The sequence below is a fragment of the Salvelinus namaycush genome, chromosome 39 (genome assembly GCF_016432855.1).
Source record: "Salvelinus namaycush isolate Seneca chromosome 39, SaNama_1.0, whole genome shotgun sequence".
Classification (NCBI taxonomy): domain Eukaryota; kingdom Metazoa; phylum Chordata; class Actinopteri; order Salmoniformes; family Salmonidae; genus Salvelinus; species Salvelinus namaycush.
This window is the reverse complement of record NC_052345.1, coordinates 17,776,099-17,848,187: the sequence shown is the minus strand read 5'-3', so window position 1 is coordinate 17,848,187 and position 72,089 is coordinate 17,776,099. Positions and strand designations below refer to the sequence as shown.

Here is a 72,089-nt window from a genome sequence, read left to right as displayed (position 1 = left end):
TGAGTGCGTCTGAGTGTGTGTGGGGGGAAGGTTGTCATCGGTAAAAATCAAACAGAGACCCAATTAAACTAATTCTAACATGCCAGTGATCACGAGGAGGAGGCTCACCTGGACTCTCCCCTCCCTCCCTCCCTCTCCTTGCTTGCGCATGCCTTTGCCTCCCTGACTCCCAGGCCTAATTGCCCAGGCCAAAAGCCTTGGGAATCTGCCGCTCCGATGTGCTAACAGCCCTTCAGCACCGAGGGCAAATTCCCACTCGGGCCAATTCTCCACGGTGATTTCAGCCTCATCTTTAATGAGACAATTTACGAAATCAAAGGCGCTACTTGGGACCAGCGGCGTGCTGAAAAAGTTCCTACTTTGTTTTCCAGCTGTGACAACCGGCGACAAGATGCAATATCTTCAAAAAAAGTGCAGGGGAATCGAAGATAGGGTCCCCATTCGTCACTTTAAACAACGGTCTGCTAATTACCCATTTTCTCAGAGCAGGGGGTCCTGACATTGCATGGGGGTCTAGACTTTGGTGTCCGTATAGATTATTGAGCCCACCTACGAGGAGCGGCTGCAGAAAAGTACAAAACAATTAACGCTATTGCGCCACTATCAAAGGCTGCTCGGAGAAACTCTAGGGCCATACATGGATGGAGAAAGATGGGGGGGGATGAGAAATTAGTGTAGTCACATCAAAAGGGAAAGGCACAGGAGTCCGGTTGAGGACAATGGGCCACAATTACCATGGCACATGACAAGCACATGGCAGGGGCGACCCCCTCACTGCTCCTGATTGATACACAGAGGGCCAAGAGCCCGCTCTGGAGGGAGGGGCTGACAGATGCTCTTTGTGCTGGCCGTCTCATCATCATGGACCATACCGAACATACAGTACTATTTTTATGGAGTAACGTTGCAGTTTGACCATAGGATAGTAGACTACATGCCTACAATGCCTGACAGCAATGATTGCCCATAAAGTTGATTGAATTGAATACTGTCCTGTATGTGCTTTATTGCAGTTTGTTCAATGTAGAGAGCACTTTTTCTATGGTAATTTTGAATATTGCAGAAACCTGTGTTAACGTCACTGCAATGTCTTATTTCTGATTATAAACTGTGTGGTTCGAGCCCTGAATGCTGATTGGCTGACAACCGTGGTATATCACGGGTATGAAAAAAACATATATTTTTACTGCTCTAATTACGTTGATAACCAGTTTCTAATAAACTAGGCAAAAAAAGAAACTTCCCTTTTTCAGGACCCTGTCTTTCAAAGATAATTTGTAAAAATCTAAATAACTTCACAGATCTTCATTGTAAAGGGTTTAAACACTGTTTCCCATGCTTGTTCAATGGTTTGGTGCTGTTAGTGTCAAAAGACACTAACAGCTTACAGATGTTAGGCAATTAAGGTCACAGTTATGAAAACTTAGGACACTAAAGTGGCCTTTCTACTGACTATGAAAAAAAACGAATGAAAGATGCCCAGGGTCCCTGCTCATCTGCGTGAACGTGTCTTAGGCATGCTGCAAGGAGGCATGAGGACTGCAGATGTGGCCAGGGCAATAAATTGCAATGTCCGTACTGTGAGATGCCTAAGACAGCGCTAGAGGGAGACAGGACGCACAGCAGATCCTCCTCGCAGTGGCAGACCACATGTAACAACACCTGCACAGGATCGGTACATCCGAACATCACACCTGCGGGACAGGTACAGGATGGCAACAACAACTGCCCGAGTTACACCAGGAACGCACAATCCCTCCATCAGTGCTCAGATTGTCCACAATAGGCTGAGAGAGGCTGGACTGAGGGCTTGTAGGCCTGTTGTAAGGCAGGTCCTCACCAGACATCACCGGCAACAATGTCGCGTATGGGCACAAACCCACCGTCGCTGGACCAGACAGGACTGGCAAAAAGTGCTCTTCACTGACGAGTCGCGGTTTTATCTCACCAGGGGTGATGGTCGGATTCGCGTTTATCGTCGAAAGAATGAGCGTTACACTGAGGCCTGTACTCTGGAGCGGAATCGATTTGGAGTTGGAGGGTCCGTCATGGTCTGGGGCGGTGTGTCACAGCATCATCGGACTGAGCTTGTTGTCATTGCAGGCAATCTCAACGCTGTGTGTTACAGGGAAGACATCCTCCTCCCTCATGTGGTACCCTTCCTGCAGGCTCATCCTGACATGACCCTCCAGCATGACAATGACACCAGCCATACTGCTCGTTCTGTGCGTGATTTCCTGCAAGACAGGAATGTCTGTGTTCTGCCATGGCCAGCGAAGAGCCCGGATCTCAATCCCATTGAGCACGTCTGGGACCTGTTGGATCGGAGGATGAGGGCTAGGGCCATTCCCCCCAGAAATGTCCGGGAACTTGCAGGTGCCTTGGTGGAAGAGTGGGGTAACATCTCACAGCAAGAACTGGCAAATATGGTGCAGTCCATGAGGAGGAGATGCACTGCAATACTTAATGCAGCTGGTGGCCACACCAGATACTGACTGTTACTTTTGATTTTGACCCCCCCTTTGTTCCATTATTCCATTTCTGTTAGTCACATGTCTGTGGAACTTGTTCAGTTTATGTCTCAGTTGTTGAATCTTGTTATGTTCATACAAATATTTACACATGCTAAGTTTGCTGAAAATAAACACAGTTGACAGTGAGAGGACTTTTCTTTTTTTGCTGAGTTTAGCAATAAGGCACCTCGGGGGTTTGTGGTTGTATGGCCAATATACCATGGCTAAGGGCTGTATCCAGGCACTCTGCATTGCGTCGTGCTTAAGAACAGCCCTTAGCCGTGGTAATATTGGCCATATACCACACACCCCTGTACCTTATTGCTTAATTAAGGCACTGACATTCTAACTCCTTGAAAACATCATCACATTCATTTAACAGTAATAAACACTGAGTATTGCCCTGCAGGCGTGCTTAGTCTAAAGAGCTAACACTTCAATGGAATAATGTGGCTTATGAGAACATATGGGTCCTCATAATGAGGGGGTCATATGTTCAAACCAGCGTATTTCCACGGATAATGTCAAACACGCTATTAATGACATGTTGCTTTGAAGCTTTATCAAGGCTTGGATTAGAGGATGGTTGTATCTGAGATCAGCGCGTCTAAGCCTGGTGAAAGAGAGACAGACGCCGAGAGAAAAAGGCTGAGGCTGATGTGACGCTCTTTCACTGGGAGCTAGGATTCTGCAGTGTAATCTTGTTATGCCATACAAACGTCTACTACGCTCTGGCTTCCTAAAACGAAAACGTGTAGCTACGCACATGAAAATGCACAGACACACATATACGCACGTACACACGTTATAGGCCTACACACATTTGTGCGCACACATACACACACACACAAAACACCGACATCAGCAATAAGATACTAGTGCACATTAATAATAGGATGGGGAGGAGAGAGGTAATTGACCAAAATGTAATCTTGATCATAAATAGCAGCGAATGCTGCTCATCTCCCTCTGTCACTGATATGAGAGGCTTACATCAACAGCTTAGGGATATCAAAGCATCCATTTTAAAGCTGCTGGCTAATGCCCCCTGTTGGTCACCCAAAGTCTTTATGTTAGAGGTGACAAAATGTCAAGAGAGAATGTCATGAATGGAGGTGGTCCAGCAATCGTCCTGTCCAGTGACAAGTCATCATTTACTGAGATGGGGCAGTGAGGGAAAGTGACTTGGGGGCGAGGGAGATAAATGAGAGAAAGGTCCAATAGAACAAGTATCATACGGGCTCAGTTTCCCAGAGCCAGGTTGAGCCTAGTCCTTCATTGTTTAGACATTATTCTCAACGTCTGTCTTCTATCTAAATAGAAGGTACTGATTTGGAGCATTCGGTGGCTAAGTGGACAGGTCGCCCTTGAGGAAAATGAAACCACGTAAGAGGATGTTAAATTGCAGTTAATTAGTCAATAGACCTGATACAGTAAATCTGTCATATTGGACCATATGGGAATCAAACTCAATAGCAATGCTGATGGCAGATGAGGAACCCTGAACTGGGGAAAGGGGGTGCAGGAGTTTCAAGAGAAAATGCAACGTATGGTCTTTGGTATGACATATATTACTGTTTCTCTTCCTTTGGATCCCACCCTTTTACTATGTGCATGGGAGGGGGTTGAAAGTCGACCCCTGAAGGTTACATCCTTGACAGAAAACGTATGACCTAAAGTAAAGTCACCTTTATGCTTGGGTGGGTAAGATTTACATATTTGACACAATACTTTTTAAGCTACAGATTGAGAGTCCATATTTAGGATTATTCTCTTGAAATTGTACACCAACACATTGAATACAACCCTTTCCATGTCTTATCATTGCACTTAAATAATGTATATTATTCCATTATGGAAACCATATTTGAATTGTAAATATATTCCACTATTATTTCATTTCTGTATTTAATTAGTTAATACTCTCCACACGTAAGCTTATATAGCATGTGGCAGCCTCTGGAGAAGATGACCTTATCATCGTAGTGTTTATGGATCACTGGGCCGGTGGCCTTTATATCTGCTATTGAATTATGGGAAATTCATTATTTTTATTGAAGGAGCGGCTTCCAAATCCAATAAGAGCTTCAGCACTCCTCTGCCACACGATGATGTATGTTATAGGCCTACATTTTCCAAACGGACACAGTGTGCATAGCAGCAGCGGCATCCAAGTTTGATCCGTTGCTGTTCTCCAATGCCACAAATAGTTTAAAACGTGTGACAACACATATGATATCTTCAATTATACACATAGTGCTGAAATGGTTATAGCTGTGACCAATTTACCACATATAGCAAATGAAGTATCAAAAGACAATGTGTGGTGTAATGTAATGGATAAACACAGCCAAAGACGTTTCTTTAAGGAGCCTTATGTAAAGAGAGCAAAAGTCATTGTCCACTGCAATGTCATGAAGAAGAAGCTTAAAGGAAAGGTATAGGCCTGAAACCAAACCATTATGGAGGATACAACCGAACCAGTATAGCTGCCTTCTCCATTCACTCACAAGACAAAAACTGATTCATGCAAGTTTAAGTTCGGTCCGGGTCTTCTTTACCAGAGAGAGAAAGAGATATCGAGAAAAAGCACTGGCTGTAATTTAATTAAAATGTGATAGTGAGCACTTCATGAGGAGGATAAAGCCTCTTGGGTTAAAGGTGCAGTGTGTATGTTCCTCTGGATGTCTCTGGCCTGAGGAGCTGGATTGATCTTTGGTGGTGGGTTGCAGAAGAAGGCCTGCCTCCCCTGGGCTTAAGGGCCACACACCTGTGTGTGCGTCGGGGCCGGATAAGCCCAGATTAAGCTAAAGTTACCCGCTCTCTCTCCGCAATGTCATTCAAAACCTCAACGGCAACCATGCCGGGGACAAAGCGCCTTTTGGGCCGTCCTAATAAACGCCATTAGCTTTGAGACATCAAACATGAAGGATTATGGGATTTTCAGGAAGGGAAAAAAAGATGGAGGGTCCATGGGACTCCCTCACTCAAGCGTCCTTTTCTCTCGAGAGATTACAATACAATTTGTTTTCCTTTTTCCGCCATTTTGTACATCCCTCCTCTTTTGCGGATTCCAAAAAAAGCCGTACAGTAATCCCCTGCAGATGAAACTAAGGACCCACCAAAAAGGAAGATTACACAGGGCTTTGTAAAGCGTTCCTATACCGATGTGCGTGGGTATTGGGGTGATTTTTAAGCACTTAACACAAGAACTGTGTAAGTAAGCACACACACACATACACTGATACACACAGAACAGAAATCTGTCGTTCTTCTGTATCCACTGCTTACACTACTTCTGTTTACTGAAAACAGACGTTTAGAAATATGAAGACCGCAGAAATAAAACCCACGGACACTGAAGTCAAGAAGTGGATTCAGAAGGGGGATTAAGCTGAAAACTTATGTTGAATGACAAGAAGTGCCACGTCAATCTGACATGCCCTGCTTCTCTCCATTTGCACAAGGAGAGACAAAACCCACTGTGTTGAAGGGCTCTTTCATTCCCTAAGCCTGGGAATTTCTCTTTGTAGAGTAGCGGGTGGTTTAGCTGGTATAGGTCGAGGAAAAAGGAGGATTTATCTATATATTTATCATTCTTTCTTCCCACTCCTTCCTCCAAGTGGTTTGTGGAACATCATTTTCTTATCAGTCCAAGTCCAGAGAGGTGGTTTAGAGGTGAAAAGATGTCAATATCCGTCAAACTAAAAAGCCCACAATTCTGTAGCCTATAGCAGTGGATACCACAACACAAAGAACTAAGAAACCACAACCACAATTCTGTAGTAGCAGTGGAACAATTCCTTTCCCATGATTAATGCTACCTCTGTGGACCAGTGGCATCCCTCAAAATCTTCCAAGATCACTTACCACAAAGACAAAAGGGGAAGAAGGGTACTGTTCAGCAGTCAAGCTTCAACCCTGAGGATTACTCTCCTAATGTTGCACAGATTAGCAGCAGTCCAACCTTTGACTCCTGCGCTTCTGACTCGGTTTAAGGCAACGAGGACTCTGTGAAATGAATACAACAGAACAGGCTCCCACTTTATCTACTGCCATAGTGGACCCCAAAAGGTTTCTGTTGCGATTGAGATCCAGACTGATCCAAAACCAATTTTGACAAAGCTTTTAGGTATACTGCATCACACACAGTACAAAGCGATGTGTGCCCAACAACACAAACCAACGCAATGAGAGCAGGTGTCGATTTGAGGACAATGGAGGGGAAGAATCAACGTATATAAGGGGATCAGTTATCATTCATTTGTCTGATATCAAAGATCAATATCTGCCAAATGCATTAACGCTAATGAAGAAATAAGATTCAGTTCAGACTGATCAAAGGCAGGGGGTGTCAATACACATCCCTCATCCTGGCTCTAGTTCAGCTGTGAAGAAAGGTAGGCTAAGCACAATTGCTATAATCCAGAGTGTGTGATGGGCAGATATTTTACTTAACAAAATACACCCCATGTTCGTACATCTTGTAACCTATGGATTAGATAGGAGCGGCAAATAAATCAGATAAGGATATTAGGTTGCGATGCTATCACCTCAAATGGAACGGATGAATGACTGGGGTAATAATTCAATGTATATCTTCAATAAGGGATTAGCAGCCATTTTGAAAATCCAATTTTTTTGCATCTGAAGATGACGCAGGTTCAATGACTGTTTTATTTTTCACCTATCGTTCCACTGAGAGCCGGATCTGTCTTTTTTGCACAACATTTAAATACACACACACACACACACACACACACACACACACACACACACACACACACACACACACACACACACACACACACACACACACACACACACACACACACACACACACACACACACAGCCCTCGTAAGCGTGGCCTTCAGGCGGCGGAGGCATCAACACTCTAGCCACGTTCAGAGGAGGTTGCATCTGCCGCTCCCCTCGCCCGACGTTGGGAAGGCTTCTTCTGCCTTAATCCTCTTTGACTTTATTCATGGAAAGGTCATCTCTGATTCTCCAAATGGAGGAGGCGATGGCTGCAGCCGCTCTCCAGACATGCCAGAGAAACCATGGTAGCGCCTGGGAGAGAGAGCGGGATGACAGGGGGACACTGCTGGTTGTGCCTTTTGGATGGGTTTGTGGTTTTAGGTTGTGCCATGAAGTGGCCAGGAATTCAAATGGGCCAATTTTGGAACGAAACAGTGTGGTATCATTAGCGATTCAGAAAGGGCCATCTTGCTGGAATGGCGTTGTCAAAATGGCTGACTATACAGTATGGAATAGGGGCAAAGCCACGCATAACCAAGGAGAGACAGACAGAGACAGTAAAAGTGCAAAAGAGGAGGGTGAAAAAGAAAAGGTAATTTCTAACCAGAGACAAAGTACTAATTAAGAGGAACCAGTCCAGTGCATTCACATGGAGACCATTAAAAAGCCATCATCTGTCATAAGAGACCTTGTGTCAGGACTTCAGAAGCGAAGTCAATTGTACGGAAACATCACCATCGTTCCACTTGAAGAGTTTCGACCAATCCCTCTACTGTAGGACGTGGAGAGAGAGAGATTAGCCAATAAGACCCAAGTGCCAAAAGAGTGCTGACTGTTTGAGATGACGCAAGAAGATTTGGTTTGCTGAAATGTTACAGGTCAGGCTTTTAAAGCAATGCAGAGCGAAAACAGGTTCAGGATTGTTGGTGTATTGTCTTCTGGTGCAGCTACAGCATGATAACACTCACAGACAGAGGCGTCCATTTCCTACAATGATATCCAATGACATCTCTTTGTCAAAGAAACAGTTCCCATTTCCAACAAAACTCATTTTTCCTTCTCTTTTTTCTTCAAAGCATGCCACTCTGTTAATCGGCAGTTGGTGTAATTTGTCCTCGCCAAGATCTTTCCATAAACACGTGGCGTTCCCTGTTTGCCCGTTTTATTTGCTTGCATTGTTGTGTTTTTGTTCTCTCCAACTCCTCGTCCCTGCCTGCTTGATTGTTTGCGGTTTAATCGCAGCTTATTCTTGGGCCTGGTTTCCTTTCCTTGTGTTTTCATTTCATCCTTCCCGTCTCTGAGGGCTTGTTTTCTGTTCGTGCCATGGCTCTTTTCATGTGTCCCTCGCCGACAGAAATCAACGCTTAAGATACACAGCAGGGAAGAACAAAACAAATAGACAAACACAGCCACAGAACAGATGCAAAGTGACTCCGTCTCTGATATGACATTGGAACGAACCAGAGGGAGAAGGAACGATGGAACGGTTGCGTCTCATGAATGTGGTACAGAGTACGAAAGAGTACGGTTCTGAATGACAGTATACGTTGCATATACATTCACACTGTACATAAATAGGTATAGGTAAATAGACAGATGGTAGGCTCACTCGTAGGGTTGCAGTAGTACGTCTTCATAGTAGTATACCTCCATTACTCTATTCTATCAGTTACCAGGTTACCACCTGAACTAAACAATGTTATCGTGGCCGTTCCAGGCCCTGATGTGCAGAAGGGACTCCTGAGGGCCTGCACTGCCTGACCCGGACACAGACAGACCCGTAGTGGAGCGCATGCCAGACTGTGCCATGCACCTCGCGACGCTGAACGCCAAAGCATAGATAATGATCGCTGTGCCAGAGAAACTCCATTGGAATTAGGAAAGCCGTCCTGGTTATAATCAGAGGAGGCGTGAGAGAGGGGGAGAGGAGGCCAGGTGTGTCAGAGTGAGCTGGTGTTATCACATATTACAGAGTCTGGGCCTAACAAGGAATTTTCCCCCCCCCAAGGAATAGTGACGGTGGTGAAGGCGATAAAAAAAGGTATTCCGGTATTCGGCCGTTGCGAAAGCACTTGACATTTCCGTTGACATTTGAGCCCCTTTGAGTCGGCTTGAAATTGCGGTGTTTCATCCCGGCGTAATGCTACACTTTAGAAAACCCATCTTATCTCTGAGATTATACAGTGGTATTATGCAGAGGTATTATGCAGCGCTAATAGTGCATGTAGATACTTCACAAATGACACAAAAAAATGCATCACATCACACATAAGGAGGATTTGGCCCGCCACTAAAGGAATACTTCCGAATATGCAAATACCCCTCGGAAGAATAAGGGCTTAACAGATTTGACTCACTCAAACAATGACATGCGCCTCTTTCCCAGGATGCAACTGTCCGTCAGAGAGTGAGATTAGGGCTCTGGGTTGTGACAATGTGTTAAATGAAAGAGGACAACGAGACACCTCCTTCATTACCGGGATATGACTATAAATGTTTCTCCTATTGTTGTATCCAAAGAATGATTAAAGCCCTGCACTGGGAAGAGAGAGAAGAGGGTGTAGTAGGAAAAGGCTGTGCACTGCCCCCTATAGACTATTCCAACTTGCTGCAGCTTCACGCATACTGGTAGGTCTACAAGCAGAGCTGCCCAACCCTCTTCCTGGAGATCTACCGTCCTGTGGGTTTTCAGTCCAACCCTAATTTAACACACCTGATTCTACTTATTAGCTGCTGAACAAGACCTTAACTAGCTGAATCAGATACGCTAAATTGGGGTTGGACTGAAAACCTACAGGACAGTAGATCTTCAGGAAGAGGTTTGGGCAGCCCTGGTCTACAGTATGTCATTGGTTCAATCTGGCAATGAGTCTAAAAGCTGGTCCTCAAGTACCCCTGAGAACTGATTAGGCTATGTTGTTTTTTTGGGTCTAATTTATCTCTTCATCCATTTCAAGGGAAACCAACATCAAACAAACTACTGTATCAAGAGATATCAAGTCATAGCTTGAAAATGGTTCTGGAATATTTTGGAAATGGAATGGAAGATCTAGCCAATTCAATGACCGGGGCTGGGAATAAGATTCAATGTCCGCTTATCACTATAAACCACTCAGAGTTACAGTAGGTACTGAGAACATTATGCCTTTATTGCTACAGTTACCGGGTATGTTCAGTAGCAGGTGAGCCATGGGGCACAAATGCTGAGACACCAACAGATGTCCCTGTATTGATCCACAGCTGGTCCAAGTGCCAGGGAGGAGGGGTTCATCACTGCTAAAGGGGATAGAGTTAGTGGTGGTGAGGGTGCACTGGTTAGAGTCGCCCCCCCCCCCCTCAGCGTGCTCCAAAACCCTTCTGTCACATCCTTCTCGTCAATGGCCTGGAGCCATTTTGTGAAATGTTACCAGTAAATATCCAGCCTGGATTAGTGAAGACACAACATACCACAGCCATCTGCCCTACTTACAGCAATTCAAATGCTTTTGATGGCATCAATTGATCAGCTGTGTATACACAGCACATCATAGCTTAGCAAAAATTAAGGCTGTTTTGTTTATGCATTTCTACCTCAGCCAAGGTGAGGTACTGTAAGTTTATAGAGAGCTGGAACAGGAAGTCGCCCCTTGTTGTGTATGGTGGAGCTTGTCTCTAGGGGGGATGGGTGGTCAGACCAGTTCCTCATATCTAGATTCAATCACAGTTGTAAAAGCGGTCCATCCGTAGCCAGAGGCACTGTGCTGTGTAGAGTATTGGACTGACTCTAGCCTTATCAGCTCGGCCAGTCCACTCTCCACCGGCCTGACCAGTTACCACTGGCTCACGGCCCAATCACACTTCAGAGGACTTGGCTAATAGAAAAATAAATTGCAGAGGCCAATTCCAATACAATGTGGCATGAGAAGAAAGAGGGAAAAAACTCCCTCCTGCCTCTGATATAATATCAACACAACACTCATATCAGGTTAATAAAAATCTATGGGATTATCACTGGACTCATCCTGTTTAGGAGATGCAAGGTCAGCGGTTTTCTCCAAAGGCGGCTCTCCCTCAGGACAGGCAATATGGCCGTTTCCCTAAGAACACTGTGGAACACACACATAGCCCTCCTGTCATATTAGTCCCCGTCCAGTTCTGCCCCGCAACAGAAGTAAGTAAGACCCTCTATTCAGCAGTATATTCACTGAGGTCAAAGAGCGAAGGAAAGAGAGATGTATTATAGCATCAATAGGCCTATGTCGTAAATTAGACAGGCTATGGATCAGTAGCAATGGTGGGATCGATGCCTGTGCTCAAAGTTAATAAAACGGCAAAATCCCAAAATAACTGTTGCTGGGGGGCAGGTTCTGCTTTGACAAGATGGCTGAACATTGCCCTACTATGGTATATTTATGTTAAATGATAATCCATGATGAAACAGCAATGTGGGCATTAGAGGGCAGACATGTTGACCACCCAAGCTGAGGCTTGCAGCTGCAGTGTGAGCAGAGGTTCATTAACTAGTCTCTTGACACACCGGACGGGTAAAGTCACTCCATCTTTGTGGTTCCCTTGTGCACCTAACGGAGCAGACCACTGGCTCCACCACAAACAGAGAGCTACAGATGTCCACTGTCACTGTGGCCCAGAGCACAAAGACAGGCGTCAGACCCCAACAGAGACGGTGAGAGGCACGTAGTGTTCCATCTAACCCCGTCCGTACATGGCATCTAACTGACTCACTGTGAGGGAGTCACCCAGACTGAAAAAGACAACATCACAGCGGAGTACTTTATCTGGCTCAACAGTAAAATAAATCCTTCACAGAGGAGTACTGTATCTGGCTCAACAGTAAAACAAATCCTTCACAGCGGAGTACTGTATCTGGCTCAACAGTAAAACAAATCCTTCGCAGAGGAGTACTGTATCTGGCTCAACAGTAAAACAAATCCTTCACAGCGGAGTACTTTATCTGGCTCAACAGTAAAACAAATCCTTCACAGAGGAGTACTGTATCTGGCTCAACAGTAAAACAAATCCTTCACAGAGGAGTACTGTATCTGGCTCAACAGTAAAACAAATCCTTCACAGCGGAGTACTGTATCTGGCTCAACAGTAAAACAAATCCTTCACAGAGGAGTACTGTATCTGGCTCAACAGTAAAACAAATCCTTCACAGAGGAGTACTGTATCTGGCTCAACAGTAAAACAAATCCTTCACAGCGGAGTACTGTATCTGGCTCAACAGTAAAACAAATCCTTCACAGAGGAGTACTGTATCTGGCTCAACAGTAAAACAAATCCTTCACAGAGGAGTACTGTATCTGGCTCAACAGTAAAACAAAGCCTTCACAGAGGAGTACTGTATCTGGCTCAACAGTAAAACAAATCCTTCACAGAGGAGTACTGTATGACTCAACAGTAAAACAAATCCTTCACAGAGGAGTACTGTATCTGGCTCAACAGTAAAACAAAGCCTTCACAGAGGAGTACTGTATCTGGCTCAACAGTAAAACAAATCCTTCGCAGAGGAGTACTGTATCTGGCTCAACAGTAAAACAAATCCTTCGCAGCGGAGTACTTTATCTGGCTCAACAGTAAAACAAATCCTTCACAGAGGAGTACTGTATCTGGCTCAACAGTAAAACAAATCCTTCACAGAGGAGTACTGTATCTGGCTCAACAGTAAAACAAATCCTTCACAGCGGAGTACTGTATCTGGCTCAACAGTAAAACAAATCCTTCACAGAGGAGTACTGTATCTGGCTCAACAGTAAAACAAATCCTTCACAGAGGAGTACTGTATCTGGCTCAACAGTAAAACAAATCCTTCACAGCGGAGTACTGTATCTGGCTCAACAGTAAAACAAATCCTTCACAGAGGAGTACTGTATCTGGCTCAACAGTAAAACAAATCCTTCACAGAGGAGTACTGTATCTGGCTCAACAGTAAAACAAAGCCTTCACAGAGGAGTACTGTATCTGGCTCAACAGTAAAACAAATCCTTCACAGAGGAGTACTGTATGACTCAACAGTAAAACAAATCCTTCACAGAGGAGTACTGTATCTGGCTCAACAGTAAAACAAAGCCTTCACAGAGGAGTACTGTATCTGGCTCAACAGTAAAACAAATCCTTCGCAGAGGAGTACTGTATCTGGCTCAACAGTAAAACAAATCCTTCACAGCGGAGTACTTTATCTGGCTCAACAGTAAAACAAATCCTTCACAGAGGAGTACTGTATCTGGCTCAACAGTAAAACAAATCCTTCACAGAGGAGTACTGTATCTGGCTCAACAGTAAAACAAATCCTTCACAGCGGAGTACTGTATCTGGCTCAACAGTAAAACAAATCCTTCACAGAGGAGTACTGTATCTGGCTCAACAGTAAAACAAATCCTTCACAGAGGAGTACTGTATCTGGCTCAACAGTAAAACAAATCCTTCACAGCGGAGTACTGTATCTGGCTCAACAGTAAAACAAATCCTTCACAGAGGAGTACTGTATCTGGCTCAACAGTAAAACAAATCCTTCACAGAGGAGTACTGTATCTGGCTCAACAGTAAAACAAAGCCTTCACAGAGGAGTACTGTATCTGGCTCAACAGTAAAACAAATCCTTCACAGAGGAGTACTGTATGACTCAACAGTAAAACAAATCCTTCACAGAGGAGTACTGTATCTGGCTCAACAGTAAAACAAAGCCTTCACAGAGGAGTACTGTATCTGGCTCAACAGTAAAACAAATCCTTCACAGAGGAGTACTGTATCTGGCTCAACAGTAAAACAAAGCCTTCACAGAGGAGTACTGTATCTGGCTCAACAGTAAAACAAATCCTTCACAGAGGAGTACTGTATGACTCAACAGTAAAACAAATCCTTCACAGAGGAGTACTGTATCTGGCTCAACAGTAAAACAAAGCCTTCACAGAGGAGTACTGTATCTGGCTCAACAGTAAAACAAATCCTTCACAGAGGAGTACTGTATGACTCAACAGTAAAACAAAGTCTTCCCTGAACTTATACAATTAGGCTAACTGCCCCCCCCCCCCCCAAAAGGGTCCAAAAACACATCAGTCTCTGTCTGGATTTCTAAACACTACTGTTTGTAAACCAGGCTCATTGACTCAATAAATAACACGGGAAATGCAGTGATGCGCTATGGTGAGACACCACATTTTGGTGACGGGTAAAAACGGTCCCTGTCCACTTGGGCAAAGCAATGGAATCAGTGGAATCAAGGAAATGGGGTCGGGAGTTTTTTTCTTCCTGACCACTGTAACCAGGTCAATGAGGCCCCAATGTCGACAAAAAAGGCCTCCAAAAAAGTAAATGAATCCATAAAGCTGGATAATAATTCATAATAGATCAATAATTTATTTCCATACATAATATACATACATTTCATAACAATATTAATATAATCCAAGTTTTTCTCATAATAGTAGAAACATGTGTCATTAATAATAATAATAATAATAATAATGGACTATTCCACCGTGACAGAGTTCCCATTCACTGTTTCACGCGATACGATTGCAAACGTGACTTTCATTGATATTAAGCTGCAGCAATGAGGTGCTTGTCAGAGCGGGGCAGAGAAAAGGAAAAGAAGGAGAGAAGATTTCATTTCAACAGATTAAAAAAAAAAGTTAACACATTTCTTTAGTAAAAACACAGGTGCTGCTGATAATACTGCCATCGTCATCGAGAGGACGTGTATGTCTATCCCATGTATCCGACGCTGTCTGGCCAAAAAGAGTGGCATGTCATACTCTTTTTGGCCAGACAGTATCAGATATATGCATATAGTAAGACAGAGTGCCGCTGTTTCACTCGCTCAGATGCTTTGTCCAACGAGATAGTTTCAGCCACTTGCGAATTGAAGGAAAGTTGGCAGGTGCACTGTTCGGATGCTGGAACTATTTGGGACGAATGTGCGAAGGTAACCTCCTTTTGAAGTGATTCGTTTGACAATCAGATGAAAACATCATGACTGGTTGTGTTCATGGCACATTCAGACTGGCCCCTGCCTGGAGCCTCCAAATCACTAAGACCACACCTCGAATAGAATATCACTAGCTAGGAGGTATAATACCAAGTCGTCAACTTAAAATGGAAAGTTTAGTCTAATTATAAAGATACATAAATCCCACTTCATTTATTTATAAATTGAATACAAATACAGATGTGAAACAATACCAAGGATGCAAACTGGTGAGGGGCAAAAAAGGTGAATACAATTTTGACCCGAAAAGTCACGTACTGTGTACCGGTGCACACACAAATGTGCTTTAAAATATGAAATAATTACTATGACAACTGTATGTTCTGTCTGGCTGTTAATGATTCATATTCTGGATTAGACTTGCACCAGTGTCATTAGCCTAGCCTTACAGATCCCTGCATTACATTGCTGCATCTGTTGACCAGAATCTTATTCCCATTCAATCTGTACAGTAGTAGGCCTATATGGTAATAAAACATCAGAATGTGGAATGCCAATGACAAACCACTACACTACCACACACCAAAAATACTATTATGTTTTTCCTTGATTGCTAAAACACTTTTAATGAAACTGGGGTCCACTTGATCTCCATCATAACCTAATGAGCACAACAGTAGAATTGTTTTGCAAAACTGTAATTCATTTCACATTGCTTTCACACACAATGCAAATGCTAGGCACATTTTTGTAGAGTAAACACAACGCTCTACAAAAGGCAAAACAGACAGTTGAGTAAATCATGTCAAACAAAATATAAACATTTGGTCACAGCTGATACAAATTACTCCCATGAATGTGAACCTCTTCTGCACGTGTTCAATCAGTCCTTATTCATGCATAAAATAAGTCACCTCAGTTGCTGTTTGCAAGAATGGACCAAGTAAGAGGCTGAGGGCAAGGACAAAGGAGAGGTAGAGGGGCCAGCAGAGGAAGATACAATACATGGACACCTGCTTGTCGAACACCTCATTCCAAAATGATGGGCATTAATAAGAGTTGCCCCCCCCCCCATTTGCTGCTATAACAACCTCCACTCTTCTGGGAAGGCTTTCCACTAGATATTGAAACATTGTGGCGGGAACTTGCTTCCATTCAGCCACAAAAGCATTAGTGAGGTCGGCCACAGATGTTGGGCGATTAGGCCTGGCTCGCAGTCGGCATTCCAACTCATCCCAAAAGGTGTTCGATGGGGTTGAGGTCAGGGCACTGTGCAGGCCAGCCAAGTTCTTCCACACCGATCTTGACAAACCATTTCTTTATGGACCTCGCTTTGTGCACAGGGGCATTGTCATGCTGAAACAGGATAGGGCCTTCCCCAAACTGTTGCCACAAAGTTGGAAGCACAGAATTGTCTAGAATGCCATTGATTGCTGTAGCGTTAAGGGCCTAGCCTGAACCATGAAAAACAGCCCCAGACCATTTTACCTCCTCCACCAAACTTTACAGTTGGCAGTATGCATTCGGGCAGGTAGCACCAGTCTCAACGTCAACAGTGAAGAGGCGACTCCGGGATGCTGGCCTTCTAGGCAGAGTTGCAAAGAAAAAGGCATATCTCAGACTGGCCAACAAAAAGAAAAGATTAAGATGGGCAAAAGAACAAGGAACACTGGACAGAGGAACTCTGCCTAGAAGGTCAGCATCCCGGAGTCACCTCTTCACTGTTGACGTTGAGACTGGTGTTTTGAGGGTACTATTTAATGAAGCTGCCAGTTGAGGACTTGTGAGGCGTCCGTTTCTCAAACTAGACACTCTAAAGTACTTGTCCTCTTGCTCAGTTGTGTACCGGGGCCTCCCACTCCTCTTTCTGTTCTGGTTAGAGCCAGTTTGTGCTGTTCGTGAAGGGAGCAGTACACAGCGTTGTATGAGATATTCAGTTTCTTGGCAATTTCTCACATGGAATAGCCTTCATTTCTCAGAACAAGAATAGACGAGTTTCAGAAAAAAGTTATTTGTTTCTAGCCATTTTGAGATTGAAATCAAAACCACAAATGCTGATGCTCCAGATACTCAACTAGCCTAAAGAAGGCCAGTTTTAGTGCTTCTGTAATCAGAATAACAGTTTTCAGCCGTGCAAACAAGGGTTTTCTAATGATCAATTAGCCTTTTAAAATGATAAACTTGGATTAGCTAACACAACGTGCCATTGGAACACAGGAGTGATGGTTGCTGATAACAGGCCTCTGTACGCCTATGTAGATATTCCATAAAAAAACAGCCATTTCCAGCTACAATAGTCATTTACAACATTAACAATGTCTACACTGTATTTCTGATCAATTTGATGTTATTTTAAATGGACAAAAAATGTTGCTTTTCTATCAAAAACAAGGACATTTCTAAGTGACCCCAAACTTTTGAACGGTAGTGTAGGTAGTTACATGGCTCCCAGTTTGGGTCTCCCCTGACATTCAGCCATACAGATACCAGTGAGCATCGGACAGAAACATAGCACCGCAACGTTGGCCCAAATCATAACCAGTACAATACACAGGCGTTTGCTTTAAGCGTATACCCCTTCTATATACACCGTAGTCTAGGCCCGTAAAACATACCACTGCAGATATCATCACAGTCATATCATACAAACCCTTCTGTTTGTGCCCCCTGAGGGTCAAGCTCGTGGGTGAATGCATGTCATATCTGAGACCTCTTAATACCATTTCGTGGAACACCTCAGAGCAGCCAGAACCACCTAAAGCCAAGCAACAGAAAATACATACCTGAGTATAACCACCACATAGAGACGAGATGGCCACTCCCCCATTCTTAACAGAACAGTCTCACACCCACTGTTACAATGCATCTGAGCAGAGGAAGGTGGGGGGATGGAGAGGATGGGGGGGATTATGGCCAGATGACGCTGCCTGGCAGACAGGTGAGCTCAGCGTGACTCGGTGGATGGCAGGGGGGGACCAGGCCAGGCCAACCACAGGGAGGGGTGACCTCCTCGACCTCCGGCTCCGCCAGAGGGCCCACTGTGAGCGGCCGGAGGCGTCACCTCTTCCTACTGCCCTGTGGATCGCTGCCCAGAGCCCGCTGTCCTTGCCAATTCTACCTAGCGGACATGAGATGCATTCAGAGCAGCAACAAAGAAGGCCCAGGTTCAGGGGCCCTGGCATCTGATTCACAGGGGGAGGACCAGCGTGGGGCGAGGGAGGGAGGCAGCAGTGGAAGAGCAGATGCTGAGAGCACATCTGGAGGAGTGATCTGTCTGTCCCCCACCTCCCAGACCACCACAAACAACACTAAAACACACACAGGAAGTACACACACACACACAATATGTTGGATCAAAGGCTCAGATGAGGCCCCCATATCCATTATCAAGCTTGAAACCCATTCTAACCAAAATGTTATCATATATAGCCTACTAGTTTACATTTAGGCTAGCTGTTAGGCTGTACATAACTGTCAATGTGTCATAGCCCTAAAGAAAGAGACAGAGATTCTGATAGAACGGCTCGAGGCAGTTTGTTCAAATTGTACTGCCTCAGGGCTGGAAGACTAATGTGGCACTAAGTCTAGTCTACACATCACAGTGACAGTCTCATTTCATGTCCAGCCCTTGAACACGGACATGAAGGAAAGGGACCGGGAATTTTATAAAGGGACATTTACTCCTGAAAAGAACACAGGGTTTGAGCGGGTTTGAGCACAAAAGGGCTGAAGAGCAAGTGCCCTGCAATAAAATAAAGTAAGGTCAGCAGACTACCCATGTGACAGCACACTGCCTTGGATTAGGTGGTGTAAGCCTATTAATGTGGTTTGGACTAGGTGGACCACCCTGTCTCCCCACCCCGCCTGGCCGGCCAAAGATTAGCCTGTTAAACGCACTTCCCGCCTGCATAAGATGCAGACTCTGCTCCTCATCCAATAGCAACAATTCAGATAGGGACCTGTCTGCCCACCCGTAACTTGAGTTAGCTTCTCTACCATTCAAATGCATATGGAATTTGTTTCCTTCAAAAGAGCACTTTTCTCTTATCAGCCATATAGTATTAATTGGTTTGTCTTTATTAGGGCGGTGATATGAGTAAAGGAGAATGTCAAACTTCTCAGCCAGGCATGTGGCATTGCTTTACACTCCCAATTAGAATCAAAGCACTTTTGAGTGAAAGGTAAGCCTCTTATTTATTTTTTTACTCTGGACATTGGTGAATCATGCAAGGAATTTGAGTAGGCCTAGCTACACAATTTGAAATACCCCTACAACCCCTACAGGCAGTATGCTATGTCATTTCTGAAATATGAATAATTTGTCTCGTTTACCTGGTTAGGCCTCTGAGCAGAGCAGGTAAATCTATAGCCTAATGAAATTCAGTCAGCGACCTTTATCATTATGCAATTTCCTTGAATAGCATTTTGGCAGTGTAACAAATGAAAGGGTACAGTTTGACACCGTGCCATTTCAAACGACAAAAACACAATCTACCACTACATTTTTTTTCTTACAGACTGGGGATTAACATTTCTGAGCTCGAGCCACAGATTAGGTGCGCGGGCGTGTAGAATTTCATCATTTTTCAGAGGCACAATGGCTCCTTCTTACCGTTTCCTCGTCTATTCTCCGACGGTGGGGGCTTGCTTGCCTTTGCTCCTGTATTTGTTTAACGTTTTCAGAATACCCTTGTTTTTGAAAACATGTTTAAGAACCACCGAGGGAAAACAAACTTTGTATTTAACCCAGTCACAAAAGGAGTTTTTTCCCCCAGACACTTCCTATCACGCGCTGCCACCTTGTGGGAAAAGCACGACATGGCGTAATAGCGCGGTGCCTTTCATCAGTGCACAGGTGCGCTGCGACATGGGTTTTTATTTATTATGGTCTGCTTTCTGTAGCCTTGTCCCCTCACCAGTAAAGAAATTACGTTTATTTTTGATATGCCTGTAGTCCAACTGCTGCATACGAAACAACGTAGCGTACTTTGTCACAGAAATGGTACTTTCGCGTTTCAATATAAAAAAAAGATTAAAGGAATGTAGAGCCAAGTTAACATTTATTTAATCGAAGTGAAGCTGTTTTGGGAGGAAAGATGCAATGAATCCCCTTGTGTGGAGAGCATAGATAATCTTCCCAATCATGGAAAAAAGACAATTACTGAAATATACTAGAAACAATGATCCAAAGAATACATCATATAGCACATCCAAACTACACACAACGATAATGTCATACTACAGTAATAAGTTATTTCATCATGAGAGGAAAGGCAAAGAATGAACTCATGAAACAGTGAAGTCAACCTGCCCAGAATAGAGTCTCAATGTTTTCATTGCACATTCAGGACAACCACAAAGCAATCTTCTCTTCAAAGCTTGACACCCTCCCCTGGCTCCATGTACCCATCAAGAGGCAGCAGGGGGCTGAAGCGCAGCAAGGGCAGGTCCACCGAGGGGCAGCCCTCCTTGGGGCGAGCCCAGCCCTCCTTGGGGCGAGCCCAAGCCCAGCCCTCCTTGGGGCGAGCCCAGCCCCGAGCCCAGCCCTCCTTGGGGCGCCGTATGGGTGGGGGCAGCTCTGAGTTGGTGCGGATGGAACTGTTTTTGTAGTCAGGAGGGGGGATGCTCCCGAGGCTGCTGCGCCGACAGTGGACCAGGATGGCCCCCCGGTGGTGGCGGTGGTACAGCACGCCCACGGTACAGAGGAGCAGCAGGATGAGGAAGCTGAACAGGAAGCACACCACGTAGATGCCTTTGATCATCCCGCTGGACCGTTCCGAAGTACAGCCTAAGGTCAAAGGTTAGGCAAGGATTAGATGTACACAATTGACTTAGTGCAAAGTCACCTTCATAACCATGCAACTTTATGTTTAACATTCTGTTAGGGTTACACATTCTGTTAGGGTTACCTAACAAACCCATTTTCAAGGGTTAAAAATCAGGAATGTTAGGGTGGTCTAACTTGTCAACTTCAGTGCCACTGATTTTGAACTAACCAATGTCATACTGTGTTTTCCTTAAACTTCAGAGAACAATAATTCTACGAGGTACCAGTGTTACAGTGCTGCTGCTCAGGACTATGCTGATCTACCGTAATCGTCGACTCATTGTGGCGGTCCATACCAGCGGCCTTGGTGTCCACGCAAATGGTTCCTCCTGAGCCCAGCCTAGACATGTCCTCGAACCCAGAGTGGCATCGGCATGCATAGGAACCAAAGCGGTTCACACACTCTGCGTTGATGTCACACAGCACCAGCTGGGTCACACACTCATTCACATCTGAGAGACACACACAGGGTGCAAAAGTAAGGTTGATTAATGGAGTGATTAAATATGAAAATGCCTTAAAATCAATTATTTAAAGTCAAACAAATACATTTTTTCACCTCATTGAGCCCCAAGACAATGAAATTCAGGACACCCAATTGCAGGCTATACAACACAATATCTTATTAAACCTCTGCAGTAACCTTTAGTGCCATTAGTAAAGAGCAGAGTACAGTGCAAAAGAACAAGCTACAGATGTATATTTTTTTTGAGGAAACTTTGAGACCTACCAGAGGTGGATACAGAGACGATGACACCCTGTGTTGAGCTGCCCCTGGGGCTAACCACCCTCTCTAACAGCTCCTGCAGGGCCAGGTGCAGGGTCCTGTGAACATTCACCCCTTCTGGCCCACCCCCAATATACAGCCAGAGGATGTAAAGCACTCCTGCACTCAACCTGTTGATACAACAAAAAAAGGCATTTAATCCATCAACTATTTTCTACAGTAGAAATACAACAAGCACTTGTTTGCAGTCAAGAAAGACATTTGGAGCTCTTGGTTACAAAATGTAGCAAACCTACCTTTTTATTCTTTTGGAGGATAGGGTTTTGGGTATGTGGATAATTTCCAACTGCTCATTAATCTGAAAAACAAAATGAATAATTGCAGCTCCAAATCACAAATGCACCAGTCCAATCATGGTAAATAATGACCAAAAGCCATATAGTCTTTTTACACATTGATTTGTTACAGCCTTAGTTTAAAAGGGATTAAACAGAGATTTTTGTCATCACTGGCCTACACACACACACACACAAAACCATAAGTGGAATGTGTTTGTTTTTCACAAAGGGCACATACTGTAGATGGGTAAAAAAATATATATACACACCAACTAATTTTTATTCTGACATTTGGACCATCACAAATAAATAATCATAACATTTAAAACGATATAAAAATATATACAAAAATAAGACTCAAATATCAAAAGTAGATAAAGACAAAAACAAATGTATAAATACAAATAAAGAAAATCGAATAATTACACTATTACCCTATTGCTAACACAACTAAAATTGCACAAATCCTATCACACAAATAGAATAACACTTATAAAGAAGACAACCTGCTGATTACACTATTGCACTTTAAACAAGAAACTAAATTGAACTAAGTTAGCGCACCTATTTGATAGATTCCCCCGCTCCCTCGGGCTTCCAGTGGGAAGACCTGAGGTCAACCTACCCCCGCATCTCGTACTTCTGAGTAGGAAGTAACCTGCCTAGCTCACAAACTAGAATCGGGGCGCCCACTCCAAAAAGGTTAATTGACAGTCCCACACGGTGACATATCATTGACGTAACGCGCAAATGAGCGGTAGAAAACCGATCGCGCAAATGTCACCATTACGATTTTCATGGCAGCTTTCCATGTCGCCTATACCTAAATCTGCCACTGCGCTTTGAGCATGGTGAGGTTACTAATTACACTTTGGATGGTGTATCAATACACCCAGTCACTAAAAAGACACAGGCGTCCTTCCTAACTCAATTGCCAGAGAGGAAGGAACCCCCTCAGGGATTTCACCATGAGGCCAATGGTGACTTTAAAACAGTTAAAGTTTAATGGCTGTGATAGGAGGATACTGAGGAGGAATCATTGTACATTGACCAAAAATATAAAACACAACAATTTCAAAAGATTTTACTGTGTTACAGTTCATATGGAAATCAGTCAATTGAAATAAATTCATTAGGCCCTACTATATGGATTTAACATGACCGGGAACGCAGATATGCATCTGTTGGTCACATATCTTAAAAAGAAAAGGTAGGGGAGTGGATCAGAAAACCAGTCAGTATCTGGTGTGACCACCATTTGCCTCATGCAGCGCAACATCTCCTTCACATAGAGTTGATCAGGCTGTTGATTGTGGCCTGTGGAATGTTGTCCCACTCCTCTTCAAATGGCTGTGCGAAGTCCCTAGGGGATCTGGAACACGCCATCTTACGTCGATCCAGAGCATCCCAAACAGGCTCAATGGGTGACATGTCTGGTGAGTATGCAGGTCATGGAAGACCTGGGGCATTTTCAGCTTCCAGGAACTGTGTACAGATACTTGTAACATGGGGCAGTGCATTATCATGCTGAAACATGAGGCGACGGCGGCGGATGAATGGCACAACAACGGGCATCAATCTCATCAATCTCGGTGCATTCAAATTGCCATTGATAAAAAGCAATTGTGTTTGTTTTCCGTAGCTTATGCCTGACAATATCCTAACCCCACAATGGGGCACTCTGTTCACGTTGACATTAGCAAACCGCTCACCCACACAACGCCATATGCGCTGTCGGACATCTGCCCAGTACAGTTGAAACTAAGATTAATCCGTGAAGAGCACACTTCTTCAGCGTGTCAGTGGCCATTGAAGGTGAGCATTTACCTACTGAATCCGGTTATGACCCCAAACTTCAGTCAGGTCAAGACCCTGGTGAGGAAACGAGCACGCAACAGCTTCCCGGAGATAAAATAACTGCACAAACTGTCAGAAACTTGTACAAACCCACAGTTTCATCCGCTGTCCAGATGGCTGGTCTCAGACGATCCCGCAGGTGAAGAAGCTGGATGTGGAGGTGCTGAGCTGGCGTGGTTAGACGTGGTCTGCAGTTGTGAGGCCTGCTGGGCGTACTGCCAAATTCTCTAAAACAACTTGGAAGCTTATGGTAGAGAAATTAACATTAAATTCCCTGGCAATAGCTCTGGTGGACATTCCTGCAGACAGCATACCAATTGCACTCTGCCTCAAAACATGAGACCTGTGACATTGTGCTGTGTGACAACTGCACATATTAGTGTCATTTTATTGTCCCCAGCACAAGGTGCACCTGTGTAATAAGCATGCTTTTTAAATCAGCTTCTTGAGACGCCACAGATGTCAGGTGGCTGGATTATCTTGGCAAAGGAGAAATGCTCACTAACAGGGATGTAAACAAATTTGTGCACAACATTTGAGATGAAATATTATTGTATGGAACATTTCTGGGATCTTTTATTTCAGCTTGTGAAACATGGGACCAACACCTTACATTTATATTTTTCTTCAGTATAGTTACTCCGCAATACTAACTGACAGAGTGAAAAGGAAGCCTGTACAGAATAAAAAAGATTCCAAAACATACATCCTATTTGCAACAAGGCACTAAAGTAATACTGCAATTTTGAAGAAGCAATTCACTTTTTGTCCTGAATACAAAGTTGTGTTTGGGGCAAATTCGACAACACAGTACCCAGTACCACTCTCCATATTTTCAAGCATAGTGGTGGCTGCATAATGTTAAAAGAACATTTGTAATCGTTAAGGGGAGTTTTTCCAGGATAAAAAAAGCAAAATCCTAGAGGAAAGCCTAGTTCAGTCTTTTCCAGACACTGGGAGAGGAATTCACCTTTCAGCAGGACAATAACCTAAAACAAGGCCAAATCTACACTGGAATTGTTTACCAAAAAGACAGGTAATGAAAATCTATGGCAAGACCTGAAAACGGTAGTCTAGTATTGATCAACAACCAATTTGACAGCTTTAAGAACTTTGAAAATAATAAAATGGGCAAATGCTGCACAGTCCAGGTGTGGAAAGCTCTTAGAGACTTACCCAGAAAGACTCAGCTGTAAGTGCTGCCAAAGGTGCTTCTACAAAGTATTGACTCAGGTGTGGGAATACTTATGTAAATGAGATTTTTGTATTCCATTTTCAATAAATCAGAAAACATGTCTTCACTTTGTCATTATGGGGTTTAGGGTGTAGATGGGCGAGGAAAAATTTCTACTTAAATCCCTGTAACAACGAAATGTGGAATAAGCCAAGGAGTATGAATACTTTAATGGCACTGTAAGACGACATCCATTTATGAAGAAAGTTATTAGAATACCAGTCTAAATCCCAAAAAGCCTATTTGTCAAACAGGGAAAGGTTTCCATTCGTTATCCCACCATTAATTTTCCCCATAGGGGACATTAGGCTTACCCTGGCGTGACGTTTTGATATACGTGTAAATCTCTAGGACAAGGTGACTTTTATCAATATACCTTCGGAAAATATCCAGACCCCTTGACTTTGTCCACATTTTGTTACAGTACAGCCAAACTCTAAAATGTAATAAATAAAAATCCTCAGCAGTCTACACACAATACCCCAGAATGACAAAACGAAAACAGGTTTAGACATTTTTTAATTCAACAGAAATACCTTATTTATATAAGTATTCAGACCCTTTGCTATGAGACTCGAAATTAAGCTCAGATGCATCATGTTTCCATTGATCATCCCTGATGTGTTTCTACAACTTGGAGTCTACCTGTGGTACATTCAATTGATTGGACATGATTTGGAAAGGCAAAGCAATAACCTGTTTTTGCTTTGTCATTATGCGCTATCGTCTGTAGATTGATGAGATAAAAACATTACATTTTAGAATAAGGCTGTAATTTATCAAAATGTGGAACAAGTCAAGGGGTCTGAATACTTTCCGAAGGCACTGTATACGCATGTATTAACCCCCCCAAAAATATCAAAACTTCACGCCAGGGTAAGAACACGAAACACAGCCCTTATTTTAAGCATTTCTAAAATCCCCAATGGGAAAAATAAGTGGTGGAAAAACAATTGGAACCATTTCCTTGTTTGACTGCTAGGTTTTATGGGTATTATGACACCTCCACTGTGGGGCTCTATTGTTCATGAGAACTCACCAGAGACTTCACTGAGATCAACAGTGATCTCACAAGGTAGTCCCAATTCTCCTCTGGCGCCACGAGGAAGTTGACTTCAACAGCCACCTCAAATAGGTGGTCTGAGAAATACAGAAAGTAGGCATCTCCTTTAATACTCATTCACAGCTCTATAACTATTGTACAAAGGCGAGTGACTTGCAACTTTTGTTATAGCCTTTGAACTATATTAAAAATATATATTTTTTAAATAAGTAACTCACCTTCTGGTAAGTGTGGTACTTCGGTGTGATTTCTGACTTTCTCTGCAAAGTAAACATGCAAGACAGTTTTCATAAACCAGACAACAAAGGATGCAAATGAAATGGCTGACTACCTACTATATTGTCTGCTGTCGAAGAACGGTTCAACCATGTCTGGGAGATGGTCAAAGAAATCCTGGGTCTCAGTGGGTGTATGAGTGGCACTGGATGCTGTAGACTCACCCATGGTCATTTTCAGCAATTCCTTATTGCCAGACTCCTCACCTTGGTCATCCACATCTGTTGTGTGTGACACAATGTTTGACTCGGTAGGAGGGATGGTATTTGTAGTTTGGGCATCCACGTTCCTTCGCATAGCAGATGGAGTGCGTAGCGAGGGTTTGGGATTCAAGAAAGGGGGCTGGTGTGAGGGGTCACTTCCAGGGTGTGCTGTGTGGGTCTGTGTGGCACCACTCCCTGACCATGATGTACCCTGACGAGTGAACACTATGGGGGGAGTGGGAGTCAAGGGCAGATGGGATTCATGGTCCACCACATCCCCACTCAAGTTACCCACTTCCCAGTCTTCCTTTGTCAAGTGGCTCTCATCTGCTTCAGTCCCCTCTGAGATTCCTCTGTTCCAATCTTCTTCCTCTCTCTGAAAAGGATCAAACTTGAAGGGCCCCTCTCTGACCATTGGCTCCTCTGCTTCCCATGATGGAAGCTCATTGGACGCAGAGGAGGAAGTGAGTTGGTCGAAATAGTCAAACACCATCGCCGGGTTGGTCTGAGCTGGCGGGGTGGGGCGCTCCAGTAAAATGGCCTCCGTAGGTTCACCCCCCTTCATGGGGAGGAACATGGTGAAACTTCTCAGAGAAGGAAAGGGTTCCAGTTCTGTCGCTTTTGGTTCAGTCATCAGCTTCCTGTCTTCTTCAGTGGTATCACCATAAGCATTGTACGTGACTGGCGGTACGAACGCCTCGTAACGCCCATAGAAGCCCCTGTGGGGTGGACTGGGTTTGCCTCTGATCAGCTGAACCACATGGAGGATGTTGGAGAGGGACCTGTACTTGGCCTCACGCCAACACTTCTCCAGGATCCTGTGACCCCCTGCAACCCCCAGGGGCTCATCCAGGTGGATCTGGTCCAGCTTCCCGCTGCATGCGTCTGACTGGGTGAAGTCCTCTAGGTGGAGGAGCACACGTTTACCAGGATCTACCTGGATGGTCCAGTTACACCAGAGCGGTGGGTAGGAGCACAGGTAGTCCGGGGAGAAGAACTCGCCACTCTTGCCGCGCATCACCTGGTGGCAGCTCCGCAGTGCAAAGAAGGCATTGCCCTCATTACCACGGTGGTCATCTGAGAAGAGGTGGACAGAGAGTGTGGAGGACAATCCAATGATGTCAGAGTTATAGGGCTAAACAAGACACACATATGCAGATCCTCTCACACACACACACAATTTTGAAAGATTTCAACAAAGAGCATAGTACAGGGCCGAAAGGCTACATAATAAATATTTGTCTTACCCGGAGGGTTGTAAGCGGCATTCCTATTTACCTAAAGACGCAATAAAAACGTTGAGGTAGCATTAAACCAATAATGTTAGTCAACATGATGAAATGTACCTACAATCTCGAGCTAGATGTAGGGGAAATGCTTATAGAAGGAAGACAGTCATCAACTTACCCAGGACAGGTCGCAGTTCGCAGTAAATAAACCATAGGCAAGTAGTAGTGCACGTACAAATAGTAACTTTGAATGATTTCGTGACATTTTAGTGTCACGCTGTGTTTACTTTTTCCAGTATTTGGCAAGCAAGTCCACTTCCTACACTGTCCCAGCTATTGTCAATTCTTTCATGTGGTGTTTCTTTCCGTTTCTGCCAAAAGTGGACGTAAACAGGTGAAATATATTGCAAATTAGCTAATTAGCACGCCTTGATATTCGTGTGCTTCTGGTCTATATGGGTTGTATCCACTAGGTGTCACTGCTAAACTGTTGGTAAGTTTACTTGTCTTCTGCAGCTCAACTTCTCAGGATCAACACAGGTATTATATGTTATACCTTTATCTTACCAAGTACTTTATAAATACAAATATATTTTACAAGAAAGACACTTCCATAAATGTATTAATTATCCAATGGTAAAGATGTTTATTCTAAACGTTTAATGTTTTGTATACAGTAGTGAACAGATATACACTGCTCAAAAAAATAAAGGGAACATTTAAACAACACAATGTAACTCCAAGTCAATCACACTTCTGTGAAATCAAACTGTCCACTTAGGAAGCAACACTGATTGACAATACATTTCACATGCTGTTGTGCAAATGGAATAGACAACAGGTGGAAATTATAGGCAATTAGCAAGACACCCCCAATAAAGGAGTGGTTCTGCAGGTGGTGACCACAGACCACTTCTCAGTTCCTATGCTTCCTGGCTGATGTTTTGGTCACTTTTGAATGCTGGCGGTGCTTTCACTCTAGTGGTAGCATGAGACGGAGTCTACAACCCACACAAGTGGCTCAGGTAGTGCAGCTCATCCAGGATGGCACATCAATAGGAGCTGTGGCAAGAAGGTTTGCTGTGTCTGTCCGCGTAGTGTCCAGAGCATGGAGGCGCTACCAGGAGACAGGCCAGTACATCAGGAGACGTGGAGGAGGCCGTAGGAGGGCAACAACCCAGCAGCAGGACCGCTACCTCCGCCTTTGTGCAAAAAGGAGCAGGTGGAGCACTGCCAGAGCCCTGCAAAATGACCTCCAGCAGGCCACAAATGTGCATGTGTCTGCTCAAACGGTCAGAAACAGACTCCATGAGGGTGGTATGAGGGCCCAACGTCCACAGGTGGGGGTTGTGCTTACAGCCCAACACCGTGCAGGACGTTTGGCATTTGCCAGAGAACACCAAGATTGGCAAATTCGCCACTGGCGCCCTGTGCTCTTCACAGATGAAAGCAGGTTCACACTGAGCACATGTGACAGACGTGACAGTCTGGAGACGCCGTGGAGAACGTTCTTCTGCCTGCAACATCCTCCAGCATGACCGGTTTGGCGGTGGGTCAGTCATGGTGTGGGGTGGCATTTCTTTGGGGGGGCCGCACAGCCCTCCATGTGCTCGCCAGAGGTAGCCTGACTGCCATTAGGTACCGAGATGAGATCCTTAGACCCCTTGTGAGACCATATGCTGGTGTGGTTGGCCCATGGGTTCCTCCTAATGCTAGACCTCATGTGGCTGGAGTGTGTCAGCAGTTCCTGCAAGAGGAAGGCATTGATGCTATGGACTGGCCCGCCCGTTCCCCAGACCTGAATCCAATTGAGCACATCTGGGACATCATGTCTCGCTCCATCCACCTACGCCACGTTGCACCACAGACTGTCCAGGAGTTGGCGGATGCTTTAGTCCAGGTCTGGGAGGAGATCCCTCAGGAGACCATCTGCCACCTCATCAGGAGCATGCCCAGGCGTTGTAGGGAGGTCATACAGGCACGTGGAGGCCACACACACTACTGAGCCTCATTTTGACTTGTTTTAAGGACATTACATCAAAGTTGGATCAGCCTGTAGTGTGGTTTTCCACTTTAATTTTGAGTGTAACTCCAAATCCAGACCTCCATGGGTTGATAAATTTGATTTCCATTGATAATTTGTGTGATTTTGTTGTCAGCACATTCAACTATGTAAAGAAAAAAGTATTTAATAAGAATATTTCATTCATTCAGATCTAGGATGTGTTATTTTAGTGTTTTTTTGAGCAGTGTAGATACCTTTAGTACCTTTATGATTCAGACCAACTTTGAAGAACGAGAGTGATTCCAATGTTTGATGTTTGAATAGTTTTTTATTCACTGTCATAAAAAATTGAAATACTCCAGGTATCCATCACATTTCTGAAAACATAAAAACAAAACAGACATAGGCAGAAAATGGAGGTGGAAGTAGACTCAGTTAATTCCATTATAGGCTTGTGAGTCACAGGAGGTTGGTGGCACCTTAATTGGGGAGGACGGGCTCCTGGTAATGGCTGGAGCGGAACCAGTGGAATGATATCAAATACAAACATGGTTTGATGCCATTCCATTCGCTCCATTCCAGCCATTATTATTGAGCTGTCCTCCCCTCAGCAGCCTCCACTGTTGTGAGTATACAGAAAGAGCTCTGCACATAACATCTCACTACAGCAGAAAAAAAACACTGGGTCACAGGACTACTAACGCCTTAAAATTCTGGATTATTCAACAAATATTTATTCACCAAATGTGCAATTTTGTTTTAATAATAAAAAAAATACTTTAAAGCTGAGATCCGCATAAGGTGAAATAGAGCCACTGGTCGCCCCAGGCACATTTGTTATTGTTTTTGTTTTGTTTATGAAACGGAGAAGAGGAGCTCGATAAGTGTGGTAAAACTTTCTTTTTTTTTTTTTTACACTGAGTGTACAAAACATTAAGGATGCCTACTCTTTCCATGACACAGACTGACCAGGAGAAAGTTATGATCCCTTATTGATGTCACTTGTTAAATCCACTTCAATCAGTGTAGATTTTTAAGCCTCGAGATAATTGAGACACGGACTGTTGGTGTGGGGGTGAATGGGCAAGAAAAAATATTGAAGTGCCTTTGAACAGGGTATGGTAGTAAGCGCCAGGCGTACCCGTTTGTGTCAAGAACTGCAATGCTGCTGGGTTTTTGACGCTCAACAGTTTCCCATGTGTATCAAGAATGGGCCACCACCCAAAGGACATCCAGCCAAATTGATACAACAGTGGGAAGCATTGGAATCAACATGGGCCAGCATCCCTGTGGAACACTTTCAACACCTTGTAGAGTCCATGCCCTGACGAATTGAAGCTGTTCTGAGGGCAAAAGGTGGGATGCAACTCGATATTAGGAAGGTGTCCTTAATGTTTGGCACACTCAGTGTACATCTGAAAGGGGGGGAAAAACAGTGTTTGTTGTTTTAAGTAACTTCTTTGTTGTTGTAATATCGCACAACCGGACGTGGCAGTTTCACCCCTACGGTTTCCAGCTTTAAGAGTTATAATGAACCAGCAATCTTTCAAATATCATAAATAGTTTGTTTCTAGAATCAAGTGCAAAGGAACGTCAGATCCATTGAGAGCGCTTACAGCAATACACCACCCTGTGTATTGGCGTAAGAGTCTGGAAAAACAGGTTAAGCAGGACATTCACACACTCTTTGCCATAAGTAGTGAACTGTCTTGTTACGATTAAAAGGGATATGGATCCCCCTCCCAATCGTAGGTGATTTTCACATATGCCTGTTATTGTGACAAATTACAATTCTTGCAAAAAAAGGACCTCTCGTGCAATAGTGCTTGTATAGTACATACAGGACTAGTACATTTATATTAATGATACTACATTTGCCGAACACAGTCTTGAAAAGTGTAAATGAATGGTTGCTCATGTAAAAAATACTTTTGAATGCTAGGGATATATCAGCTGATTCTATTGAAGCTGGAACACATTGACTTGTGACGTGCTAGTCGGAACTAGGAAACTCAAAAATGTTCAACTTGCTAACTGGTTGAACAGGGCACGTGTATAACTACAACTAATTAGCAAGTCAGAAAATTCAGAGTTCCAACTAGCACGTGAACCCAGCATTGCTACCGAACCTCGAGGATTTTGCGAATTCCACACAAACCAAAGAAAGCACTTAGAACACATCAAACAAATTTCTCAAAGACCCATTGAATGCATCCCAAATGGCACCCTATTCCCTATATAGTACACTACTTTTGACCAGGGCCCATAAGTCTCTGGTCAAAAATAGTGCACTATGTAGGGAATAGGGTGTAATGTGGGATGCATGTAGATGTCTCACTGACAGTTCAATTCTGGATCGCTGAGCCAGGCCCAGATTTTGATCATCTCCTGCGGCGTCCTGCTGTGCACGAGCATTAAGCTCTTATACGCGCACGGGTTGCCCCTGTATTTCTCATCAATGTCAAACGTCCTGAAGCCCTTGTGCTTCTCCGGGACCAAGCCCAGCTTCTGGAGACACATCCCTGTGTAGACATCATCAATAGGATACAGCGCCACCTGCTGGGAGATGTTGTGCAACTGCAGTGCCAGTTCCCCAGAGTACAGGAACCCTCCTCCCCCGGCATAGGGCGGGTATGGCCCCACGAACACACTCTCTGGGATGAAGTACTTGAGCTTCCGGTCCCGGTGCGGGCCGGCATTGGTGATTACATCCCCTATGAACAGATCCCTGGCCCTGATCTCTGGAAGATTGTGGAGGAAGTCTAAGATCCTCCAGGTGTTGACGAAGACGTCATCATCCCCCTTGAAGACAAAGCGGGCGTCGGGGCAATGCTGGCTGAACCAGTCCAGGAAGAGCACCTCTTTGAGGGTGAGGTTGAAGAAGGAGTCTCGGTAGTCCCACTGGAGGAGGTCCCCGTAAAGTCTGGCCTCGTGGCTGAGCATCCCAGACAAGTTGGGGAAGTGGTCGACTGACACGGCATTTCCAAGGAGGAAGACCGTGGCTACAGTCCGATTTGCCAGAACGCCCACCCGCCCCCACGACTCCCGGATGGCCTGCCGCCGGTCGAAGTGGGGCGCCAGGGACTTGACGGCCAATAAGAGGTAGGGTTTGCTCTCGCACACGCGTGGTTGGTCCATGATCATCGGATACGAGCGGCAGCGCATGTACAGCAGGAAGTCCTGGAAGCGGGGTGGCAGGGAGTTGTAGTCCTTCACCTGGGTGGTGACGCTGTAGTCCGGTTGGCAGGGGTCCGGGGACTTGGTGTCGTTGAGCCAATCAGGTAGCTCCAGCAGAGAGTCATTGGTCAAACCCGACATGAGGATGGGGTTGTAGATGTAGTCCAGCCTCTGCTGCTCCTTATTCCAGAAGATCTCACTGGTCATCTGCTTCCTCCAGAACCTCTTGGAGGGAATGCGTGGCTTCCGCTGGTCCCCCTTATCCTGGCCCAGGTTCCGAGACACGCCCACGAGGATGAAGACGAAGACGTTGAGCATCATCATCACACACAGCACCCTGGTTTTCTTCCGACAGCCGTGCATCTTGGCTCTCCGCAGTCTCCGGACCTGGACAGGAAGTGGTAGAGACAAACAGGCAATGAGAGACCAAACCCAGAAGTTACAGACTTACAACGTACAGAGTATGAAGCGACCGCAACGAGACCGGCAGACTTACAACGAACCCAGGAGGCACGGGCCCATTCAGAAACATAGTGAAAGGTAGTTGTGGGTCACAGCTAATGGCCTAAAGTTTTGAGGCAGTAGACTTAAGGAGAAATGTTCGAAGGTAAAGCAGGTTAGAGGGCCTTCTTGGTCAGTGCGTTGTTTGTGTCCGAGCCGGACCCAGCAGCAGCCGCATACCAGCCCGCTTTTCATCCCCTAATCCTCTAGGAATGAGCTGTGCACACTTTTCTTTATCCCTTCTTTATTTCGTTCTCTTCCTCCCTCTCTTTCTACAATGACCCAGACTAGCATCATCATGCGGTCCCAATTCGAGGAGCTCTCCTCATGACACCAATTACAGGTGGCAGTGTGTCAGTGTAATCTCAGGCTAAACTGGCCTCGCCACACAAAAGAGCCACACATTTCCATGTGCATTATTAATTTCACTGAGACCTTTCTTGAGCCTCAGGGCACTGGCATGTAAGGAATCTCTATGATTGTGTCAATGGTAACAGAGTGTAAAATTAGACAAACAGAGCCTTGGATAGAAGCATAAAATAGTGTGATTAATCATACAAATGATAACAATGGTAATGACTTTAATGCAACACATGTACAGTATCCTCATATATTTCCAATTTGGAAGTGAGAGTGAACATACAGGCCGTCATTGTAAATAAGAATTTGCTCTTAACTGACTTGCCTAGTTAAATAAAGGTTAAATAAATACAATTTAAAAAAATACAGTTCTGTGTTTCAAACACCATGATCCAACCCACTGAGCCATTGTAACCACTTTTAGTTCCTTCCGCTGTATCAAATGATATCTAGCACATTACCTGTGACTAGCAGGAAATGACTGGTCAGGCTGTTCCTGTGGTCCCGACCCAGACCTTCTTAGCCCATGCGGGTCTCCTGCATGGGAGAAGGTTCTAGAAAGGGGAACTGAAACAGGACTGGTGTTCCTGCAGCAGCCACCTGGAAACAAACAACAAAAAACACACAAGCACACAGCATGTCAACAACACTGCTGTTTTTCTTCTGGAAAGGCAGGCTTTTTCTCAAGGGGTTATTAAAGGGCTTGCGCAAACCAAAGTGCAATTAGACATGCGTATACACTCCCTACTGTAGCTAAGCCCTACCCTATCCTTCCAAAAATAACACACAGACAAAGAACTACAAATCCCTCCAAAGAACCTGGTTACAACAGAGGTGTTGTTGTAGTTACTAGAGGTATTGTTGTAGTCAACGACTATCTGGATGTCACTATTTCTGTTTGCTGTAGATTGTCTACTCGAACCGTCACTGTAGATCATCTACTGCAAGCAAATGGAATCCTGTACCTTTGACCTCAGAGTTTCTTACTTGTGAAAGTAGACGGAAGAATCTTAGCCTTTTAAGAAATGACGGTTGCTGATTGGCATTGCACCTCTTTAACAAAACTAGACAGAGAGCTAGGCTACAGTAATTCAAAACATTGCTCTGCTGTGTGTGTGTGTGTGTGTGTGTGTGTGTGTGTGTGTGTGTGTGTGTGTGTGTGTGTGTGTGTGTGTGTGTGTGTGTGTGTTCAGCACCAGCATGATACTCACAAGCTGTCAAATCTAACCAGAAAAGTTGAGCTTTGAATGCCGAGCCACGAACATGACTCCCCCACTCCCTTGCAGTAGCAGACTAGTGTGCGTCCCAAATGGTACCCTATTCCATATATAATGTACTACTTTGACCAGAGCTCTATGGGGCCTGGAATGCAGCCTAGCAGTACGGTGTGCAGCAAGTTACACTTTTCCTCTGCGCGATCTAACTACGCAAACACTCACATCGGTAGTCAAACGTGGGATATGCAAGCCATGGATAGAGTTTGTCATTGTTGAACACTGTTGGTGAGAGTACTGGGCCTACACAGTAGATGTGGGTAACACTGACATTTCATTTACTGACTGACTGCAGCCATTTTATATTTGATACACATTATGTTTCTGTTTCTCAAACTAGTCACTCTAGTGTACTTGTCCTCTTGCTCCGTTGTGCACCGGGGCCTCCCACTCCTCTTTCTATTCTGGTTAGAGCCAGTTTGTGGGAGTAGGGAGTAGTACACAGCGTTGTACGAGAGCTTCAGTTTCTTGGCAATTTCTCACATGGAATAGCCTTCATTTCGCAGAACAAGAATAGACTGACGAGTTTCAGAAAAAAGTTATTTGTTTCCTGCCATTTTGAGCCTGTAATCGAACCCACAAATGCTGATGCTCCAGATACTCAACTAGTCTAAAGAAGGCCAGTTTTATTGCTTCTTTAATCAGCACAACAGTTTTCAGTTTTCAGCTGTGCTAACATAATTTCTAATGATCAATTAGCCTTTTAAAATGATAAACTTGGATTAGCTAACACAATGTGCCATTGGAACACAGGAGTGATGGTTGCTGATAATGGGCCTCTGTACACCTGTGTAGATATTCCATAAAAAATCTGCCGTTTCCAGCTACAATAGTCATTTACAAGGTTAACAGTGTCTACACTGTATTTCTGATCAATTTGATGTTATTTTAATGGACCTTTTTTTTTTTGCTTTTCTTTCAAAAACAAGGACATGTCCAAGTGACCTCAAACTTTTGAACGGTAATGTGTGTATATATATTATTATTATTTTTTATATATATCATCTGTCATTAAGTAGCGATATTGGACTCAATGAAGTAAACACTATGTCACATAAAATAAACGACCACATCATAGTCTACTAAATAGTTACATAGTCTATCATTAGTTTACTTCATGGTCAGTCATTAAACTTTAAGTAATGACTGAGGGAGGCACTTGGGCACATGCTGGAGAGGCCACACAGACAGACACATAAACATCTATATTTGTATATATTTTTTTTAATGTAACCTTTATTTAACTATTTGAGAGGGGGCCTATAATTAAACATCAGAAAAATGTGTTCACTGAAGCAACAGTGTGATATCAACAGGACTTAACAGGCCAGCCACTGATAAGAAAGTGAGAAGTGATAACTTGAAGGACGTTAGGTTAGAAATACATACACTCCTCTAAGTATTTATTTGGACAGTGAAGTTACATTTTTTATTTGGCTCTATACTCTAGCACTTTGGATTTGAGATTGAATGTTTTATATGAGGCAACAGTACAGAATATCACCTTTTATTTGTGGGGATATTTTCATACATATCTCTTATATTGTTTAGAAATAAATGCACTTTATATATCTAGTCCGCACATTTTAAGGTGTCAAGTATTTCGACAAATTCACTTATAATGTATTACATTTAGTCAAAAGGTTAGTATTTTGGACCAATATTCCTAAGAGTTGAGGAAAGACTGACTGCGTCACTTCTTGTTTGAATAAGAAACATGAACGTGTTGGAAATTCCAAATTGTTTGCATAGTCAACTTACCCACAGCACTGACACACACACTTACCCCACCACACATGCCACCAGGGGTCTTTTCACCGTCCCCAGGTCCAGAACAAACTCAAGGAAACGTACAGTATTATACAGAGCCATGAGTGCACGGAACTTCCTTCCATCTTATATTGCGCAAGTGAACAGCAAACCTGGTTTCAAAAAAACAAATAAAGCAACACCTCACAGCACAACGCCTCTCCCCCATGTGACCTACTTGTTGTGTGCTTGTTGTGTCCTGCCATGTACAGTATGTGTAACTGATAGATGCACACACACAACATGTTCGTGCTTTTGAATGTATGTAAATTGTAAAGTCTTTTGCCTGTAATATCTTCTTCGTTATGTGTCGGACCCCAGTAAGACTAGCTGTCGCCATTGGCGTCGGCTAGTTGGGATCCTAATAAATCAAATCAAAATCCTAGCACACAATGACTACATCAAGCTTGTGACTCTACAAACTTGTTGGATGTATTTTCCGTTGTTGTTGTCGTTGTGTGTTTCAGATGATGTTGTGACTAATAGAAATTAATGGTAAATAATGTACGGTCATTTTGGTGTTACTTTTATTGTAATTAAGAAAACAATATGTTTCTGAACACTTTTACATTTAATGTGGATGCTACCATGATTACAGGGGCGGCAGGGTAGCCTAGTGGTTAGAGCGTTGGGCTAGTAACCGAAAGGTTGCAAGTTCAAATCCCCGAGCTGACAAGGTACAAATCTGTCGTTCTGCCCCTGAACAAGGCAGTTAACCCACTGTTCCTAGGCCGTCATTGAAAATAAGAGTTTGTTCTTAACTGACTTGCCTAGTTAAATAAAGGTTAAAAATGTAAGTCGCTCTGGATAAGAGCGTCTGCTAAATGACTTAAATGTAAATGTACAGATAATCGTGAATAATGATGAGAAAGTTACAGATGCACAAAGGTCATGCCCCCAAAACATGCTAACTCTTACCATTAGCAAGTTCGTAGAGTCACAAGCTTCATGTAGTCATTACATGTTATGAATAGGGGACCAAAAACTAAACTTTTGACTAAATGAAATACACTATAAGTGAATTTGTCCAAATACTTATGATACATTCAAATGGGGGGGGGGGACTAGATACATAAAGTGCTTTCATTTCTAAACAGTAAAACAGATATGAAAATAACCTCAAATAAAAGGTGATGTACTGTACTGTCGCCTCATATAGAACATTTGATTTCAAATCCAAAATGCTGGAGTATAGAGCCACATTTTAAGTTTAGCTTCACTGTCCAAATAAATATGTCGGGGGGGTTTACATGTGAATTATATAGATTTCAACGGTTACTATGGACCTCTAGTGATGTAAGCCACTGATGTAAAAGTGACAATTGAATGAGCATGCTAACTGTTAACTCGAAGGACATTTGGTATGACGGGAGAAATATACACATGTGAATGATGTAGATTTTCACGGTTACTACGGCGCTCTAGTCTGGTTGAAGACGCCTACAAGGAGTCTCTTTTGTTGGCTCTGGAGTGTCATAAATGGAGATAATGGAGAATAGAGTGCCTCTCAATGTTCCCTCATCAAATACAAAGGAAAACATTGAATTACTAATAGGCAGACGCACAGATGCTGTGAAAAGAGACTAGTCATAGGCCTACATATGGAGCGACAAGTTTGAGATGGATGTAGTGTACAGTTGGAGTGTACAGTGTGTGTGTGTGTTTGTGTGTGTGTGTGTGTGTGTGTGTGTGTGTGTGTGTGTGTGTGTGTGTGTGTGTGTGTGTGGCCTCCCCAGCACATGTCCAAGCGTCTCCCTCTGAACCATTACTTACCCTGTCAGTGAAGAATATGCAACAGACAAAAGATTATGACAGTATCCCTTCGTAACCATTTTGTTTCTAGGAGGATTGAATGAGCACGCTAACTGTTAACTCGAAGGACATTTGGTATGACGGGAGAAGTATTTCCCGTTGGGATCCAAATACCTGTTTCAATCAATGGTTCTGCCTAGTGTTCCATATCTCCAGAAATGACTGCCTCTCTCTCCCCCTCCTCCTAATGCATGCTATTCGATGAGCAACTGCTAGCAATCAGGTACTCAATGAAAACACAGACTGAGCCCCTTGTAGACTATACTGGTCACACACTGAGTGTATAAAACATTAGGAACACCTTCCTAATAATGAGTTGCATCCCCTTTTGCCCTCAAAACAGCTCTACAAGGTGTTGAAAGCGTTCCACAGGGGCGCTTGCCCATATTGACTCCAATGCTTCCCACAGTTGCATCAAGTTGGCTAGATGTCCTTAGCAAGGTGGACCATTCTTGATACACACAGGAAACTGTTGAACGTGAAAAATCCAGCAGGGTTGCAGTTCTTGAAACAAACCAGTGCGCCTGGCACCTACTAGCAAACACCATTCAAAGGCATTTAAAGATTTTGTCTTGCCCATTCACCAATCCACATTTCAATTGTCTCAAGGCTTAAAAATCCTTCTTTAACCTGTCGCTTCCCCTTCATCTACAGTGCATTTGGAAAGTATTCAGGCCCCTTGACTTTTTCCAAATTTTGTTACGTTACAGCCTTATTCTAAAACTGATTAAATTGTTTTTTTTCTCTCATCAATCTACACACAATACCCCATAATGATAAAGCAAAAACAGGTTTTTATATATTTTTGGCAAATTAATAAAAAATGTAAAACTAAAAAAATACACATTTACATAAGTATTCAGACCCTTTACTCAGGACTTTGTTGAAGCACCTTTTTGCAGTGATTACAGCCTCGAGTCTTCTTAGGTATGACGCTACAAGCTTGCCACACTTGTATTTGGGTAGTTTCTCCCATTCTTCTCTGCACATCCTCTCAAGCTCTGTCAAGTTGAATGGGGAGCGTTGCTGCATAGAGATTTTCAGGTCTCTCCAGAGATGTTCGATCGGGTTCAAGTCTGGGCTCTGGCTGTGCCACTCAAGGCCATTCAGAGACTTATCCCAAAGCCACTCCTGCGTTGTCTTGGCTGTGTGCTTAGGGTCGTTGTCCTGTTGGAAGGTGAACCTTCGCCCCCAGTCTGAGGTCCTGAGCACTCTGAAGTAGGTTTTCATCAAGGATCGCTCTGTAGTTTGCTCCATTCATCTTTCCCTTAATCCTGACTGGTCTCCCAGTCACTGTCGCTGAAAACCATCCCCACGGCATGATTCTGCCACCACCATGCTTTTAGGTGCCTTTTGGTAAACTCCAAGCGGGCTGTCATGTGCCTTTTACTGAGGAGTTGCTCCCATCTCCCAAAAAATCCAAGATGGCATAGCAGTCATGCATCTTTGTCTTCGTCTTGTCGTGTCCCGTGTATATATATTTTTATATATTTTTTATTCGCATATATTTTTTAATATTTTTCTTAATCTCAACTTCAACATACTCTTCTGCAACCCACCTCACCCAATGTGGTATGGATCTGCTATTTTCTTTACTTTAGAACCGGAACCCCCAACAGAAAGTACTAGCTAGTAGTCAGCTAGCCACTGCTAGCGGTCATCAGCTAACCTTTAGCCCAGACAACTCCTGCCAGTTTGCACAACGCGATTCAACCCAGAGCGTATTGGACTTCTTCTTCTCCATATCCCCGGATTCCTACCGCAAGCTCTGAACCTCTTCACCTGGATCAGCGCAGCTAGCTAGCTGCTATCCGAGTGGCTACTCCTGGCTAACGTCTCTGTCCCGTAGCAAGCACCAATTAGCCTGGAGCTAGCCTATGCTAGGCCCATCTCCCGGCTAGCTGAAGAGGTCCATCAGCCACTCCTTGGGCTACAATACCTATTTTGCCAATTGGCCTGGGCCCCTTTTACTGCCGATACGGAGCCCCGCCGATTCATCACGACTGGATAACCAACGTAATCCGCCCGAGGGCATTTTTCAACAGGCTCCTCCGTCGTGACGTCCTCTGAATGCCCATCTGCTAGCCTGCTAGCCACGGCCCGCTAGCTGTCTAGAGCATATCGGACTGTTAGCTGAAGAGGTACATCAGCCAATTTCTTGGGCTACTATACCTATTTTGCCAATTGGCCTGGACCCTTTTACTACATGGAGCACTGCTGATCCATCACGACTGGTCTGCCGACGTAACCGCACGAGGGGGCTACAACAGACTTCTTCCGCCACGACGTCCCTCTAAGGCCCTTCTGCTAGCCTGCTATCCCCGGCCCGCTAGCTGTCTGAATCGCCGTGTCTCCAGCCCACCTAGCGATTAACTGGACCATATATTCACTCGGCTACGCATGCCTCTCCCTAATGTCAATATGCCTTGTCCATTGCTGTTTTGGTTAGTGATTGTCTTATTTCACTGTAGAGCCTCCAGCCCGGCTCAATATGCCTTAGCTAACCCTTTTGTTCCAGCTCCCACACATGCAGTGACCTCACCTGGTTTAAATGAAGTCCCTAGAGACAATACCTCTCTCATCGTCCCTCAATGCCTAGGTTTACCTCCACTGTATTCACATCCTACCATACCTTTGTCTGTACATTATGCCTTGAATCTATTCTACTGCGCCCAGAAACCTGCTCATTTTACTCTCTGTTCCCGAACGTACTAGATGACCAGTTCTTATAGCCTCTAGCCGTACCCTTATCCTACTCCTCCTCTGTTCCTCTGGTGATGAAGAGGTTAATCTAGGCCCTGCAGTGCCTAGCTCCACTCCCATTCCCCAGGTGCTCTCGTTTGTTGACTTTTGTAACCGTAAAAGCCTTGGTTTCATGCATGTTAACATTAGAAGCCTCCTCCCTAAGTTTGTTTTATTCACATCTTTAGCACACTCTGCCAACCCGGATGTCCTAGCTGTGTCTGAATCCTGGCTTAGGAAGGCCACCAAAAACCCTGAAATTTTCATTCCTAACTATAACATTTTCTGACAAGATAGAACTGCCAATGGGGGCAGAGTTGCTATCTGCAGACTTCTGTCTTACTATCCAGGTCTGTGCCTAAACAATTTGAGATTCTACTTTTAAAAATCCTCCTTTCCAGAAACAAGTCTCTCACTGTTGCCGCTTGCTATAGACCACCTTCTGCCCCCAGCTGAGCCCCGGACACCATATGTGAATTGACTGCCCCCCATTTATCTTCAGAGCTCGTGCTGTTAGGTGACCTAAACTGGGACATGCTTAACACCCTGACCATCCTACAATCTAAGCTTGATGCCCTCAATCTCACACAAATTATCAATGAACCTACCAGGTACAACCTCAAATCCGTAAACACAGGCACCCTCATAGATATCATCCTAACCAACCTACCCTCCAAATACACCTCTGCTGTCTTCAACCAGGATCTCAGCGATCACTGCCTCATTGCCTGCGTCCGTAATGGGTCTGCGGTCAAACGACCACCCCTCATCACTATCAAACGCTCCCTAAAACACTTCAGCGAGCAGGCCTTTCTAATCGACCTGGCCCAGGTATCCTGGAAGGATATTGACCTTATCCCGTCAGTAGAGGATGCCTGGTTGTTCTTTAAAAGTGATTTCCTCACCATCTTAAATAAGCATGCCCCATTCAAAACATTTTAGAACCAGGAACAGATATAGCCCTTGGTTCACTCCAGACCTGACTGCCCTTGACCAGCACAAAAACATCCTGTGGTGTACTGCATTAGCATCGAATAGCCCCCGCGATATGCAACTTTTCAGGGAAGTTAGGAGCCAATGTTCTGAAAGAGCTGCAAAATCTGGACCCCCTACAAATCAGCCGGGCTAGACAAATCTGGACCCTCTCTTTCTAAAATGATCCGCCGAAATTGTTGCAACCCCAATTACTAGCCTGTTCAATCTCTTTCGTATCGTCTGAGATCCCCAAAGATTGGAAAGCTGCCGCGGTCATCCCACTCTTCAAAGGGGGAGACACTCTAGAACCAAACTGCTACAGACCTATATCTATCCTACCCTGCCTTTCTAAGGTCTTCGAAAGCCAAGTTAACAAACAGATCACCAACCATTTCGAATCCCACCGTACCTTCTCCGCTATGCAATCTGGTTTCCGAGCTGGTCATGGGTGCACCTCAGCGACGCTCAAGGTCCAAAACGATATCATAACCGCAATCGATAAGAGACAATACCGTGCAGCTGTATTCATCGACCTGGCCAAGGCTTTCGACTCTGTCAATCACCACATTCTTATCGGCAGACTCAACAGCCTTGGTTTCTCAAATGACTGCCTGGCCTGGTTCCCCAACTACTTCTCAGACAGAGTTCAGTGTGTCAAATCGGAGGGCCTGTTGTCCAAACCTCTGGCAGTCTCTATGGGGTGCCACAGGGTTCAATTCTCGAGCCGACTCTTTTCTCTGTATACATCAATGATGTAACTCTTGCTGCTGGTGATTCTCTGATCCACCTCTATGCAGGCGAGCACCATTCTGTATACTTCTGGCCCTTCTTTAGACACTGTGTTAACTAACCTCCAGACGAGCTTCAATGCCCTACAACTCTCCTTCCGTGGCCTCCAACTGCTCTTAAATGCAAGTAAAACTAAATGCATGCTCTTCAGCCAATCTCTGCCCACACCTGCCCGCCCGTCCAGGATCACTACTCTGGACGGTTCTGACTTAGAATATGTGGACAACTACAAATACCTAGGTGTCTGGTTAGACTGTAAACTCTCCTTCCAGACTCACATTAAGCATCTCCAATCCAAAATTAAATCTAGAATCAGCTTCCTATTTCGCAAACAAAGCATCCTTCACTCATACTGCCAAACATACCCTTGTAAAACTGACTATCCTGCCGATCCTTGACTTCAGCGATGTCATTTACAAAATAGCCTCCAACACTCTACTCAGCAAATTGGATGCAGTCTATCACAGTGCCATCCGTTTTGTCACCAAAGCCCCATATACTACCCACCACTGTGACCTGTATGCTCTCGTTGGCTGGCCCTCGCTTCATATTCGTCGCCAAACCCACGGGCTCCAGGTCATCTATAAGTCTTTGCTAGGTAATGCCCCACCTTATCTCAGCTCACTGGTCACCATAGCAGTACCCACACGTAGCACGCGCTCCAGCAGGTATATTTCACTGGTCACCCCCAAAGCCAATTCCTACTTTGGCCGCCTTTCCTTCCAGTTCTCTGCTGCCAATGACTGGAACGAATTGCAAAAATCACTGAAGCTGGAGACTCATATCTCCCTCACTAGGTTTAAGCACCAGCTGTCAGAGCCGCTCACAGATCACTGCACCTGTACATAGCCCATCTGTAAATAGCCCATCCAACTACCTCATCCCCATACAGTTATTTATTTTATAATTTGTTTTGCTCCTTTGCACCCCAGTACCTCTACTTGCACATTCATCTTCTTAACATCTATCACTCCAGTGTTTAATTGCTAAATTGTAATTATTTCGCCACTATGGCCTATATATTGCCTTACCTTACCTCATTTGCACACTGTATATAGACTTTTTTCTATTATGTTATTGACTGTATGTTTGTTTATTCCATGTGTAACTCTGTTGTTTGTTTTGCACTGCTTTGCTTTATCTTGGCCAGGTTGCAGTTGTAAATGAGAACTTCTTCTCAACTAGCCTACCTGGTTAAATAAAGGTGAAATAAATCAAATACAAATCTGCCCACTCTACCATAAAGGCCTGATTGGTGGAGTGCTGTAGAGATGGTTGTCCTTCTGGAAGGTTCTCCCATCTCTACAGAGGAACTTTGGAGCTCTGTCGGAGTGACCATCGGGTTCTTGGTCACCTCCCTGACCAAGGACCTTCTCCCCCGATTGCTTAGTTTGTCCGGGCAGCCAGCTCTAGGAAGAGTCTTGGTGGTTCCAAACTTCTTCCATTTAAGAATGATGGAGGCCACTGTGTTCTTTGGGACCTTCAATGCTGCAGACATTTTTCGGTACCCTTCCCCAGATCTGTGCCTTGACACAATCCTGACTCAGAGCTCTACGGACAATTCCTTCAACCTCATAACTTTTTCCTCTTACATGCACTATTGGACGTTATCTACATAGGTGTGTGCCTTTCTGAATCATGTCCAATCAATTGAATTTATGACAGGTGGACAAAGCAAAGGGTATGAATACTTATGTTGTTGGCTACTGTTTCAAATACTAATTATTTTCAAATGTAAGTCACTATATTTATAGAACATTATATGAAAAGGGCCCATTTGGTCGCAATTAACTAGCTAGATTTCTCAGAGATCAAACTATATTTCAACAAAATAATGTTGCAAGAATGCTAATCCTATCTGTTTCTAACTACAGAAACAATTTCTGAACAATAAGAGATGGTGGATGTCATGGCTTGATGAAATTACATTGAACGACCCATTATGAAGTAATTATCAACAGTTACTATGTTCATTACAGGTGATAAACTGTCAACTTTCCCCTAGAAACAATGTTTGATTAATGGTTAAAGTAATGATTATTCATTATATAATCTAACATTGATCAAATACTCGTATTTATAGGAGCAAAACTGATGGAAGCAAAATTAATAACGTTCATATGTTTTTCCTATCTGGCATACGTAGCTATGGTGGCGTTGCAATATTAGAATCTAATATAATTTTTGCTATAGCAGCAGGACTCAAACGCAATTAATGGTCTTCTAAGTTATAATATGCTAACCAAAACGGTTAAACAGCATGTATTCTCTAAACCTGGTTGCTATACTTTACCTGAATAGCAAAGTTTCCAATCCAAGGAGCCACATCTTGGCCCGCCGCCTATAGTGTAGCCTACAAAACGAGTCTATATGAATATGATCCTTTTTCCGCAAAAAGTTACAAGAAGCATAACTTTTGAGTGAGGTGCCTATGCTCACTATAAGCAATCCAGGTTCGTTTAATATTTCACAGATCACAGTAGAAGTCCTGTGTAAAGTGAAAGTCAATGCCTTGCCAAAATGAGAGAGAAAGAACACGCCTTAAGTAACGTTCTAGGTCTGTTCCTCTCTGATATCGACTTCTACTCACCCTCCGCATTTTCAGGAAGAGGAAAATTCCAGCCTGCGTTCAGATCAGTGGGAGAAAAAATTATATTCGTATTTTTTTTCTTAGCGTAAAGTTTGAGGGGCACGACTCCTCCTTGAATTATGTGACGTACCCTTTGATATTAACTAGGGGCAGCGTGTTTCCTTTTCTTGTGTACTTTACTGAATATGTTGGGAGAGCATGTCATTTAGACTTCTCATATTGTAAAACCAAGGTAGAGCACTTTTATTTGCCTCGCTATACAAGTAGACAGAGACTGAATGAGCGAATTCAGTTGAATGCATAGTATACATGGCTTCAAATATTGTTTCAGTTAATGTTGTTTGTTGAGGATCACTGACAATGACTAACCCACATCCTCATGTCACCCTCCCCCAAGTCAACTCAGTTATTACAGTGTGTCTGTCGCAGGTTGTAATTTATTGTCATGAATCTTGCCCTGGAGGCAGCTCTACAGAGTGGTCACTATAGCTCGCACAGCCACAAAGTCATAACATCGGATTTTAAAACTAACTCTAACCTTAACCACACCAATAACACTAAAAATAATAATTGGCGACCCCACTAGGCCAATATGTACTTTGCAGCTGGCGCAGTTAGCGTAAATCGCTCAGTTCTGCCTCCAGGGCAAGATTCATGACTGTCATAAATGTCAACCAGCGTTTCTGTCTTGCCTTTACAGAACCAAAAGCTCCACTGTGATTACCATCTATTTTATGAGCTTGCGGTCCCAAGTTCATATATGGACTCCATAATTAAATGTGTTGTTTGTATCTTTATGGGTAGATATAGTATATACACTGTATACAAAACATTAAGAACACCTTCCTAATGTGGAGTTGCACCACCCGTTGTCCTCAGAACAGCATCAATTTGTTGGGGCATGGACTCTACAAAGGTATTGAAAGTGTTCCCCAGGGATGCTGGCCCATGTTGACTCCAATGCTTCCCACTGTTGTCATGTTGGCTGGATGTCCTTTGGGTGATGGACCATTCTTAATACAGACAGGAAACTGTTGAGCATGTAAAAACCCAGCAGCATTGCAGTTCTTGACACTCAAACTGGTGCGCCTGGTACCTACTACCATAACCCGTTCAAAGGCACTTCAATCTTTCGTCTTGTCCAGTCACCTTCTGACTGGCACACATGCAAAATCCCTGTCTCAAGGCTTACACATCCTTCTTTAATCTGTCTCCTTCCCTTCATCTACACTGATTGAAGGGGATTTAACAAGTGACATCAATAAGGGATCATAGCTTTCACCTGTATTCACCTGGTCAGTCTATCATGTACAGAGCAGGTGTTCCTAATGTTTTGTATACTGTAAGTGACAGGGTTTCATTTACAAAATGCAATGTTCTATACTGAAATACATAGTTTTCAAATGAATGACTAAACAAAATTGGCTGCAGATTTCAGTGAAATATAGTAGGATGTAATGTTAGATGAAATGTTTTAGAAGGTAAATCCTCTTATGGAGAGGTTTCGGCCGGTGATTCAAGACTACAGGGGTTTCCGGTACACTATCTCTGCCTCACATGCTTCGACTTCCTCTTTACAGTAATCTTATAGTACGTCCTCTTTAACATAACTTTCTCGGCAGTGTCACTCTGGCCGTTTCATCCTTCGGGGAAGCAGTGTTGTGTGAGCTTTTCCTTTACTTGAGAATGGCAAAAGCCCTGTTCTCCAGTCAACCCCAACACCATTAAGACTCTCTAAAAGGAAGTGACAATGCAATTAAATCCATTTCAAGCCTCTCAAAGTTCCTAATTTCCCAGTTCAATAGTCAACTCTGGTTGCGACACACACACACACACACTTGCTTGCTTATTTACATATTAACTAGATTCAACTTTGAGTGTCACCACCCCACCTGTATTTGGCAGAACTCTATAGTACAGTTGTCATGCTTGTTCATAACTGGTAGTGTGTGGTATTAAGCACTCAAATGAGTGACAACCGTATTTGGCAATAGTACGGGGCCTTAAGTATTCGTGCCAAATTCTCTCTATCAGGAGATCATGTCAAATTGAAAATGCATCATCTTGTCCACTCCTGGGCCTGTCCAAAGAAACCATTAGTGCTTAGGTACCTGCTGGATTGAGATGCGTGTTATCCATGTTGTTCAGGTGCCAAAAAGACCCGAACGCATAAGATTTCACGCTGTAACATTTTGTTTACTAATAGGAGTTGGACAGAGTGAAAGCCGTGTGAGATTGGTGAGCTCTGAGTAACCACAACACAACCACTGTTACCATGGCCTCCTCCACTTTATCTGCTAATGCAGTGGACCCCATCTAACATGCACTAACACGATGAAAGACGAGGAACGTGCATGGGAGGCAGAACCCTTGCTGCTTGTCTCTAAATACAAGGCAGACTCAAACACAAAAGAATGACTACAGGCTGGTATAATTGGGTTAGCTGGAAAGTCAATTTCTTTATCGCCTGTCGTAAACATGGTCCGATGCCATAATTACAACTAGAACTCAGTCTGATTTATTTATAACTGCTAATTGAATGTCTCTGGGTCTGAGTCCCAATTAGCACCCTATTCTCTACACAGTGCACTACTTTTGACAGAGCCCTATGGGCCCAAATGTAGTGCACTATATAGGAAATATGATGTAATTTGGGAGGCAATCAGGGATGTAAGCAGGGAGTCTACGGAGTCATGCTTTCGTCAGCGAGCACTTTCAAGCCTAAACCATCACACGCCCCTGCGCTAGTCCTTAACCAAAGCCCACTCCTTACTAAAAATTCCCTCTTGAACTCTGGTAAACTTTGGACACTGTCCATGTGCCTCAACGGTACACATGCTGTTGTTACATTACAAGCTGGGATTGGTCCAAATAGAACCAAACAGTGATGAGTCGTCAATAATGCCTTTGAGATCTAGATGTTACAGTATGACAGCTGTAGCCGTCTGTTGTCTAATCCACATCCAGTTTAAAGCAGTTGTAAAATGGGACCTCCGGGTCCCATGTAAGGCTGACACCTCCAGGCTGAGATGTTTGGCTAGAGTGCTGGGTTTCTCTTCGGGTTACGTAGTTGGCAGTGCCTGGATGACGTAGTTGACTTGGGTTACGGAGTTGACGATGACTGGATTACAGAGCTGACTTTGGTTACTTAGTTGACGGCGAGAGGGTGTGAATGTACACTAGAAGACTAGTGGGTTACAGGGCCTACAGGTCAGCTCAGCTTACGGCAGATGAGTAAGCCACCAAATCTTCAACCTGCCCCTTGTGACTACAATCATCATGTCACACAACCGCATTAAAGATACCAAGATAAGGCCTGAAATCTTCCTCCTGTCACTTTCCAAGGAGGGTGTGATGCGGACACACAAGAATTTGTCCTTGTGTACGAGGGTGTATCTGTCCTCTCAGACCCAGTCAGCTCCCTGTGGTGGTGGCACACAAAGGGTGTGTATGAATCAACTTCCCCCACCTTATCAAAGCCCTGAGTGTCATTCTCTCCCCCCTGTCGTCAGGAAGCCAGCCACCCCTCCTCCACTCCTCATTTCAGAGGCAGCAGTGCAAGTCGGCTTGGTTGTCAAACAGTAACACTATCGCTACCGTCCAGACTTTGAGCAGGAACATTCGAGGAGGACCTATGGTTCTTGGAATGCGGACGACGCAGAAAGAGGTGATCAGGTCCTTTAACTTTGTTTTATTAATTACAAAGACAAAATGAAAAGCAGGCGTTGATACATTGTGACAGTTTATTATTTTTTCAATTATACCTGGTCCAAAGTGTTTAGCTTGGTAGCCTGTTACGGTGGGTTGATATCCCATTCTGCAGATGGGGGTAACAAGATGACATGAACCTTCATTAGAGCTGGGCGATATGGACAAAAAGCCATATCGTGATAAATTGACTGAATTATTACGATAACGACCAACTGAACGATAAATTGATAACATGAATGTGAACCAGTTACTTCTTTTGTATTACCCTTAAAACTACTTTGAATGTTGTAGCTATCAATTACCCAGTTAGAAATAATGCATATTAGCAGACTTACTGAATTTAAAAGGACACATTCCTCTAGTAAAGGCTACTTATCGTCAATATCAGTAAAATGTCTTAGATAAAAATGGTTGGTTCGGTCAGTATTGATTGTTTTTGGTTTATAGTCCCAGCTCTAACCTTCATTGTACAAATTCATCTTTATGACATTACTATGGATGAATAAATGTTAGTTTTTTTCTCTTTCATGATCACTGACAGTTCAAAGGACCAGATACATTTCCATCATTTTACTTTTCAAGAAATCAAGTCTTTCAAACCAAAATAAATGAGACAAGAAAATAAGGATATGTAAGCCATTGGGCCAATTGGGACAGCACGTGGGCCTGTCCAGGAGGGTGCAACCATGCAAAAGAATTATCTGAATATGTGGTACGTAGAACAGATCATCTTGTCAGTTCTATTTGCAATGTTGTGAATGTCTCACCTCACCCAATATCCTACACCCCTGGTCTGTGCCCAGTGTTGAAAGTCTAGGCCAGGTCAGGCAGTCAGAATGTTTCGAGGGGCTGTGAAGCACATTTCCCCCAGAAGGAAATTCACGATGGTGATAGTAATACTGTGGAACGAAGCAGCTCATTTGGGAACAACGATATTGTACAAGTTGTCTGCCCAACATTAAGCAAGGGGATGTTAGGTTTACTAGGCTTAAACTGAAAATATCAACGTGTCACTGTCTGGAATGGCAATGGGTACGTACAAAATGGACATTGCACTAATCGTAAAATCAAGCATAACAGTAGTGTAAGTTCTGTACGTGAAAAGAAGTCTTCCTTCCAGGCCACAAAAACAAAAGAAACACAGCATGTTATCTTCTCTAGCAGTAATAGAACAATATCCCCTTTGGAGTAAATAAGGCCAATGTTAGATTCAACAGATAGGACTTACTGTAAGAAATTAGCTAGCCAGTGTGTACAGTAAATAAAAAGGTATAAAGACACATCTTTAAGGCATATTTGTCCTGTCTGCTGTATGGCAGGCTAATGTTTTCTGTCCAAGTCATAGAAAGAAGGGAAATGACAGGAAAATAAAAACTTTTTTTTTTACAGAATGGGGACGTTCCTCTCTTTCTTTCACTCACACACACATTTAGACCCTAGCTGCGGTGTACGATGGTGTCGATGCTCTCCTGGATCTCAGCCATCTTCTTCAACACCTGGTTCACCTTCGCCTCGTCAAACTCCAGACACACAAAGTCTGAGTCCTGGAAGGAAAATGAGAACGGAGAAGAGTGAAAGGGATGGGGGAAGGAGAAGGGAAAGGTAAAATAGGGACAGTATTTTAAAGAACAAGACAACAGGCAGTAGAGCCTACTTCATGGATGATTGGTTGAGGGCTGTAGCTCAAATGACGTGACATCAGAAACATTGTGATAATAGGAACCTTTCAACTTTACTGCAGAGGGAGAAGTTCACATCAAGTCCTATTTTAAGGTGGGAGCAAAGGTCAGATGAGGAAACTCCTATAAACATCCACTGAATGACATCAAAGAGCTGTAAGAACTAGACTGGTTTTGCAGTGGTGCTAAAGATGGGACCTGAGATCTAAGCCAGTTTGTGACCTCCATTGAACCTTTTGAAAGCTTATTCAACACTTTGTGCTACAGGAAGAAGTGGGTGTGTAAAAATGGGGTCAGAAAGTTAAGCAAGGATCCTAGGCCCAGGATGTGGTCCAGACACATTCTGTTAGGACCAAACACTTGTTCTTTCTCTTTCCAATGGACAACAAACTAAAAAGGACTAATGGAAATAAACATTCATGAATAAGCCATTATAAATGCTTCTACATTAAAAAAAAAAAATCTATATATATTTTTTTAAAGGTTTATAAATTATGCTTATTCAATAAAGTTATTTTTAACGTGTTACCAAGAAACTAATACAGTGGACAAAGATTTCAGAAGACTGTTAAGTGGTAAGTGGTGCGTGCGATGACCTAGGAGGTACAGGAAGCGTCACTTACTGACACAAATAAAAAGGCAACAGTTGGCCTAAATATAGCGACACTATGCCTGTAGCACAACCATTTGAGTTTTCCCTACTCATAACAGGGTCCCTTGAAACTCTCACTTTCATTCCCTCTTACCCTCGGAGGCATTTAAAAAAAAATTGCCTCCAATATCACTAGTAAGAATGTGACCTTTAACCAGTGTGCCATCAAAGAGAGATGACGAAAGGCACAAGGGATGAAGGACAAATGAGGGAAAAAGAGACCGCTTAAAAATAAAAAATAAAATTTAAAACAGTTGACTGTCCAAGGACATCCATACCCCTTGAAGAGCTACTTTTGAGTATTAAACATGATGCCACAACTCATAATGGTCACAGTTAGGACTAGAATATGGAAGCTGGTCCCAGAACAGTGAAGTAAAGGCAGGAGAGCAACTATAGCACCTGCCCTTAAAGGAAAACTCCACCCTAAAAACTATATTTTGGTATTTTTCATTAGTCCACTATTGATATAGTCCCAAAATGGTTTGCATGTCAGCAATCAAGTTTTCAAAATATAGAACTTGCATCACACCAGCTGTATTTTGAAAGTTATACATCTTGAAAAGTTGGTTGCTGACATGCAAAACATTGAGATATTTGAGTCAGAGTATATTTTCAAATGAGTAGCAGTGTACACAGACCATGTGTAGATCGTGTGATTGGCCCATCTACTCATCCATTTCTATGATGTGTAGCATCTTTATTACTGAAACATGAACGTCCCTGGGTGGCCACAATAGGACACAAGACCCTCCATCTGTCCATGTCTTTGTTAGTCTGATTGTTCCCGAGAGTGGACATCACTACACAAGGGCCCCATCACCGCTCTTAAAGAACGGTTGCCTGGTTACTGGCTACCGCTGCCCTATTTCTTTCCACCGTCATTTGTTTGATTGAAGCACAGGGTTTAAAGCGTGTCTGTTGCCCGGGACGATTCAGTGTTCATTTCGGTTGGCGAGAGAGAGGACCCTCTTGAAGCTGTCCATCCACCTCGGCTTAATGGAATGCCATGTGCATTGTTCAACTGTCACTCAAGTCTATAAAACACAAACCTCGTGGCTTAGTGAATCCAGGCTGTATCACAACCAGCCGGGATCGGGAGTCCCATAGGGCGGCGCACAATTGGCCCAGCGTCATCCGGGTTCAGCCGGTATAGGCCGTCATTGTAAATAAGAATTTGTTCTTAACTGACTTGCCTAGTTAAATAAATAAAAGTGAGGACTTGATAGATGAAGTTACTCTGTGTAATCCCCTTGCATAGGCTGAACGACTCCTTGCATAGGCTTGCCCTGAACACCTATAATAATTTACTTTTATTAGGCTGCAAAACAGTTACTGTATAAGTGCACCTCATTAGCCTCAATACCATTACATTTAGTATTTAGCCAACTTGTTTAGCCTACTAAATTGTCAACTAAGTACCATATGAGGCACACCTCAATCCTAATCTTCCTCTACTCTCAGGTGAAAAAAAGGTAGTAAATTCACCATAGTGACAGCAACTGAATTTATGTATAACTCCTCTCATACAACAGCACAGTAGAGACTTCAACTAAGTGGTATCTTGTCTTCAAGGGTGTGCTGCTCTGCTGGCCTCATTCTCAGTACCAGGGGAGCGGCAGACTGTCACAGATCTGAGGGAAATGGCACCGGAGCGACTGCTGACACCAGTAGCACCGGCAACTGATCACCTGTACACGTTCTCAATGGGCTTGACCCCACAGTGACCCACATAGTGCCACATGCCCGTTCGGCTGGACATGAGAAAACACAGGTAACCAGGGGGTGTATATTCATTAGTGTACAACGTAGCAAACGTTATCAAATCAAATCCAATTTTATTTGTCACATGCGCCGAATACAACAGGTTTAGACCTTACAGTGAAATGCTTACTTACAAGCCCTTAATCAACAATGCCGACTTAAGAAAATAAATTTAAAAAACTAAGAGATAAGAATAACAAATAATTAAAGAGCAGCAGTAAATAACAATAGAGGGGCTATATACAGATTCAATGTCTGTGTGCAGGGGCACAGGTGTCAAGGTAATATGTACAGATGAAGTCAGAAGTTTACATACACCTTAGCCAAATACATTTAAACTCAGTTTCACAATTCCTGACATTTAATCCTAGTAAAAATTCCCTGTCTCAGGTTAGTTAGGATCACCACTGCATTTTAAGAATGTGAAATGTCAGAATAATAGGAGAGAATGGTTTATTTCAGAATTTCTTTCTTTCATCACATTCCCAGTTGGTCAGAGGTTTACATACACTCAGTTAGTATTTGGTAGCATTGCCTTTAAATTGTTTAACTTGGGTCAAACGTTTCGGGTAGCCTTCCACAAGCTTCCCACAATAAGTTGGGTGAATTTTGGCCCATTACTCCTGACAGAGCCTGTGTAACTGAGTCAGGTTTGTAGGCCTCCTTGCTCGCACACGCTTTTTCAGTTCTGCCCACAAATTTTCTATGGGATTTAGGTCAGGGCTTTGTGACGGCCACTCCAATACCTGGACTTCGCTGTCCTTAAGCCATTTTGCCACAACTTTGGAAGTATGCTTGGGGTCATTGTCCATTTGGAAGACCCATTTGCGACCAAGCTTTAACTTCCTGACTGATGTCTTGAGATGTTGCTTCAATATATCCACATAATTTTCCTCCCTCATGATGCCATCTATTTTGTGAAGTGCACCAGTCCCTCCTGCAGAAAAGCACCCCCACAACATGATGCTTCATCGGACCTCTTTTTTATAGACCGAGTCACTGGTGCCTCCTGCTTTAATTTTTGCTTGTAAGCAGGAATCCGGAGGATATAATTATGTTCAGATTTGCCAAATGGAGGGCGAGGGAGAGCTTTGTATGCGTCTCTGTGTGTGGAGTAAAGGTTGTCTAGAATTTTTTTCCCTCTGGTTGTACATTTAACATGCTAGTAGAAAGGAGGTAAAACAGATTTAAGTCTCCCTGCATTAAAGTCCCCGGCCACTAGGAGTGCCGCCTCTGGATGAGCGTTTTCCTGTTTGCTAATGGCGCTATACAGCTCAATGAACGCGGTTTTAGTGTCAGCATCGCTCTGTGGTGGTATGTAGACAGCTACAAAAAAATACAGACAAACTCTCTAGGTAGATAGTGTGGTCTACAGCTTATCATGAGATACTCTACCTCAGGCGAGCAAAACCTCGAGACTTCCTTAGATATCGTGCACCAGCTGTTGTTCACATATATGCATAGGCCCCCGCCACATGTCTTACCAGAGGCTGCTGTTCTGTCCTGCCGATGGAGTGTATAACCCGCCAGCTGTATGTTCTTAATGTCGTCGTTCAGCCACGACTCTGTGAAACTTAAGATATTGCAGTTTTTAAATGTCCCGTTGGTAGGATATACGTGCTTTCAGCTCGTCCCATTTATTTTCCAGCGATTGAACATTAGCTAGCAGGACGGAAGGCAAGGGCAGATTAGCCTCTCATCGCCTGATCCTCACAAGGCAACCGGGTCTTCTTCCACTAAATCTCTGTTTCCTTCTCCAGCGAATCACGGGGATCTGGGCCTTGTTGGGTGTCTGTAGTAGTATATCCATCCGTCTGACTCGTTGAAGAACTCTTCGTCCAGTTTGAGGTGAACAATCGCAGTTCTGATGTCCAGAAGCTCTTTCGGTCACAAGAGACAGTAGCAGCAACATTATGTACAAAACAAGTTACGAACAAGGCAACAAAAAACTAGCCAATAAGACGGCAGGCCTCCCCTCCAGCGCCATTGTGTACAGAACAAGCATTTCTAATTGGAATAGTTCCGGTAGGTCCTGTTTGGTTACTAGTGAAGACATTCCTGATACTGTATGTTGAATGATACAAGTGTTTATCCTGTTCGGTTAAGTATGTGCTGTTATGCTAGCCATGTGCGGAGGGAAAAAGCATTGAGAATGAACTACGTTGCAAACCATCGATGCACTCTAAGTGTTTAAGTTCTCTCAGAGAGCATTAATAGTACGCATGTGTTTGTTGCTTCTACACACTGTTAACAGCACAATAAACAGAATGATATGCTATATAGGCCTACACAGCATACCTGGCACAATTAACCGAGACAATGGTTTGCTAAACACTGACAGGCGACTAACATTTATAATACAAAAGGAATCAGAAGACACTGAATACAAACTGTCATTTTAGACACACTACAGGTCAGACAGGTCAACCAAAAGACAACAGTAGGCCTATCCAAATCTATCTTCCATCACCATTGTGTGCATAGCCAATAACCACCAACCACTCCCTACGTCTGAATATAGTAGTTTCTCAAGTCAGGCTGTGTCTCAAGTCAGGCAATCTATTCCTTATATAGTGAACTATTTTTGAGGGCCATAGGCTTTGATCAAAAGTAGTGCACTATGTAGGGAATACAGGGTCATTTGGGATGCACACAGAGTTGGAATGCTGACTCACTGTTGCTACACCCATTAGTTTCTTCCGTATTGGAGGCACCTATGAGTCTACCGGATCTGTCATCATATATTAGAGAACTCATTTAATGCACTCAAAAGGTCACGCTCAGGATCACGCGAAACGCTAATGTATTTGTTTACTGGAAAAACAATAACAAGACATGAGATAACGAGAGCGCTGGCCAAAACAGAGCCAAGGCTTATCGTGAGATATGATACAGAATAATTAGAAATGCTCTGAGACCAGGTTTGGGTATGTAAATCCGATACACTCCCATTTGGTATGATATGTTACGTTTTGTATGGTACGTATTCATTTGTGGGTGTCCATCACCCATTTCGTATGATATATGTTACAAATTTGCTAAAAGTATAATATGTTACAAATTTGTAAACGTACAATATGTTAAGAATTTGCAAAACGTATGATATGTTACGAATTCTAGCAAGGTGGCTAACATTTGCTCACGTTAGCTAGGCTAGCGGTTAGGGTTAAGTTTAAGAGTTAGGTTAAAGGGTTAAGGAAAGGGTTAGCTAACATGCTAAGTAGTTGCAAAGTAGCAAGTAGTTAAAGTTGCTAACTAGCTAAAATTGGTCGTGATGAGATTCTTATGGAACCATCGGTCTTATGTAACCATACCAAACGTAACATATCATACTAATTTGAGTGGGCCGGATTTACATTTACTATGCACCGGCTAGTCTATGAGACCAGGCTGGATACCCTGGGAATACAAGTGTCCTCCCATTTACTGTTATCGAGATACAACAAACAGAAGAATGATGGGAGAGAAGACAAGCAGAAAAAATGTAATTTAAGATTTCACTGTGCAGTCCTCTGAGAAATCACCTGTGTGGAGAGAAGAATTGGTCATGCCTTCTATGTTTGCCCTGTAGGTCAATACATTGACATGTAAGAACAGTTATAAGCCAACATCCTGAGAAAATAGGACAGGGAGATAATGTGTAATAAGCAATCATCCTCCTCTTCCCATGTCTTTTGACTCTCCACCCTCGAATTAAAGATACCTAATGTTACATGCCAGCTCTCATCTATAGGCAGGAATTGGAATGCCTCATACCTATCATATTTCTTCACTTTCCTAAGTCTTGAAATTGTCACACACACACAGAAAAAACCTTCCCTTTTGACACTTTGGTCAAAAACTATTTGGTCATAGGGATTCAATCAACATTCTTTCTGCCTGATATCGTTAGTGCATTATGTCTTTGACTTCACAAGGTAATGGAGGTTGGGTCGCTGTGGGTAAAGGCAACGCCTAACGACAGAGACAAACGATCCAAGCTTGTCTTGTAAATCAAACGTCAACTGAGAGCTCCTCAACTCCATAGATCACTGGTGCAAAACACTGTCTGCCAAATGTAATGCACTAAGGCTTAGGCTGTCATCCAGATGAAAAAAGACCAACACGTGGATGGGCTTAGTTAATGGTGTTCAGTAGGACAAAATGTTTTACAAGGGGAAAAACAAATATGTGTTCTTATTGGACAAGATCCTGTAGCACCTCCATTTTGAAATGTTTCATAACGTTTCGTGCCTACAGAACAGGAACATGTGTATGTTTCACTATATGAAATGTAAAGATGTGGAAACTACACCCTCATACATTACCCACGTACAGCCGGTTTAGTTCTGGAGCTCTGAGAATTCAATAGAACGTACAGCATGTACAGTGGTCATACTCAAAGGGGAGAGCACAGCCATCAGTGGTGCTATTTACGTAGCTTCTCTCAGCTAAGTAAATAGATCCATTGAACAACGACATCAGGGGACTTCCCTAAAACCAACAGAATTGGTTTACTATTTCACAGCACCTGATAAACAGTCAGTTGCTGAGAATAGTATGTGTGGGTAGGATAGAGGATATTTTAACCACAATCACTGAGCAAATGATAAAAAGGGGGATACCTAGTCAGTTGTACAACTGAATGTGTCTTCCGCATTAACCAAACCCCTCTGAATCAGAGAGGTGCGGAGGGTTGCCTTAAAAATCGAAGTCCACGTCCTCGGTGCCCGGGGAACACTGGGTTAAACTGGGGCTCTGGGGCAGAATGACAGACTTTTACCATGTCAGCTCGAGGATTCGATCCAGCAATCGTTCGATTACTGACCCAATTACAAACTGTTACAGAACCAAATTGGCCTCCTTATCAGAAAACATGTACTGCATATTTCAGACTCGTGCAACTGTTTGATTTATAGATGAGGGGCGATTAACCTGTAGAAACATTGCATGTGACCTTGCTAACCTTACTCCACACAGACTACCAACGGTCTGCTGGCCTCTAGTTTGCATGCTGTAAATGTTACAACTACGCTACTAGACTACAAAGTGAAGTTATCGATTTATCACGTTATTGTAAGAAGTACACACATTGGAATTCTTAGTTAAAAGTTCTCACAAACGGAAAACAGTCTCTCCCACTGCCAAATCAAAATCAAAATGTCAACAGACCACTTCTATTCACCCTAGTACAAATGATGTCTTCATAAATCAGCTTTGAATCTGCTTTAGTACCCATGAAAAGGAACAGTGGCTGTGGTTACAGCATGAAAGTGATTGGGTCAGATTAGATCTTGTTGACCCCAGATAAAAGCCGAAGCAGACACCACCCAGCCCATTATTAGGCTATACCAAGTGTATTTAAATAAGTGGGAGTGGAAGCCGTGCTCCATTTTAGCTCAAGTCTACAGGGAGCTACCCGATTCAAAGTAAATAGGCCTGTGTGTTGAATGAAAGCGGGTCACTCTGGTCTATTAGAAGATGAGACACGCAAAAGGAACAGGAATCCATTTGAAATGTTGTCGTGATTGTATTCTGTATGGTTCATATTCATTTTCCTGTTAAATTAGGTCATTTCTGGGCAATATTTCTGCCGGACCCCTTTTGGTTCTAGAGCACCCTCCGAAGCAAAAGTTCTGTATAGCCTTTTTAAGCAGTTGACTCTAGACCAGGGCTGCCCAACCCTCTTCCTGGAGATCTACCATCCTGTGGGTTTTCAGTCCAACCCTAATTTAACACACCTGATTCTACTAATTAGCTGCTCAACAAGACCTTAACTAGCTGAATCAGATATGCTTAATTGGGGTTGGACTGAAAACCTACAGGACAGTAGATCTCCAGGAAGAGGGTTGGGCAGCCCTGCTCTAGAGAGTCAAGGCTATAGAAGCATTAGCGGGACAAACTAACCCACCAACCAACCAACCATAGGATGGATGTAGCTCAGTCATGCAGATAAGACGTTGTCCGATAGCTGGAATAGAGTCAGGTCGGTGCTTTGGCCGTTGGTGATTAAGATGAGGAAAGGAGTGGGGCAAGCTGATCCCAGACCTGTAACCTCCGTGGTGGTGGCGTCAGCTGGGGTCTGTCAGTTGACTTGTAGTGCGTCCCAAATGGCACCCTATTCCCTCTGGCCAAAAGTAATGCCCTATAGGGAATAGGGTGCCATTTGGGCCACACGTCAACATATTTTCCCCGCTCTCAGACGCTCTACGGAATATCCATGTGGACATCTGGGCAGCGCCAGACTGCTGGCTGAGGTCTGGAGGTCCACCCTCCAGGTGAGGCCCTTCAGGCCGGGCTCCCAGCGGCTCTGGCCCATAGCGGCTTTACAAACCAAATATGGGAAAATATTTTTCCTTCTGATCTATGACCAAACCAAAGCCAATCAACATTTGGCATATAGCTTATAGATACAGTTGAAGTCGGAAGTTTACATACACTTAGGTTGGAGTCATTAAAACTTGTTTTTCAACCACTCCACAAATTTCTTGTTAACAAACTATAGTTTTGGCAAGTCGGTTAGGACATCTACTTTGTGCATGACAATTAATTTTTCCAACAATTGTTTACAGACAGATTATTTCACTGTATCACAATTCCAGTGGGTCAGAAGTTTCACATTCTTAAAATAAAGTGGTGATCCTAACTGACCTAAGACAGGGAACGTTTACTAGGATTAAATGTCAGGAAATGTGAAAAACTGAGTTTAAATGAATTTGGCTAAGGTGTATGTAAACTTCCGACTTCAACTGTATGTGTTAGGTTGAGGACTAACAGGATAGAGGCAGACTAGTGTATGTAGTGCTGGTACATCAGACACAAAAATGTGGAACTGTGACAATGTAATAAATATACTGCTAAAGCAGGAAAGAGGAAGGTGAGAACAAAGCCACTGATGCGTTCTGAATGACATGTGCTCTTCAGCGTCCTCATAATGTAGGACTATGCAAACTATATTCACATTAGATTTCTTAGAGGTTCAACACGGTGGGCCGGGTGGGTGGAGATTTAACTTTAGGACTAATTAGATGGTTTAAAATCAAAATGTGCAAATTCCACCCACCTGGGGCACATTATGGAACAAGTCCAGAGCAGAAAGCCTGTTGATTTCCATAATTTACTATGTCTGAAAGCACAACTTGGGAATCAAAACATAACATTGGTCTAATTGCAGGCAGCCATGTAATGTGCTTGTACAGTCAGTGTGACTGGTATTTTAGAGTGTGGGCCTTTTCCTCTCCCCCCACCCCTACTTCAACTCCCCTTTCCTCTCACCTCTCCAGCCCTGCCCAGTTCCAGCTCCACCAGGGCCACAGGAATGTTGGCGGCCCCCCCTCTGCTGGCTGAGGTCTGGAGGTCCACCCTCCAGGTGAGGCCCTTCAGGCCGGGCTCCCAGCGGCTCTGGCCCAGCAGGCTCTCCCTCACACGGGCCCGATGGCTCTTCCAGAACCGGGAGAGGGCGGCCGCCTGCTCGGCGCTCACACCCCCCGTGCCCTGCTTCCTGGTCTGGGCAGTCAGGAAGGCTTCCAGCTGGGCCTGGTCCATGTTAGCAGCGGCGATGGACTGAGAGGGGGAGAAGAAAACAAGCAGAGATTTGTTAGTCTAACAAAGAGGTTGATGTTTTTCTAGTTGTATTATCTTGGCCTGGTCAAGAAAGAAATGTAGACAGTCATCTCCACATCAATTTGCTACCATGTTGTTGTGTTGCTGCCTTGCTATGTTGTTGTCTTAGGTCTATGTAGTGTTGTCTCTTGCCGAGATGTTTGTTTTGTTCTATATTTATATTTTATTTATTATCCCAGCCCCCGTCCCAGCAGGAGGCCTTTTGCATTTTTGGTAGGCCGTCATTGTAAATAAGAATGTTCTTAACTGACTTGCCTAGTTACATAAAGGTTCAATAAAAAAACATTTTTAAAAAACAAGGACATTGAAGGGAAGTTGACATGTGTCTACACAGGTGTTCTAGTGCTGCCATCTAGTGACATGTAAATCTCAGCCTGTAGGGAAGACAAACTGATCTATCATTGAAAAGCACCGTTGTCAACATGAATGAATCCACACACCCTATCCTAGCAATTTATTTACAATGCCACTTGTACACATTAAATTAACTGATTGAGCTGAAAGCTTTATGTCTGTAAAATCTTACCAAAACAGAGACAATTAAAGAAAGACAATAGAGAAACAGGTTTCAAGCATATGGGCTGCAGGACGAGGTTGAGCATTTGAAACATGTAACTATTTGCTACCTATTGCCTATCCCCATAATAATGTCGCTAGTTGCGTTTCTCAAGTCAAACAACACAAGAGGAATCAGGTGAGAATGATGTCCAAATGCAAAGTTCACAGTACCTTTAAAAGACCTTTCATCTTTTCATGCATCGCGCGAAACTCCTCCGGCGTTAAGTCTGGATAAAGTTCATTTTTCAAAAGTTCCTCTGTTATTTCAGCATTATTGTAATACACTAGTTGTGCTATTCCATTCAGCAAACCGTTCAAAGATTTCGTTGTCTCGACATCCGCCATGGTTCAGCCCCACGGGTCACGTGACTTTTGTCATGTGTATGCCCGCTCATTGGTTGTTTTTCTCACCATACTCACGCACATCAATCACTGATTGGCCTACATATCATCGAAAACCATACACACACACACACACCAATCATCGTTGAGAGCGACGTGAGGTTGATTAAAAAAAGTAGTCTAATATAATTAATACTCAAAATATAACATAGTTGAAAACAGTATTTCTTTATGGACTTTGGAAACCTTTGACAAACTAAATAGAACATGACAAGTATGTTAATTGAACAGTCTCAAAATCAGTCTTTAATGTTTATTTATTAACATCAATAATACAGTGGTGAAGTCTTGAAATGAGAGAATGAAAAACATAGTAGCGTCAAGTTACAAATTGCGTCACTGCACGTGTTTGCTACATTTTGTGTAGTTAAGTACAGTCTTACATTGTGTACATACGGTATAAATTAGGTTTAAGACAATTGCATTAGGTTAGTCCTAATTACTGTACTTAATTATAGAATAATACCCGTAAAACACTCACTAGAAGGACACAGAATAGGTACAGCAAGAACCCTATCTACTTCATAAAAAAGTTTGTATGAGTGTGTGTGTGTGTGTGTGTGTGTGAGAGAGAGAGTGGAAGAGAGAGAGCGCACGTGCGTGCTCGTGTGTGTTCATGGCAACATAGTAACAGTTACCGCAGGCTGTTTTTACAATTTGACCTCTCATCTGTAACATCAAACACCTATTGTATAGTTTGTGAATTACAGTATCAGCTTTTACTTTTATTAATGAAAAAAATATTTGAGTGTTTCAATATAAACAAAGGTTCACAAGCTACTGACCTCAACTTCTTCAACTCCGATCATAAACTACTATGAAGTTTGAGAGCAGCATTACATGCAGAATGAGGTTAGAATAGGTTGAGTTTGTGGCTCAGAAAATTAGGATGGCAGAGTGGTTAGGTTGTATTAGGTTGTTATAGGTTGTGACAGGATCAGGAAACCGGTATTTGGCTTCAGTCCACTCAATCCAGTAGGGCACAACGTTGTGGAACTCTCACATAGAAATACATACAAAAGTATAGGACACCCCTTCAAATTAGTTGATTTGGCTATTTCAGCCAAACCCGTTGCTGACAGGTGTATAAAATCGAGCACACAGCATGCATTCTCCATAGACAAACATTGCCAGTAGAATGGCCATATTGAAGAGCTCGGTGACTTTCAACGATGCCACCTTTCCAACAAGTTAGTTCGTTAACTTTCTTCCCTGCTAGAGATGTCAACTGTAAGTGCTGTTATTGTGAAGTGGAAACGTCTTGGACCAACAACGGCTCAGTTGAGAAGTGAAAGGCCACACAAGCTCACAGAATGAGACCGCCAAGTGCTGAAGAGCGTAAAAATTGTCTGTCCTCGGTTGCAACACTCACTACCGAGTTCCAAACTGCCTCTGGAAGCAAAATCAGCACAAGAACTGTTCGGCAGGAGCGTCATGAAATGGGTTTCCATGGCCAAAGCAGCCGCACACAAACCTAGAGTGTGGAAGCTTTTATAGCAGCAAAGGGGAACCTACTCCATATTTAATACCCATGAATTTGGAATGAGATGTTCATCGAGCAGGTGTCCACATACCCTTTGGTCATGTAGTGTAGCTATATTGTGTATGACAGGCATGTCATGTAGTAGTAGGGTTAACATTTTGTTTTCCTCTCTCTCCTCTTTCCTCTCTCTCCTCCTTCCTCTCTCTCATCCTTCCAATATTTTCAGGTGTAACGAAATGAAATGGGACACCTCAACTTGTCTGACTTTGGTAGGCCTTGGCCCACGCATGGGCTTTACCTGCTCCACTGGTTCTCCCATAACTACGTCATATTCGACAACAATGGTGACCTGCTGGCGCTGTACAACCCCAAAAGGAAGGAGTTCGGCTTCCATTGCTTCGATAACCGATTCGAGTGTGACGGTTACTGTTACCAACTGCTCCCCAACCAGAACTTTCCGTACTATGAGATGGGCAACCTGAATACCCCAGGGGCAGATGAATTGCCACCGTACGTTACGCAGAACTACAAAGGACACCATGATGACAGCAATATGGACCGTATCATCATCAGTCTTCACCCCGACTCGATGTGACCCAACATGAGGATGTGAGGACCTTTGATCGCCAGAAGACCTATCGGATCAGTAGGGGTTTGGTCAGGCTCATCCGTAATCTGGAGCTGGAGGAGCTGCTAAGGCAAGCTGGGTACCTGGTTCCCAGACCGATTATGTTTGTCAAAGAAGTCAAGCGGCAAGAGACTCCAGCTCGAAGCCACACCACCGTTTGTCAACCAGCTGTCAGCCAACCTGACCGGGTCAACGTCAAGAGGCCATCTGTTGTGAGTCCCAGGCCAACACCATCAAGGGAGTCTGTGATTGACATGCCACATGACTCAATGCCTCGCGAGAGCAAAGGAAACATGCTGACACAGAGTCATGTTTCTGTCAATATCCCCGAGAGCAGAGACTCCCATAAGCCTCGGCGGGAGAGGCGATGCTGTGTCATTCTGTAGACTGGGCCAAAGAGAGTCAAAAGAGTTGTGCTACTTCCTCTTACAGGATGAATTGGGAAAATAACCGTAGACATAATTTATTACAGTGCTCCTGTAAGTAGGTTTACAGTGCAATACAGCAGTGACCCTTAACCCTAAGTAACTTTTTAACCTCTACTTCTCCCCAAACCCGGATCCGGGAGCACCCCCATCAGTAAAAAAGCTGACTAGCATAGCCTAGCATAGCGTCACAAGTAAATACTAGCATCTAAATATCATTAAATCACAAGTCCAAGACACCAGATGAAAGATACACATCTTGTGAATCCAGCCATCATTTTTGATTTTTAAAATGTTTTACAGGGAAGACACAATATGTAAATCTATTAGCTAACCACGTTAGCAAAAGACACCACTTTCTTACTCCACCATTTTTTTACTCCATCAGTAGCTATCACAAATTCGACCAAATAAAGATATAAATAGCCACTAACTAAGAAACAACTTCATCAGATGACAGTCTGATAACATATTTATTGTATAGCATATGTTTTGTTAGAAAAATGTGCATATTTCAGGTATAAATCATAGTTTACCATTGCAGCCACCATCACAACTCTCACCAAAGCAACTAGAATAACTACAGAGACCATCGTGTATTACCTAATTACTCATCATAAAACATTTCTTAAAAATACACAGCGTACAGCAAATGAAAGACACAGATCTTGTGAATCCAGACAATATTTCAGATTTTCTAAGTGTTTTACAGCGAAAACACAATATAGCGTTATATTAGCTTACCACAATAGCAAACATCACAACAGCATTGATTCAAGCCAAAAATAGCGATAACGTATAAACCACCAAAATATATTAATTTTTTCACTAACCTTCTCAGAATTCTTCAGATGACAGTCCTATAACATCATATTACACAATGCATATAGAGTTTGTTCGAAAATGTGCATATTTAGCGGCACAAATCGTGGTTATACAATGAGAAAAGTTGCCAAGCTGCCCAGAAAATGTCGGGAGAAATCTTTGGAGAGGCACCTATTCTAATCAATAAATAATCATAAACTTGACTAAAAAATACAGGTTGGACAGCAAATGAAAGACAAATTAGTTCTTAATGCAATCGCTGTGTTAGATTTTTAAAATTAACGTTACTGCGCAATACAGCGTGCGCTAAAGCGAGACCACACCAAAATTCATGGCGGAATTATTATTTGACATTTGTCAACATAAGTACGAATTAACAGCATAAAGACTGCTTACTATTTGCTGAGCTTCCATCAGAATCTTGGGCAAGGTGTCCTTTCTCCAGAACAATCGTCTTTTGGTTGAAAGATGTCCTCTTGTCCTGTCGAAATAGCCGCTAACGTTAGCTATGTGCCGGAAAGGTGTCCAACTGGTGATAGCGCGTCACAAAGAAATCCCAGAAAATCGCAATAAACTGATATAAACTGCTATAAGTCGGTTTAAATTAACTACCTTATGATGTCTTTAACAACTATAACGAATAAAAACATGACCGGAGATATAGAACTGCTAAAACGAAAGCTTTGCAGGACGCCATTGTGATGTCCCTGCTGCGCCAGGCGCCCCGTTGAAAAGAACGGTACTTCCGTTCCACGGTCTTATATAGGGCCCCAGATGGTGCAATCCACTCCATTCAAATTCTCACCGCTTACTGACATCTAGAGGAAGGCGTATGCAGTGCATGTAGCCCCATAGCTTACATGGGGACTTATAAACTGACCCCAGAACAGGGACCTCGATTTCAGAAATCTCACTTCCTGACAGGAAATGTGCTGCAGAATGAGTTCTGTTTCAATCAGAGAAATAATTCAAACGGTTTTAGAAACTAGAGAGTGTTTTCTATCCAATAGTAATAATAATATGCATATTGTACGAGCAAGAATTGAGTACGAGGCAGTTTAATTTGGGAACGAATTTTTACAAAGTCGAAATGGCGCCCCCCTAGTGTCATTAAACAAGTATTTTGAATAAAGCAATTGTTTTATGAAAAATGATTTATTTCAACATGCAATCACTTCTTAATATGTGTAGATTTCTTATAGATTATAATCAACCTCTATACTTCTAGTCTAAAGAAAACTACAACACAGCCCAGTTACCAGGTTTGGAACAGAACACAGAACCTGTTCCTGGTTTGGAACAGAATACAGAACCTGGTCCTGGTTTGGAACAGAATACAGAATCTGTTCCTGGTATGGAACAGAATAGAGAACTTGTTCCTGGTTTGGAACAGAATACAGAACCTGTTCCTGGTATGGAACAGAATACAGAACTTGTTCCTGGTTTGGAACAGGTTTGGAACAGAATACAGAACCTGTTTCTGATATGGAACAGAATACAGAACTTGTTCCTGGTTTGGAACAGAATACAGAACCTGTTCCTGATATGGAACAGAATACAGAACTTGTTCCTGGTTTGGAACAAAATAAGCTACATTGGATGTAAATGGAGCTATGCTTGCAAAGACTGACAGCCCAGGAGATTGACATGATAGTGTGTTCCAACCAGGACTCCAACCTGGGTCCGTAGACTGTCGGTCCAACACCCAAACAGTTGGGCTAAGCCAATAGGTCCAAACCTCTTCTCAAAATAACTGTGATATGTCGAAGGTATACATGGTTTGTTTACAAAGAATCAAATGACATCAAAAATATAAGTATGGAGTAATACAACCTTACATTTAGATAAAGCTTTTCGATAGGTGTATCCAAGTCAAATGATATACTCTTGTAAATGATATGTTAACAGTTCAGTGAAACGTCTGCACAAACTTTTTTGTCACTTTGGGTTATCCTTGCAATACATCTTTTTTCAAAGGCCTTTTATTTATCAAAATCCTAAGAGGGATTCCCCTAGCTAGACCTTTAGGATTCCCATGGATTCGAAAAATGTGTACAAGAAATGAATTTGTTCCATATGCTGTATAGGGCTTAATGTGATGTCTCACGGTATTTTTTGTAACTATTTTACATTAAATGGAATATTTGTTATCTACTGTCTATGCATTTATACTGTCTGAATTTCAGGGTGGTTACATTTCTTCAGCCCTATCCCTCAGGTTTTTACCAAACAGTAGTGGGGTACCCAGTTTGTTATTATTTGAACCGCAGATTGCCCTTTAATAATCGTAATTCTCTTTCACTAATGCAACTGTACATAGTTGATTTTCTGTAAAACCAAGGCCAATAGTTTATCAAATTCCCACAGTGTTGTAACAGCTCTGTTCTAATTGGTTAAACAGCTTCTTGTTTAGATTCAAATGACTAAAGGGCTCTAATCAATTCGTATCGGCGAAGTTCAGCGTTACAGCATGATTGAAATTTGAAGGCAAATTTCAGCGGAGACTGCGCGTTCACGGTAAACTCGGCATATGTCGTCTCAATGGGAAATTACCTTTCCATTTCTATCTCGCAATCTGTAACTCTTCAGCGACACAGATTGAATAGAGCCCTACAGTAATTGTTCCGATAAAAAGCTGATTAAAAAGTAACACCATTTAATTGTTTTATTTCACCTTTATTTAACCAGTTGAGACAAGTTCTCATTTACAACTGCGACCTGGCCAAGATAAAGCAAAGCAAACCATAAACCGATACCACACCTTATAGTTAAAACGTTTGTGAAAGCAGAAAGAGATGAGTAAAGTGGTTTTACAAGCGGGTAACTGGTACAACGTGTCAACGTAGACTCATTTTGAAGCATTCCTTCAGAATGTGAATTTGTTAGAAATCATAAGCCAACTGTTGATAAAAGGGAATAAGTAACCATTTGTGCATTAGCGATCAAAGAAAGCATACAATAAATCAACCCATCCATTTCCCACTCTTTATTCTCTATTCGCTTAAAGATAACACTGAGAACTATTGACCAGTCAGAACATACTGTAGTTCATTGATTATGCCTGTGTTATAGTTCCCAGGTGTGGGATGTTATAGGCAGATATGTAATGAAGAGAAAGAGAGAATTAGCTTCTTTAACTTGGTTTCTGTTCCAATGCATTTATTAAAGTTTCTCATATTCAAAATGTATGTGTAACGGCAGTCTAGCTCTTCCTCCTCCTCGGACGAGGAGAGAAGGATCGGAGGACCAATGTGCAGCGTGGTAATTTTCCATGAATTTAATAAACACAAAGACAAGATACTGACAAACTAATACAAAACAACAAACGACCGTGAAGCTACAAACGAAAGTGCAATACACAAGCTACTAACGTTAGACACGATACAAAATAACAAACGAACTAACCGTCACAGTCCTGTGTGGCACAAACACTGACACAGGAAACAACCACCCACAATCCCCAACACAAAACAAGCCACCTATATATGATTCTCAATCAGGGACAACGATTGACAGCTGTCTCTGATTGAGAACCATATTAGGCTGGACACAGAAACAGACAAACTAGACACACAACATAGAATTCCCACCCAGCTCACGTCCTGACCAACACTAAACAAGCAAAACACATACGAACTCTGGTCAGGACGTTACAGTATGTTTAATTCAAAATCATCTCATGACATTGTATATTGTAGAAAAGCATCCGTTTACATTCATTTAAATAGATTCACATATTTATTCTCACATCAATTGAAATCCCTTTTTCACAAGCAGTAGTTTATAACTGTAACGATGTACGCTGAGAACCGGAAAGTAAGTTCAGGGAGTGAATGCATTTAATTAATAAATAAACAAAACAAGAAACACAAACAGCGCACCGACATGAAACAGGAACAATGACGACTGGGGAAGGAACCAAAGGGAGTGACATATAAAGGGCAGGTAATCAAGGAGGTGATGGAGTCCAAGTCAGTGTCATTATGCGCGTAACACCGGTGACATGTGTGCACCTTAACGAGCAACCTGGTGACCTAGAGGCCGGAGAGGGAGCACACGTGACAATAACTACTGTGTATCTTTGTGTGTGTCACACCTGCTGTAATTTATACAAGGTCAAAGTTCAATGATTATGGTCAACGATGGTCTATTTATAGACGGTTTACAGTACACACTCTGTTACCGTGTCAAAAGGTGGTCAGTCTCTATTTCTCAAATCACATTGTTTCATAATAACCTCCTCTCCATTCAGTTTTTATTGAATATGTAGTTTAATGTCACCACAAACGGGCCTAGAAACGTGTACAGTAACAGCCAGCTGGCCATTTAATCTGAGGTGAGGGTATTAAAGCACTTTTCCCCTGCAGCCGACACAATTTTTTCATTGAATTGAAATGCACTAGGTTTTTTTTCGAGATCGACATACAGTTCAACCTCGGCTCAAATCCTAGGTATGGGTCTGACCATTATCTCAATATTGGTACACTTAGTGATAAGGCTGAGATGTGTTAGACAGGCAGAGTACCAGTTACAGGAAGTCTTCATTGGCACACCATGATACCATGGAGCTGTCAAGCTTAGGAGTCCATTTTGGATAAACTTTTATCCAGATACATTTTTATGATTTTTGCCATTATTATGTTGGTGGCGGGAAGGCTGAAAGCACACTCACTGTTAACATGATTAAACACTCCCTTTCCTCTTACAAGGAAATTAAATTTAGACCTCATACTATTCCGTAGAGGCCTACCGATGTAGGATCTTAATTTGATCACTTTTTTGTTGCTGATAATTATCCTGCACGGCAGGGAATGCAAACTTGTAGTGTTTTGAGTTATAAAAAGGCTTCTAAAGTTTGCAATTTGGATATTGATTTCCAAATTGATTTGCCCTGATGAAAAATGTATCAACCCCTTAAAAAAAATCCCTTAATTATAAATCACATCATAATTCAACTTTCCTGTTGCTGTAGGATTATTTTCCTGCTGTAGCAAACTGGCTCAAATTAAGATCCTACATCTGTATGTGGCTGTTACAATGGATGCGCAACACATTCCATGGTGTTGTCAGCGCCCCTTGAACCTGTTTACCCCTGTAGTCAGGCAGTAACTGTCACGCCCTGGCCTTAGTATTCTTTGTTTTCTTTATGTTTTTTAGTTAGGTCAGGGTGTGACATGGGGAATGTATGTGTTTTGTAGTGTCTATGGGGTGTTGTATGTGTATGGGGCAGAGTAGAGTATAGTTGTCTAGTTATGTCTATGGCTGCCTAGATTGGTTCTCAATCAGAGACAGCTGTCATTCATTGTCTCTGATTGGGAGCCATATTTAAGGCAGCCATAGGCAGTAGGCTTTTGTGGGTAGTTGTCTATGTCTATGTCGTACGTTTGTAGCTTGTGTTTGCACTTACGTCTATAGCTTCACGATCGTTTGTTTTGTTCATTTTGTAAGTGGTTGTTTTTTCCTTCATTAAAGAAGATGTATTTTTCACGCACTGCGCCTTGGTCCTCTCTTTCTCAAGAAGACGATCGTGACAGAACTACCCACCAACCATGGATCAAGCAGCGTGAGAGGAACCAGGACTCGTGGACTTGGGAGGAAATATTGGAAGGAAAGGGACCCTGGGCTCAACCAGGAGAATATCGCCGCCCCCAAAGCTGAGCTGGAGGCAGCGAAAGCAGAGAGGCGGCGATATGAGGAGGCAGCACGGAAACAAGGCTGGAAGCCCGTGAGTCAAACCCAAACATTTCTTGGGGGGGGGGGGCTCTCGGGTAGTTTAGTTGGGTCAGTCGGGAGACGTGAGCCAACTCCTCCTGTTTACCGTAAGGAGCCGGTGAGGGCGGATTTGGAGGTGAGGGACGCAGAGACAGTAAAGGAGTTAATGGAGAAATTGGAGGAGAGAGTTATGAGGGATGTATTGGTTTGGTGCATGAGGCACGGCATCCGTCCGAATGAACGTGTTGGTGAGTTAATGTCACCGGGAACAGCTCTCCATACTCGTCCTGAGGTGCGTGCTAGCCGTCTGGTTAAGACAGTGCCTACAGCACGCACAAAGCCTCCTGTGCGTCTCCAGAGTCCTGTGCGTCCTGTTACTGCTCCTCGCACTAGCCCTGTGGTGCGTGTCCCCAGCCCAGTACCACCAGTGCTGACACCACGCACCAAGCCTCCTGTGCGTCTCCAGAGCCCTGTTCCTCCTCCACGTACTCTCCCTGTGGTGCGTGTCTCCAGTCCGGTACCACCAGTTCCGGCACCACGCACCAAGCCTCCTGTGCGTCTCCAGAGCCCTGTACGCACTGATTTTTCTCCCCGCACTCGTCCTGAGGTGCGTGCCCTCAGCCCGGTACCACAAGTCCCGGTACCACGCACCAGTCCTATA

The 72,089-nt window shown here is 43.4% G+C and overlaps 2 protein-coding genes and 1 pseudogene across 3 annotated transcripts; 1 reads left to right on the top strand and 2 right to left on the bottom strand.

Annotated features, from left to right (window-relative positions):
- Positions 1 to 31,255: 31,255 nt before the first annotated feature.
- LOC120032905 (N-acetyllactosaminide beta-1,3-N-acetylglucosaminyltransferase 2-like) lies at positions 31,256 to 46,103 on the bottom strand. Of its 2 annotated transcripts, none has more exons than XM_038979161.1 (3): positions 45,988 to 46,103; positions 34,458 to 34,596; positions 31,256 to 33,522 (listed from the first exon to the last, which is right to left on the bottom strand). In XM_038979161.1, the coding sequence occupies exon 3, from the start codon at positions 33,496 to 33,498 to the stop codon at positions 32,293 to 32,295; it is 1,206 nt and encodes a 401-aa protein (XP_038835089.1). In that variant the 5' UTR covers positions 33,499 to 33,522; positions 34,458 to 34,596; positions 45,988 to 46,103; the 3' UTR covers positions 31,256 to 32,292. The 2 variants fall into 2 exon arrangements, with proteins under 2 accessions (XP_038835089.1, XP_038835090.1); XM_038979162.1 differs by lacking the exon at positions 45,988 to 46,103 and adding an exon at positions 45,691 to 45,969.
- Positions 46,104 to 49,662: 3,559 nt separating this feature from the next.
- LOC120032646 (COMM domain-containing protein 1-like) lies at positions 49,663 to 62,311 on the bottom strand. The gene is made up of 3 exons (XM_038978832.1): positions 62,125 to 62,311; positions 61,048 to 61,335; positions 49,663 to 51,242 (listed from the first exon to the last, which is right to left on the bottom strand). Exons 1-3 carry the CDS (start codon positions 62,296 to 62,298, stop codon positions 51,135 to 51,137), a joined length of 570 nt encoding a protein of 189 aa, XP_038834760.1. The 5' UTR covers positions 62,299 to 62,311; the 3' UTR covers positions 49,663 to 51,134.
- A 1,768-nt stretch (positions 62,312 to 64,079) lies between these two features.
- Positions 64,080 to 64,852, top strand: LOC120032734 (annotated as a pseudogene).
- The last annotated feature ends 7,237 nt before the right edge of the window (positions 64,853 to 72,089 follow it).

What these genes read in the sequence shown, in the direction of transcription:
- LOC120032905 (XM_038979161.1), bottom strand. Translation starts at nt 33,498, where the DNA reads ATGCACGGCTGTCGGAAGAAAACCAGGGTGCTGTGTGTGATGATGATG.
- LOC120032646 (XM_038978832.1), bottom strand. Translation starts at nt 62,298, where the DNA reads ATGGCGGATGTCGAGACAACGAAATCTTTGAACGGTTTGCTGAATGGA. An exon ending in AGATGAAAGGTCTTTTAAAG is followed by an intron (nt 61,336 to 62,124) that starts GTACTGTGAACT and finishes TCCCCCTCTCAG; the next exon opens with TCCATCGCCGCTGCTAACAT. An exon ending in AACTGGGCAGGGCTGGAGAG is followed by an intron (nt 51,243 to 61,047) that starts GTGAGAGGAAAG and finishes TTTTCCTTCCAG; the next exon opens with GACTCAGACTTTGTGTGTCT.